This window comes from Populus alba, chromosome 1 (assembly GCF_005239225.2).
Source record: "Populus alba chromosome 1, ASM523922v2, whole genome shotgun sequence".
Classification (NCBI taxonomy): Eukaryota; Viridiplantae; Streptophyta; class Magnoliopsida; order Malpighiales; family Salicaceae; genus Populus; species Populus alba.
This window is the reverse complement of record NC_133284.1, coordinates 38,992,075-39,050,864: the sequence shown is the minus strand read 5'-3', so window position 1 is coordinate 39,050,864 and position 58,790 is coordinate 38,992,075. Positions and strand designations below refer to the sequence as shown.

The window sequence follows — 58,790 nt, the reverse complement described above, 5'->3', positions numbered from 1 at the left end:
ATTTTAGCCAAGAAATTAAATTACATTAAAATTTGATAAAATGAATGAACAATATTATAATCAATGAGTGATCTAAATAAAATGAGAGAGATGGATAGTATGAATCAATAAATTATTGACATGGAGAAATAAAAAGTCTTAATACAAAATTTTTCATTACAGGAATATCACTAAGATGTAGGAAGCATACATAAAACTAGTGACAAACTGATTGTTCCCATCACAATAAGTCTTAATAGACTTCTTTTGGGTTGCAAGCTAATGAGTTTAAATTAACAATTAACTGACATAAATTCAATAATTAAATAACCCTCAAACAATGTCTAACGCACTAGAAAAAATTCAAATTAAAAATTAAATAAAAAAATTGAATAATAAAAAAATCTTCATGTTAAAATTCCTCCATGTAGCCTGAATGTTCAATTTTTGCATATTCTTGACAGATTTAAGTCCTGATTTCAAACATGTCATTCTCTCTCTTTTGGATGAATTACTGAGCCTATAATATATAGTTGGAAAGTTTCATATGTCTAGTTTATATCCCAATTTTAATCGAAGCAAAATTCGACCAATAGCTCTATATATGTCCCAAATAGTACACCAAGATCTTGTTTGATATATTTAACAATATTAGTTTACTAATTATGTCCCCTAACTCCATTTGACCCTCTGAAATATTATGTCTCCTAACTCCATTTGACCTAAAAATTTACCACAATATATTTTCATGTATCTAACATTTTTCTATAAAATTTTAGCTATATCCAATATACGGTTTGAAAGATATGTTCAATCTCACAAAACTAGTTAGCAGATATTTTAAGCTCAAATTTGAACATGACTTGATTCATATCACAAATTAAATAAATTTATAAAAATCAAAACCGAGTTTACTGATTTTACACAAGTTAAGTTAAATTTTATTAATTTTAAATTTTTAATCCAATTCAGTATGTGTATTAACTCATAAAATCTTACAAGTTTACAAATTAACTCATAATTTTAATATCCTTAATCTTATCTATACGAGATATATATTTAAAAGATTTAATTTTTAATTGATGTACAAACGTATCTGATCAATATCCAAATTGAATAAAAAGAATTAGTAGGATTCTCAACAGCCTTTTCACATGTGACTTCACGTGCCGTGCTCGAACCTTAGTCAAACGGATCGGAGCTGTTAGATCCAGTAAGATACGTCCCCCTGTCCCAGACACGTGTATTGATAATATCAATAACTTTTTGTTTTTTCCGAGAAGAAGGACACCATGGATATATGTAAGATTAAGATGACTTTTATTTTTGTATTTTAAAAATATTATTTTTATATATTTTTTTATTTTAAATTAATTTTTTTAGTTTTAAAATAAGTTAATATAAAAAATAATTTAAAATATATATTATTTTAATATATTTTCAAAACAAAAACATATTTTTTTTCATAAGATGGATCTTCTAATAAATTACAACGTTCTATTAAATTATGTTGAGACATGAAAAGCTTGCTGATTCGAAGGACTAGCTAAAAGAGGCGTGGATTAGTAGCCATTGAGTTAATTTATAGATTGTTGAATTAATTTATATTAATTATTTTTTATCAAAAAAGTTTGTCTTACATTTTTTTAAAAAATAGTTTTTGAAGTTGATTTTATCTAATTTAAATTAAGTTTAATTAAGTTAAAAAAAATTAAAAACCTAATTTAACCAACTAAATTTTATGAAACAAATATATTTTTAAAAAACTCTTGAAATAAGTTTTCTATGTGGCTCATTGTTTTTATGTTTTAAAAAATACTTCTTGAAAATATATATTTTTTTTTTTTTTTATTTTTAAATTGATTTGATAAACTGATATTAAAACTCAATTTTAAAAAATAAAAAAAATATTATTATAATAAATTTTCAAACAAAAAATACTTTAAAAAAACACTCTAACATAATACCAATATCACTGTACATTTAGAAGATCAAACCTAAGTTTATTAAGACAGGGAAAAGCATCTCAATGGCCTTTCTGTTTTTTCTATAAGCAATGTGCCCTTGATTTCAAGGGTCTATATGGAAAAACTGTATTCCCTTGTATTTATTTTTAAAAAATATTTTTAAATTATTTTGATATGTTGATATAAAAATAATTTAAAATAATAAAAAATATTTTAATATATTTTTAAATAAAAAACACTTTAATCCATAATAATATTAAAATTTTAAATACACAAGAAACCTTTAGAAAAGCGAAGTGAAAGCGAAGTCTGAAAATAAAGGAGAAGGTGAAAAAGAAATATTTATTAAAGTTTTTAGGGTCTCTATTATTTTGATTTTTAATGAAATTCAACTTCATTTTAAATTTTTTATTCTAACACTCAGATCGTATTTCAATCTATCACTTTCGTCCAAGTCATTTAACAATTCAAATATTTGACAAAATCTTATTTTATTTATGTTGAGTTTAAATAGTTAACGAAAATTCTTAATCTATTATTTCCTTCAACTTTTAAATAATTGGTTGTAGATAAAAGATATCATCTATTTTAAAGGTTGTTTTTCAAAATATTTTTTATTTGAAAATATATTAAAATAATTTTTTTATTTTTTAAAAATTATTTTTGATATCAGCATATTAAATGATCTGAAAATATCAAGAAAATATTAATTTAAAGTAAAAAAGATAAAAAAAATTAATTTTTTTAAAACGCTTTTTAAAATAAAAATAAACATGATAAAAAAAAAATAATTGTAACACATTGTTGGAAGTTTTAAAAATCAAGTTTTTTATATTTTTGAGAATATTTTTGAGAAATATTAATTTCTTTTTATTCCTTAAACATTTAAAAATGATTTATATTTTTGAAAAAGGGATTAAGTTTGTTTTTTCAAAAGTTTTATTGTCAGTCAACTCACAATTTAACGCAATTGAATATAATCGAATTGACTAAATTTTGTAAACGTAAGATAAAATTTGACCAAATATTATTTACAAAAGCTTATTTAAAAAATAATAATTAATACCAACACAATCGATTTTAAAGGTTTTTCCGACATCTTTTCAATAATAATCTTTATATATATATATATATATATATATATATATATATATAGAACACAAGAATTTCCCCTTCTTTTAATCTTTTGTTTTAACTCAAAAGAATAATGATTTCGTGTAAATAATATTAATATTTGTATATTTTAGGCTCTTGCAAATATAAATAGGTTTGTTTGATATTTATAGATAAATTTAATTAGGTCTGTTGCCAATGCATTTATCATATTTCCTCATGTACCCTTTTAGATGCTTTCACTTCTAACTAATTTATTATTATTATAGAACTTTAAAACGCGTGGGGAAAGCACTGTAGCTTTTCCACGCCTCCTATGCATCAGTAAATGAAAGCTTTTTTTTTTTTGTCTTTCACGCCTCACTTTACTCATTATTAATATATTATTATTATAATATTATATTATATTATTTAACTGTCTTATTTTTTTTCATTTTTAATTTTTTTAATTTTTTTAATTAATTTTTTTTGTTTGATTTAGTTTGTTGATGTTAAATTTTTTTCTATTTAATTATCAGACTTTCATAACAAGTATCCTGGCTTGACGGGTTAACTTGGTTTGGTGGGTTAACCCAGTTAACTTTAGGTAAACCTATTAATTTTTTTATTTATTTAGTTATCAAACTTTCATGATACGAATTCAAGATTTGACGGGTTAATCCAGTTAATTTATATTTTTTTTCTTTTTCTTCATTAGTTTTTTTTTTCTGTTGGTTTTTTTTCTTTGTTTTTTTCTTTCTAATCAATCTATTTTATTATCACACTTATATGACACGACCTTGCAGCCAGACGTACATCCACTATTGAATCTGGTATTGCAGCCACCCCCACTTAAACTTGGGTCATCCAAGTTTAATGTTATTATTAATATTATAAATATTACTCTTAGGTCAAGTGTTCCAGCTAAACCCAAGATTCTTGGGTATAGCTTTGCAGAAAGATCTAACACTTTTAAATATTAATTTTTTTTATATATAATTTTTATACAAAAAAAATGACCCGCGGCACTGTAGCAGCTTTGGTTTTTTTTTTTCCTTTTTTTCCTGTAGCAGTTTTTTTCACTGTAGCTTTTTTTTTAATTTTTTTTTTCAAAAATTAACTTTACTAATTTTTTTAAATATTGAGCTCGTTGAAAATTTAACTATGTAGTTTTTTTTCTTTAAAATATTGTGGATTGCTATAATATTATCATACACTGTTTTTTTTTTTTTTATGATTTATTTATTCTTTTTTTTTTCAAAATGGTCTTTGTAGACTTTATTTTTTTTTATATTAAGTTGGTCGAGAATTTAGCTTTATAGTTTTTTTTTAAATAATATGGATTGCTACAGTGTTTCCCCTACATAGTTTTTGTTTTTGCTACAGTGTTTCCCCACATATTTTTTTTTAAAAAATTATATTTATCGAATTTATTTTTTTTAATGTTGAGCTAAATAATAATCTAACTTTAGCTTTCCCCACATGTTTTTTTTTTATTTTTTTTATTTGTTTTTCTTTTTTCCAAAATTGTCAATTTTTACATATATTTTTTTTCAAAATTATTTTTGTTGATTTTATTTTTTTACTATTGAGCTGGTTGAAAATTTAGTTTTTTTTGTTTATTTCTTTAAAACAATGTAGCTTTCCCACGTGTTTTTTTTTTTCCGCTTTTGTTTTCTTTTTTTTACATGTTTTGTTTTCATTTATTTTACCCAAAATTGAATTTTTTAAAAATAATAATAATCTTTGTCATTTTTTTTTTGATATTGATCTGGTTGAAAACTTAGCTTTGTAGCTTTTTTCAAAAAAAAAAATGGATTGCTACAATATTAGCTGTTTTTTTCTTTTTATTTTTTTTAATGATTTTTTTTTTTGATTTAGTTTGTTAATATTAAATTTTTTTTATTTAGTTATCAGATTTTCATGATACGGATCTCGGGTTTAATGGGTTGACCTGATTTGACGAGTTATTTTTTTCATTTAGTTTAGTTTGTTAAAATTAATTTTCTTTCTATTTAATTATCAGACTTTCATACCTTCAGGACACGTATCCTAGGCTTGACGGGTTAACTTGGTTTGATGAGTTAACCTATATCATTCTGGGTAAACCTGTCATTTTTTTTCTATTTAGTTATCAAATTTTCATGACGCGAATCCTAGGTTTTACGGGATAACCTGGTTTGAAGGGTTAACCCAATTAATTCATTTTTTTCTTTTTCTTCATTAGTTTTTTTCCTTCCTGTTGATTTTTTTTCTTTTTTTTTTAATTAGTCCATTTAATTATCACACTTTTATGACACGACCTTATAATCAGACCCACATCCAATATTCTTGAGTCCGATGTTGCAGTCAGGCTCACTTAAACTTAAGTCATGCAAGTTTAATTTTATTATTAATATTATAAATATTACTTTTAAGTCAAGCGTTGCAGCCAAACCCAAGATTCTTGCGTATGGCCTTGCAAAAAAAAAACCAAGATTTTTAAATTTTTGTTTTTTTTATATTTTTATATATATAAAAATGACCCGCGGCATCGCGCGGGTCATGTGTCTAGTCATAAAGATATAGGATGTCAGATATTTACTGTAGTACTAGAAAAAGTTTAATGTGGATTATAATATTAAAGTAATAAATCAGCCAAGAAAAAATAAGCTTAAGAGTAAAATAGTTTTTTCACGTGATACATTTTTCATTTTTTTTTTTGATTGGGGGTACAAATATCTTTTTTTTTCATTATTTTTTGATTGGGGGTACAAATATCTTTTTTTTTATTGAACAATAAAATACCTTCATTACCCTTAAAAGGAAAAAAAAACATGATGAATGGTTTTTTGGGACTTTTTTGAAATTTCATTTTTTTCACAGTAATTTATTAAATTGCCCTCATTTTCAAAATTAATTAAGCTTTTTTGTGAAATTTTTGTATTTTCTTATGGGTTTTTTTTTATATAATCGGATGGATAGAGGGGTAAATTTATCTTTATAGTAATTAACAAATATTGAAAATTCATAGCAAATTAGATATACTAAATTACCCCGATCTCATAATTAGTTTGGTTTTATTAAGGTGGTGTTTTTGTATTTCCTCTCTAGATTTTGTTGTTATAACTAAATGGGTAAAGTGGTAAATTGATCTTTATCTTAATTAAAAAAATCAAACCTATCAGGCAAGGTTGTCAAAAACGCTTTTTTAACACGACACAAAAATATATAAAAAAAAAACTCGGATTGTAAACTCGGATCGTAAAATCATAAGTAAAATACTTTAACTAATTATATATTAACAATTTTAGTTAAGTAGTAAATAATAACCTAGTGTGGGGTTTAATTGTTGTTTAATAATATAATAAATTTATTTTTTAAAATCTTTTTAATTTTGAAATGTATTAAAATAATATATATATTTATTTTTAATATTAGTACATTAAAACGGTTAAAAATTAATAAATTAAAACTTAAAAACTAATTAAAAACCCGCCTCCCATCCCCCGGTCAATATAGATAAAAAGTTGAATACTGGTGATGACTTTGATGTTGTAGTTAGTGGCAGAACTTAGATTTAAAAGAAAAGAAATGGCAATTTGGTAAAAAGAACGCAATGTCAATGTGAATCATGAATAGTTGCCCAAGTCTTCAACTCGGTAAGCCTTAGCTGTTGAGAAACCTTATGTGCTCATTTACACACACAACACAGTATCATCCCGATGGAGAGAGAAAAGAAGCCCACAAAAACCATTAATTCAAGAAAACCTAGCGAGAAAGAGAGTTTGTTTATGTATATTCCTTTTCAAGAAATGGCAAAGTGGAGTTCTTGTTTCTTAGTTTAAGGTACAATCTTGATCTTGATGGCGATGGGCTTAGCATCCACCGTTCAAGGAAGTGGGGAACTGGGGATCACCATCTGGGATGGATTCCTACCACTACTACCACTGGATCATCAATCTACAACAAGGGATCTATAACAGAGTACATGGCTGACGATGGCGACGAGTTTGAGATGAACACAAAGATCAACGGGTGTATTCCAGCAACTAACAAATACACAGAGAGTTGAAGAGTTTGTCAAGCTCGTAGACTGGGTCCAAGTTGACCGAGTTGACTGAGTTTAACCGAGTTTGACCGAGTTTACTGGTTTTCGAGTTTCTAACTCGATTTTACATGATATATACAAGTTAACTCGTAAAATCGGACGATTTTACGAGTTAACTCGCGAGTTTGACAACCTTGCTATCAGGCATGTTCACCGCATGTGGAGGCGCGTGAAAGGTCCAGTGGAGTTTTGAAGATGTTGCAGTGCTATCTGATGGAAAAATTTTCTTTTTCCTTGTTAGTTAATTGATTGCAATGTCCTCTTCCTTCTCAACCAACATGTGTTAAGAAGTGATAAATGAATTTTCACTTGAGATGTTTTTTTTCTTCCTTTCTCCTCCCTTAAGATTCACACTAGACATTGAAAATCTCAGGGTAGTCTTCTTGGTTAAGAATATTTGAGTATTAGTCCTCATTCTTTTAAATTTTTAAATTTGTGCTCTTGACTCTTTTGTAAGTATTTTATTATTTTTCAATTGCATCTTTGAATATAAATTCTTTATTTTTTGATATTTCAAATTAGGTCCTTTTTCTTCTTTTTTTCCTGCCTGTTTTATGAACTTTTAATTATTTTTAATTTTATTCTTTAATCAAAATTTAAAATTTTTATTTTTTTTTGGATTTGATCCTCATTCTTTTTGTGATTTATTCTTTAATTCTTTTGCAAAATTAATTTGATTTTTCTTTTCAATTTAGCCCTCTAATCCAAAATTATCCATCCTCTGATTTTTTTAATATTCGATCCCTATTATTTTAGTTTGCTATTTTTTTTCTTTCTTTTGGATCTTTCTTTTGTGATTGATTTTTCTTTAATCTCAGACTTTGTTGTTTGATTTATTGAAATTTGGGCTCGTGGTTTTTCCAGGTTTGGTGCTTTAAATCAAATAACATGGGTCACAAGTTCACATCGTGTTTTTTTACTTATTTTCTTTTTTGATCTCATTACTCGATTTTTTTTTAATAAAATAGGCTTTATGGTTTTTTATAGAGTTATCACAATCTTATGACCTGACCCGTGAGTTTGCCGAGGTAACCCTGGTGGGCCCACACTTTTTTTTTGGCTTTTAATTATTATTTTTGTGTGATTGATTTTTTTTTTTTCATCCTTAAATATTTGATATGTTAAGAATTGACCTTCATGGTTTTTTCATATTTGGTGCTTCCAATCAAATAGCTTGGGACACATGTTTTATAGGCTAATAAGGGTTGCAATCAATTTTTTTGGACTTATTTTTTCCCATCTAATAATTCGGCATAGGTTTTTTTTAATCATGTTTTTTTTTTATTGGGTTATTCTTATCTCATAACCAAACCTGTGGGTTATGCAGTTTAACCTGAGGAGCTTGAGCCTTTTTTAATTATTTTTCCTTGTCATTAGTGTCATGCCATACTAATTTGTCATATCATCACTTAATATCCTTTTTATAACTGTCATCTTAAAAATATTTCCATACCATACAATTTAAATATCACTTGATTGTTATAGTTTAAAGAGTCCACACATCCATTTGATAAAAAATATATTGATAGATTTAATTGTGAAAATTCTTATACACACACTTATTATGTTATCATCTCCTAAGAAATATTTTGATACATAATGACATAATAGCAAAGATACAAATTGCTTTTTGGGGTCATATTATTAGGAAAAATGGGGTATTACATTGTTATAAAAATTGAAAATGTAACAAATATAGATATTGATTTGATCAATTTTTATATGAAAAATATTTGTAAGATGTTAGCTCACTTTGTTCATTGTAGAGATGCAATTTATTATATGAGACCTAGTGTATTTGGACTTGTGTTATTGTTGAAAAATGATAAGCATGTCATTAAAATGATAGAAATGCAGAGGGTTTATGAGATGACCACTGTAAAGGTATTTGTTGAGTATAATTTAGAAACTCATAGCTCAAAACATATTAAAGAAGTATTTGTTGGATTAAATGCAAATGCACCACCTAAAGAAGTAGAACACAAATCATATAAGGTTATTGATGGTTAAGGTGGATGCTAATAGTGGTGTGTTGTTGAGATTGAGGTTGGTTGTAATTAAGTACAACACCATTTTATATATAATAAAGATGATGACACTAAAGGCTTCGGGGTTAATGGACCTGTACAAAATACTTTTATGGATGGTGAAATACCTGATTATAGAGATATTAGAGATTCTAAGATTTGTTATATCCTTTTAACTTGTTTTATTGTTTTATTGCATCCTAACCATTTATTTATCATATCAGAATTACAAAACCATTAACTTTCCTTTTTTTATATGGAACACTTTTTTTTAAGAAAGTTGTTTGTTTGTTTTTCCACTATATCTTTATCTAAAAGGGTTTTTTCATCATCGTCATCATCATCTATAAGGTTGTTTTTTCCCTTGATTTATATGTCATCATTCATGAAGAAATAAGATGAAGCCAATTTAGACTCTTGAAGGATGGTTTGTCTTAATTAATATGACTATACTATTATTTTTAAGTTTGTTGCATTATTTAGTTGCTAACCCTCTTAGAATAGGTTGTAGTGTTTTTTCTTAATTAGGGCGACTTCTCGATTCTTCTGGTAGTAATATCTCCCTTTTACTCATCTTGATCAATTAGGGCTATTTTATGATTTTGTTGCTTAGATGACATGGCTTTAAATTATTGTTGTATTGCTTATTTGTTTTTTATTCTCTAGTTATTGGTTTAGAACGTTGGATAACTTTATCCTATCTATGCTTTAGGTTGATATTGACTTGCATAATTAGACTTTACTTTCACCTTTTTAACTTGTGATTATTCATTTTATTTAGACTTTCTTACATCTTTTTGATGGTTTATATATATATATATATATATATATATATATATTATATATATATATATATATATATATATAGACACACACACACACAAACCACTATTAAGCTATTGGATTATATTCGTTCTCGCCCTTTCATTCAAGGTTTGTTTTTTATAGAATTAGTCAGTCTTTAGTATAAATCGATTATTGCATGGTATTATTAGCTATTCTAGAGAAAGATTAGGCTAAATCTTGTTTAACATTAATCATGTGCATTGATGATCTTTAACACCACATGTTAGTAATTTGGTAGGTTCTTGTCACTATTGATTATTAACCAAAGAACTAGTCTTATCTAATCTTAAAAAAAGTTTTTTTAGTATGGTCTAACCTAAAACATCCTTCCTTACCTGTTTGTTCGATGTTGCATCCTTATTAATTGGATTTTGGTTAGTTATCCATATTACCTCCTTCTTTCCACATACATGAGATGCTAGTAATTGCTACCTAATTTGCCATCCTCATCATTCAGTTTGGATGACTTTTGTTATGGTTAATGTTTATGCCATTTATTTTCAATAAGACTTTTAGGCCTAAAAGTGTTAAATCTTCATTACTCAATTTTTCAACTTTTCCTTAAAAGTCTTCTTTTTAGGTAGAATTATATAATAAGTGGGGAACTTGTATACTTCACACAAAGTTTTTTTTTTTTTTATGATTTTCTTGTTCATTTTTTTTTTTGCCTTACTAATGTTCAATTTACCTCCTATTATAATAGTAATAGTGTCAAACTCCAGCCTTTGTTTTGGTTGATCAAACATGGTTTGTTATATTTATCCTTTATCAAGATCTCATTTTTTTAGAAGCAAGTACTATTATAGTTACCTTAAGAAATGAGTTATCATCCACCTTCATTTTCTTTTCCAAAAATCGAATACAATCACCTTTCAAAACCTTCTAAATTTGATTATTAAAGATGACACAATTGTTAGTAACATATGACTATTAGTGATGCCACTTACAATATTTCTTTTCTTTTGTTTGTTTAGTTGTGGGCATTGTATGATTTCTCAAGAGTTTGATTTGTCATCTCTATATCAATTGGTCATATGTCCCTTTGACTTTCTTGATGTTAAATGAGTATTTTTAATTTTATTTGTCACTTTGATCACTTTTATTTCTTTACCAATAGGCTCGTTAGTTTTTTTTATGTTTTTTTTAATGTAGCAATCTCAAATGATTTTCCCTCTTTAAGCTATGTAAATGTTATTAGTTGCTGTTAAACTTCTTTAAACTCCTTACTGGAGTTTAAATTGGTCATTGAATGGGTTATTGTGACCTTGTTTAAGTAACAAACTGGTTATGTTTCTTTAAATGGCATCTTATATGATCATTTACCCAACATCTTTTCATATTGATAAGTGTCATATATAAGGATATAGATATTTGAATACTTGATTTCTATATATTGCTTTTTGATTTTCCACCATATCCTTTCTAAATTTAACTTAATGCACTTATACTTTGTTATGGATGCAATGCATTTGATTTTCAAAATCCTGAATGAAAGCATATCTTTTTATGGACTCCCCTGGATCTTAGATTATCCTAATCAAGTCAGCCAATGTTACATCTAGTTTAATTTTGTAAAATTCTTATGAAAATAAGCCTCCATTTCTTCCTAACTATTAATGGAGTTTGGTTACAGTGTAGAAAACCAATGAAAGGCAATTTTCATTGGTGTCAAAACAAATAACCCTTGTTTTATGAAAAGATTGACAATAGTGTCGTGCACTAATCGATAAGCTTAAAAATATGTTATTTTTTTGATTTATTATCCTTTTTAAAAAAATTATTTGAAGTCAACTACCTTGATTCCTTTAGGAATTTTATGCAACTTGTTAATACATTCAGGATATATATAATTATATTCAGGTTTGGTAGCATGTTCAGTATCTAACCTCATTTCTCTTAAGTGTTGGTCTAATTCAACCTTATTAGTTTTTTTTCTTAATGGTTAATTAATAATATGTCCTTATAATATATAAAGATTGAGATTATCTATAGGAAATCAGCTTATGGGGCATTAAATTATCCAAGTACATGTTAATCATTGCCATGATGGAAGCTAGCCTATGGGCATTAAATTGCCCAAGTATAGGTTGATTTGGTTGTAAATAAGGTGGTTGAACCATGTAATTTCCATGAGGTTACTATACACTTGTTGGGTAAGTGGTATCTCATGAGAAATCATGTCCAAATTAGGTTGAGCTTGCTTTAGTGCATATTGCGTGGGCATGTGATATCTAAGATATTGTTGAGAATTTCCAGACATTCTTATTATAGTTCTTGTTATTGAAGTATATCCTAGGATTTTTCCTTAGGAAACTAGCTAAAATGAGAGCTTGATTGACTATGTTTGAGCTTGTTATGGATTTAATTGAGTTAATCGGTCATGGCTTGTATGATATTGTTGACTACCATAATATTATTATGATAAGTTATGTTAGTTGTATTTTTCATTTCTAGCTGGGGATAGCCCTTAAATCAGCATTAAATAGATATAAGTTCCAATAAAAAGACATACTTAGAAGGAGCCACCACTTGTTGACTAGATTTTGGCCAAAATGGTTGTCACCATTTGATATCATGCCACCAAGTCCTAAAAAAGAAAAATTATTAGGTTGTGCAAGAGGTATAAAAACACCATTGTACCTACTAATAGTTGGCCAATATGATGGTGTTTGAAAAGGTTGTAGTATTGTGTACTACATGAGGGCACTATAATTCTATCCAGGTGCAATTCTTTATTGATGCAGGGATTAGATGATGAAGATCCATCATATCACAAGCTTGAAGGAGGATGCTCTATCAACCTTTGTGTTTGTAAGTTGTTTCTTAACTATGTTATCCTCAATATCTACCTATTTATTACCTATGATTAATGTAATATATAGTTAGGATAAAAACATTCTCCATATTAAATAGCTTGATGATTCCAAGTTTAAAGATCACTTGCACAACTGTCATGTGAATTTTTTAATAAACACAATTGAATTTCCTATATAAAATCCTCATGTGGATCAGTTAAATGAACATGTTACTCAATAAGCACCTACATGTTAGTTTTAAGGTATTTCGCATGCCTTAACTTATAAGAACAACTCTTTATATATATATATAGCTCTAATTAATATTTAGTGTTAATAAAATATCGATTATAACCATTTAAAAACAAAATTTTGATAAGAAATTCTCATAATTATAACTATATAATTTCATTTGCAAAATATTTTTCCTCAAGAATTTTATCTCCACTCTAAACTTATTAATCAAACAAAAACAAATATTAAAAATAAAATAATCCCTTAATCTAGAGGGACCATATTTTCCCTTTCAAATATAGTTTGGAGTATTGGACAAACAAATAAATGTTATGTGTTAAGAGAGACCATGGTTGCACTTTAATAATGTCAAGGCTTTGCTCTGAACCCATGAAACCAATTCTCCTTCTGTGTTCAATGATCAAGAGATTAACCATAGATCCTACTACTTACATCTTGTTAATCTTGTGTGCTTATTGTCTTATAGAGCCTTGATCCATGCATTTGAGTATATTCTCGTACCTATGCAAAACAATATAATAATTTAAGTGAAAATATATGTTCTTATATTGTTTTCATGTATGTGAGCTAACCCTAAGGGATGTAGCTCAACTGGTCAAGCCATAGTTTTTCTTCTTAGAGGTCACCAGTTTGAGTCTCACAAATCTCGAGGCCACTGAAGACTTACATGATGGTTAACTTTAGAGCCCGTGAAATTAGTCGAGGTATACGCAAGCTAACTCGAACACCCACGTTAATAATAATAAAAAGATACACACACTTGGCATAGAAAATATCATGCATGCACGCACTTAATTCTGTGTGTATATCATGCATGTATACACTTAATTCTGTGTATTTTGCCTTGCCCCCCCTCGCACGCTTTTGCCATTCCATTGACTCCATAACTCTCTCTACCACCACACTTCCTCTTAAACATCACACCTGCCCTTTTCCCTATAGATTGTGGTGCTCCCAAGACTAAAATCATGCCCTGTTCAGACACACCCCATCCTTTAGCATCGAAAACACCTAGTTATACCACCCTCTACCTATGCTTAAGTCTTCACCCACTACATCACCATCTATCAAGATTGTCTGCTTCTCCTCCTCTGCTCTCACCATCTATCAAGATTGTCTGCTTCTCCTCCTCTGCTCTCCCTGTTGCATTCTTGCTCTCCTACGCCATCACTCATACACAACACTGCCCACCGTTTCAACTCTGAAATACTACGTTTCTATAATTGTAAACGTACATGAAGTCTATGAATCCCACAAGGAAAACAAGGCAGCCATGAGCTGATTGAACTTCCTTAAACTGCATGTTATTTCACTAAGAAAATGTAGTGGTACACTGGACGCGTGTGTTTTTTCGTTTAAACGTAGATGAAGGGAAGAGGCCATAAACTGCAGAAACACTGCTCCATCTGAACATAATCAATTAAGATTATTCTGTTAAACACTGCACAATCGAACGAAATGAATCTAATAAAGGTCATTCCCAAGAAGGTGCTTGCAGAATTAAAGAGTCTGCAGAAGATACAAATTTCCCTTTCCGTCTGGCTTAAGTAAATTGCATGACCTAAACAAGGGCATCCTCCACATCTTGAAAACTCAGATTCAACGTTTGTAGCTTGAAACCTGAACTCTGTACCAGCTCAACCAAACTAGAAGCCACCCCTGTAGCTTGAACAGTAGTCTGTTTCGTCAACTGAATAAAAGTAACGACAAAAAAACATAACAAAATCAAAGTCATTATCTGCTTCAGATATAACTATTAACATATCAAAACTGATTCTAGAATTTAAGTACAATTCAATTAATAGACAAAACCCACAAAACAGATCTGGTAAACAATTACGCATTAAAAACACCTTCCATTTATGTAAGGGATCCAAAATAAAAAGTTTGATGATTGCTTTAGAAGATTCCGCATGAAAAAGGTCCACAAGATTAATGAATGTGAGTGAATATCTTTCCAGATGCAGCCATTGCAATCATAACACTGGCAGATGCCCCAAAAGTTCTAACCAAAAGATAAATAATATGCCAATATCTGAAATACACTGCAATTTCTACCATAAGATATGTAAAACACTGTTCACACACACCTCGACACTTGCAATGCCCTCAAGGACTCGAACCTTTAAATCTGTAACACCCTCAGTTCCCTAAACAAGAAAAGTTAAAAGAAAAGAGTTAAGAACAAGCATGACAATAAGTGTGCTCTCTCATCCATAATTTGACACATCTCAACCTGATTCACAGAAAGCTAATCATATAACTAGCTAACAGATATGATCACTGTAGAAACCTACTTGCCTTTGAGAAAATGGATGGGTCCATACTGATAATTTGCTTACTATTTCATAATAATTCAAGCTTCACACAGGCTAACAATAGCATATCTACACATACCACCCCTTATCTTTTTTACTTTTATTCTTTTTGACAATTTTTAGAAATTCTAGTAGACGCCACCATATAAAATGTCAACAGAAAAAGAGTACCAGTCACTTGTTGCAAAAAATCAAGACTCAAGGAGGAAATTGTCATTGGTTTTCTTTTAAATCCTTTCATGAGCTAATATGCAAATGCCAGCTTTTAACTCCCCCGTGTACAATAATATCATTGGTTTTGGATAGTATTTCAACAACCAAACTCAGAAAGGGATCCCTTACCCCTTCCTTAATTCCCTCGTACCAAATGCGAGCTGGATTGTAATTCCAGTTTAAGTGAGGCAAATGCTAAATGAGTTTACAAACTAAACTAGCTGGTGCCAAAATGGATTTCGGTATTGATTCATTTGAAAAACTTGCTTCTCACTTCTTTCAAACAATTTAAGCTTCACACAAGATCAATCTTTACCCTCTCCTTCTCGTTGTTCTTTGGTGGCCAGCTTCAAACTGCCATCATATACAACCCCAACAGAAAGAGAACACAGATAAAGTTCTTACATAAGTTCAAGTGTAAGAGGAAAACTCAACATTTTTTTCTCTTCTGCTTACATCATTTCCTATATACACGGACTGCCAATGTTTGTCCTTTGATCTATCAACAAGCCAATTTCACAAACCCAGGATTTCAACTACCACATTTAAAATGCCAATAATTGGCACGATACATTCAATTAGTATATTTTTTTATGAGCCACTTACCAGTATTTCTGATAAGTTGAATCATTCTGTTGGATATAAACAATTCCTTCCCTACCAACAACCCTCAACAATCTTCATATCACCTTAATCACCTTAACGCATAAAACTTCATCAAGAACCACGTGCAAATACAGTTATAAATAGAGGAAAGAACCAGTGCTTTTATTTCATCCTTGCAAATGATGGCAAATGACTTTCATTCTGTAGATGAACTAAAATAGCATATTTGCATTGTAAACAAATTGATCGTCTCACATCAAACCGAAATCAGCAACAGGGAAAAAAAAAGTGGAAGGAGGAAACCATGTGTACCTCTAAGGCCGTAGTCACTTTAGGAATGGCCGTTTCATTCATTGTTCCCTCTGCCTTGAGATATGGAAAATCAATCATGTCATTAATTGCGTGATGCAGGTAAGGTATAAATAATCCTAAAGATAAATACAAATGGAATAGTAATAAAGGGAGCCCCCACTATATTTCAAGAAACATGGGAAATAATTGATTAAAACCCATCCCGTAACTCATTTCAAAACCTAGCACTGACAAAAGAAAATGCAAAATAAGGAGGAAGCATCCATTGCATTCCCTGTCTGATCTCCATTGCATTGCATAGATCACACTGTAACTTACTCTGCCTAAGGACACCTTGTGTGGTTAAACAGCTTTAATTAGAAAAAAGAAAACACAGCCACACTATTTGTTTCGTTGAATTTGCAGGAAAGAACAAAACTTTCATAAGGTGTATAAACTTGCCAGTCAAAATGAATATTTCTAATGGGTTCCTAATACATTTATCTACGTGTATAAATGAAACGATGAAAGAATCGAGAGAAAAAAACACTAAAATAACAGAAAGAGAAGCAAGATTACCTGGAAATACATGGTGAGAGTGTCAGAGGGAGAGACAGGGACAGACACAGTCTGTTGTTCAGATTGTTCTGGTACATCTTGTTGGTCTTCTTCTTCTGGGATTTGAGTCTCCTCTTCAAGTGACCTTAATCTTCTAAGCCCATGGGAATAGAAATCACTGGCCCTTTTCAGTGCCAAGTGCTTGAAAGAAATGGGAAATCCATGGAAACGGGTTGTGATACGACGGGTTAAAGGAGGAGATGGAGTTCTGGTGGCGTGGGGAGTGCAAACTGAGTGTAGAGCTGAGAAAGTTGAGACCGTAGTAGTCATTTTGTAATTTAGATAAGAGATAAAGAGAGGCAGAGAGGCTGCTGTTGCTGTTGCTGTTGCTATGGCTAAAGAGGTCCTGTCCTTGGTTTTTATGTTTCAACTCTCACAGCCTATCCATTTCCAAATCTCAGCAGCTTAGGAAAGAGAAAAGCTCTCAATCTGTTTCTTTTGATAAGGTTTATTCTACCCCTATAACTTATAATCTTTTGTCGCCTTGTTATTAATATAGGGTTTAATTTTTATTTTATTCTACAACTGTCTAATTTTTTAAAAATTATTTAATCTATCTTTTTTAAATAGCAATTATTCTTATATTTTTTTTTAGTTTTATAATGTACCAAAGAAGTTATTGTAATTTATCTTTATTTTTTTCTTTTATATTTGATATAAATGAACTATATTTTTATGATGTATTTATAAAAATAAAAATATTTTTTTGATTAAAAATAACCTCTAAGATAAAAAAAAACAAAAAAAAAACATATGAATTAAAAAAAAATCAGGTCAAATATTTCCATGCTTATTAAATTTTTTTTATGAAAGATATTAATTTTTTTTATTTTAATATTTAATTACCATTAACAAATTTTTCTCAACTTATCACTTCTTAGATTTTTATATTTATTTTATTAAATTTAAATAAAATCTTTATATTTTTCAATTAAAAAAATTCACAATACAATAAAATGCATCTACAAAATTGGCGCTTTTTTTTTCTTCCCATGGCATAGCACTAAGAATTTATTTTAGTATTTATTGGCTAAGTTCTAATTTATTTGATTAAATAAACATATTAATCTTTTGGCTGATAATTTTTTTTTCACGATATCCAAAATACGTTAACAAGACACGCATTCACTGTTCTGTGTTAAAAAATAATCGGACTGTCCAAAACTACATAAAACAATTAGGCTGCAAAATTGGAATTTTTTATGTACTACATTTGAAAATTTCAAAAAATAGGGGTATAAAATATAAATAAAATATTTGCGAATTAATACGAGTAAAATTGAAGGAGAAAAAAAAAAAAAAAACAGGGAACCAAAATTCATCTCTTGACTTGGAAGGAAGACTCCACTGAGAGAGAAAAAATAATTTTCAATTATATCAAGGCAACCATAGGCGGATGTCGGCGGCGACGATGCCTCCCATGATCTTTTCCATTTGAAAAAAAAATAACAAGCATATCCAGCAATAGAGCAGAGAGGAGACGATGCCTTTCTCCTCTTACATTGGGGGCAACGCCCGCCGTGGCAACGTGTGGCCCAGCTCACTTCTCCCCACCATCTCTCCCACTCCGGTTAGATCAAAACACCCATCAAGAAAGTCACGCAAAAGGACTGCTCTGATTAACTTCATCTTCACAAACTTCTTCACCATCGCTCTTTCAATCTCTCTCTGCTTCCTTTTGATTACCATCCTCCTCTTTGGCATCCCAAAACCCCTCCTCTCCTCTCCTTTTAAATCCAAGCCTCCTTCTTATTACAGGGTCCGGAATAGAAAGCCACCCCAGAATGACAACAGCAACAGAAACAGCAGCAATAACTTCAACATGAAGGAAGATGGAGCTGGTGGGGCTACTGTGGATATAACCACAAAGGGTTTGTATGATAGGATCCAGTTCTTGGATGAGGATGGTGGGCCGTGGAAGCAAGGTTGGAAAGTGAGCTATAAAGGGGATGAATGGAATAGTGAGAAATTGAAGGTTTTTGTGGTACCTCATTCGCATAATGATCCAGGCTGGAAGCTTACTGTGGAGGAGTATTATGACTTGCAATCTAGGCATATACTTGATACAATTGTCCACACACTTTCTAAGGTAATAATAATGATAATAAAAAAAGTTCATTTTGTGTTTGTTACTTTTGTTCTTGTAAAATTCATTCGGGTTTTATTCGATTTGTAGGATCCTCGTCGGAAATTCATATGGGAAGAGATGTCTTATTTGGAGAGATGGTGGAGGGATGCATCAGTGGAAAAAAGAGAATTGTTTACCAATTTAGTCAAGGCAGGACAGTTGGAAATTGTTGGGGGCGGTTGGGTAATGAATGATGAGGTATGTTAATGTTGATGTTGATGAGCTTATCAAAATATACAAATCATTCGACTTCCATAGATACCCATGCATCTGCTGCCTAGTGCTTTTTATATCACTGATGAAGTCTCTCTCTCTTGATGCAGGCTAATTCGCATTACTTTGCCATAATCGAGCAGGTATATACTTCGAAGTGCTCCTCCTTTACTTATATGCATTTGCGTGGTTACATTAATGAATTATGTGTTCAGAATTTGTTAAACAACTATGATTGAACTTTGGATTCTTATCTCTGTATTCAACTGCTGTTTAAGCATGTCCTTTTTTTTTTGTTGAAGTTGACAAGTTGAAAGCGATGTGTACAGTTTACAATCCATCTTCCCACAGCGTATAGTGGGAAAATGTAGAGGGTTTGTTTTGGTCCTACGTTCGATCTTTTTCAGGAGAAAAATAAATCATTTTTCTATCCCTAGAATGGAAAAATAATGCATCAGTTGTGTCTTGTATTTGCTAATATGGCTAGGTAGTGTGATGTGGAGGAACTCAAAATTAGCTTGTATTTTCCAAGTGACATGCTCGCACACACAAATGGAAGATCAATGCTAAACTGAAGAGTATTTTCAAGCTTACCATTTCTAGGAGTTCCTGAATGCAAAAATTTGGTTTTTATTTTTAAATCACACACACAGACAAATGGGAGATCAATGCTGAGCTAGTGAGTAGATTCAAGCTTGCCTTTTTTAGTTGTTCCTGGTGTGCAGTCAATTTTCCTTGATGCAATCTCTTAGATTGTTTTGTTTTTGTTCACTATAAGATATAATATTAGGCATGGTATAATCTACTTTCTCAGTTAGTGACCTGGTGCATTTGGTTTTACTCACAATCTGATATTGGTAAACAGAAGCATTGTTGGGTGATGAAAATTATGCCTAGGATTTTATTTTTTCCAGTGGTAATTATCTGAATTAAGCTTTTTGGAATTTATGTTTCAGATTACAGAAGGGAATATGTGGTTGAAGGACACAATCGGGGTTGTTCCTAAGAATTCATGGGCTATAGATCCATTTGGTTACTCTCCCACCATGGCATATCTGCTTCGTCGTATGGGTTTCGAGAACATGCTTATTCAAAGAACCCATTATGAGCTGAAGAAGGAACTTGCTTTGAAAAAGAATTTAGAATACACATGGCGTCAGAGCTGGGATGCTGAGGAAAGCACTGATATTTTTACACACATGATGCCCTTCTATTCCTATGATATTCCTCATACTTGTGGACCAGAGCCTGCTATTTGTTGTGAATTTGATTTTGCTCGAATGCCTGGCTTTAATTATGAACTGTGTCCATGGGGCAAACATCCAGTGGAAATCAACCAGGAAAATGTTCAGGAGAGAGCACTAAAGCTACTGGATCAATACAGGAAGAAATCAACTCTGTACCGGACTAATACCCTCCTTGTTCCTCTTGGTGATGATTTCCGTTACATCAGTATTGATGAAGCAGAGGCTCAGTTTCGGAATTACCAAATGTTATTTGATTACATCAACTCCAATCCCAGTTTAAATGCAGAGGCAAAATTTGGTACTTTGGATGATTACTTCCGAACTCTTCGTGAAGAGGCTGACAGGATAAATTATTCTCTTCCTGGAGAGGTTGGCTCTGGTCTGATTGGGGGTTTTCCATCTCTATCAGGTGACTTCTTTACTTATGCTGATAGGCAACAGGACTATTGGAGTGGCTATTACATCTCAAGGCCTTTCTTTAAGGCTGTTGATCGGGTACTAGAGCAAACACTTCGTGCTGCAGAAATAATGATGGCTTTGTTGCATGGTTATTGCCAGAGAGCACAATGTGAAAAATTGGCCACAGGGTTTGCCTACAAGATGACTGCTGCGAGGAGGAATTTAGCTCTTTTCCAGCATCATGATGGGGTAACTGGCACAGCTAAGGATCATGTTGTTCAGGATTACGGAATTCGGATGCACACTTCTTTACAGGACTTGCAAATTTTCATGTCCAAATCAATTGAAGTACTCCTTGGTGTTCACCATGAAAAGTCTGATCATAGTCCATCCCAGTTTGAGTCAGAACAGGTGAGATCTAAATATGATGTTCAACCAGTGCTTAAGGCAATCAATGCTCGTGAAGGAACTTCACAATCTGTTGTGCTTTTTAATCCCTTGGAGCAAACTAGAGAAGAGGTTGTGATGGTCATTGTTAAAAGGCCTGATGTTACTGTTTTGGATTCAAACTGGACTTGTGTCCCAAGCCAAGTGTCCCCTGAATTGCAGCATGATAAAAGCAAGATTTTTACTGGGAGGCATCGTCTCCATTGGAAAGCTTCTGTTCCTGCCATGGGATTGCAAACATATTATGTTGCTAATGGTTTTGAGGGATGTGAAAAGGCAAAACCAGCAAAACTAAAATACTTCTCGATGTCCAATTCATTTTCTTGCCCTGCTCCGTATGCTTGCTCCGAAATAGAAGGTGGTGTGGCTGAAATTCAGAATCAACATCAAACTCTCACCTTTGATGTCAAGCATGGTTTGTTGCAGAAAGTAACTAATACTGATGGTTCCATGAATGCTGTGGGTGAAGAAATAGGAATGTACTCTAGTCGGGGAAGTGGGGCCTACCTATTCAAACCCAATGGTCATGCTCAACCTATCATAGAGGCTGGTGGGCACATGGTGATATTTGAGGGTCTATTGGTTCAGGAAGTGTATTCTTATCCTAAAACGACATGGGAAAAAAACCCCATCTCCCATAGCACTCGAATTTATAATGGAGATAGTACTATGAGGGAATTGCTTATCGAGAAAGAATACCATGTTGAGCTTCTTGGCCAAGATTTTAATGACAGGGAATTGATAGTTAGATACAAGACAGATCTCGATAATAAAAGGATTTTCTTTTCTGATTTAAATGGCTTCCAGATGAGCAGGAGAGAGACTTATGATAAGATACCCCTGCAGGGGAATTACTACCCTATGCCTTCTCTAGCATTCATGCTAGGATCCAATGGCAAGAGGTTTTCTGTCCATTCTAGACAGTCACTGGGTGTGGCCAGCCTTAAAGATGGTTGGTTAGAGATTATGCTTGACCGCCGTTTGCTAAGAGATGATGGGCGTGGTCTTGGGCAAGGAGTGATGGATAATCGTCCAATGAATGTGATCTTTCACATTCTTTTTGAGTCTAACATTTCTTCCACTTCAGATCCTGTTTCCAATCCTCTTCCCCTCAGCCCTTCTCTCCTCTCTCACTTGGTTGGTGCTCACTTGAATTATCCATTGCATGCATTTGTAGCGAAGAATCCCCAGGAGTTATCTGTGAAACCACCTCCAAGATCCTTCTCACCTTTGGCTGCTCCCTTGCCCTGTGACTTGCATATCGTGAATTTTAAAGTTCCCCGGCCATCAAAATATTCTCAGCAGCTGATTGAAGATCCTAGGTTTGTCCTGATCTTACAGAGGAGACATTGGGATACTTCATACTGTCGAAAGGGTAGATCCCAGTGTACCACTGTTGCTAATGAACCTCTAAATCTTTTCAACATGTTCAAGGGGCTCGAGGTGTTGAAAGCAAAGGCAACTTCGTTGAATCTTTTGCATGAAGACATAGAGATGCTTGGATATATGGATCAGGTTGCGGATGTGGGTCAAGAGGGACATGTAGTCATCTCTCCCATGGAAATACAGGCATACAAGTTGGTACTGCGACCACACCAGTAAATGCAGAACTTGATGCGACTACAATGTCTTTTCTGGTGTGTTGATCATATGTGTGTCAGTGGCAAAACAGAACAACTTTTTTTCTACCCCACCGAACATGATCCAACTTCACGAGCAACCATTTATACGTTGCTATCCCGTGAAATATCTGATCGTCAAGGCTGTATTGGAATCAGGTCCCTGTGCGTAGCAGTGGCATGAGCATCCGAACGATCAAATGGAGTGGTGTAAGTTAAGCTATAATTTTGTAAGGAAGGTTTCGATGCAGTATTTTTGTTTTCTATTTTTGGTGGAGGATTCCTACATTAATTAGATGAAAGAAAATTTTGCAAGTGACCTGTTTAAGAGATCATCATTTGTCTCTTCCAGAACGAAGGCAAACAGTGATGAAATAAATTAGTGTTTTTCTGTATACGCTGTGGCCTTGGTTTTATTGTTAGTGTGATGCCTTTTCTTCTAAGAGGAAGCTCCATCAACGATTCAACATACAAGCTTTTTTTCATCATTGCCTGTGCCTTCAATTTTTTTTTAATTAAAAACATGTTTCAGCAGTAGAATCATAATTCAAACTTGTATTAAAACCCTAAAATTTGCTCAAGGAAAAGAACCGTAATTCTACCACATCTTCTTGTTTACTACTGGTGGTGGACACCCTCCTAAGATTGCTGTTACACCGGCTACAATGGAATGCAACAACCTTGCGCTAGGCTCCAGTAGCCATTGTAGGGTAACAGCCCTTTGTTGTTGCTCAAACCACTACTGCCGGCTTGGCCCTACGCGCGCAACAGGTCAAGCATGCCAACAACGCTAGCACCACCGCCGTTGGTGTTAGCATCCAATGCTGCTGCTTCGCGATGCGCTAGCAAGGCAGTAGCCGGTGGCTGCTCCCTCTATTTTGGTCAATGATCAAGCAAATAACCTCGGTTTTATAAAAGGGTTGGTTGGTGATTAGTAGATTTGACAATGTACTCTTTTATTTATAGGTTACCTTCCCTTGAAAATTGCTTTAAATCTGAAACTTTTTATCCCTTTAGGAATTATGTGTAATCTATCATCCCATTCAGGGTAGTGATGATTGCAAGCAGATATTATTGTTCATCCTACTTCTAGCCATCTCTCTCTTTGTGTTGAGCTAGTTCAGCTCTGTATATACCTCCCCTATGTTATTCATCGATTTCTTTGTTTTAACATACCCTATGAGGCATAAAATTACCAATAAAATGTTGTTGTTGGAAATGATAAAAGTTTTGTTAGGCCAAATAATTAATTATTTGGCTTGTGGTTATTTGTATGCCAAGGAAGTGACTAGCTTATTATGCCTAAGCTTAGATGTGTTTGTTGATCTTGGGAATACTTTTGTATTAGACATACATATTCTAAACACCCCTATTAGAGTGTTTATGATTCTAGAACTCTTTAGGATATGTTTCTCGTGTGTATAAGCTAATGCTTATTTTGACACAACTTATTTTGTATCGAATTCAACTAATCAGTTATGGCATGCATGGTTTAATTGACCTCCACAATGTTGTTATGATAAATCATAATTTATGTTTTTCAATCTCTATTTAGAAATCTCTTATATCAATATTAAAAAGATTTAATGTCAATAATATGATACTTTTTAAAAAATAGTTATGATTAGTTAAATGGAAGCTGTCATAGCTGTTTATGACAACCATTCAATGCCATAATATTCATCAACATACCAAAATGCCCATATGTTGTTAGTGATAATGATCACATTGGAATCAATGATAGTATGATGGATTGTATACAAAAACTAGAAATGTGTCTATGGTCGTGGTGAATTAAATGATGAATTTTAGCATGTCTAATACCGATGGATCCCTAAAAAATTGAGAAGATGATAGATTATTAAGCTTTTTTTAATAAAAAAAAAATAACATTTTTATTATTGCTAGTATTGATTAGTCATCTAATATAATAGAGACAAGTTTGCTTATGTTCTTTTTAGGCATATTTAATGGATTCTAGAATAAAAACTAAATCTTATCCCAAAAACAATGATAATTTGTTGTTCACTCATATATTCTTCTAATTAATATGTTGCAAGTTAGTCATTTTTACCTTATAAGAAAGAGAAATGGCATAATAAGAACTTAATCCTAGGAGGATGAGGTAGCGATATTGTAAAATTAAATGGAGTGTGGGGATCTAAGAACTCGAATCTTCAAAAAATATGATCTACTCCAAAGTACAAGGGAAATAACAAGTTTATAGAGACTAAGAGAAAAAACGTTACACGAATTAAAGTGTAAAAAAAAAAAAAAAAAAAGTTATAAAGAAAGTAATAAAAACCCTCTAGGAAAAAAATATAAAAAATACTATTAAAATCTTATATGTGAAGCAGATCTTATTTAACTATGATTATGTGACCATTTATATATTGAAATAAGAGCTTACATCTTATCTTAAACATATAAATCATAATTTTATAAAAATATTGGTATCAAATAAAAAGACTTTATTGAATCCAAATGCAAACTAAACTCCTCCTTTATTGATATTATTTGAATCTTAAGCTAATATTATAACTTCTTATTAATTATTTCATTGAGGATTTCTAGCTTGAACATAATTAAACTTTCTGATTGTTAGTACATGTTTGAGCTAATCTTTTAGCAGTTGTATGTTTTTTTTTTAATACTACAATATCAATTAATTTAATTGATAAAGACTTTTATTTTGAATAATACTTGATTAGTTATTCATGTAGTTTTTTTAGTCGATAATCGATCTCACCTATAATTAATTTTACTAGTCAACTATTGATTGTCTCTTTTTATTAATTTATAAAGTGAAATATTAGTATTCTCAATTAAATCATGCATGATTATTTGTGTTAGGTATTCTAAGTAATTTATCTTTATTTTTTACTCCAAAAATAAACAATTATTTATAAATATTTAACAATAATTATTATTTTATGAAGGATAAGTTTGTTAATAGATAAAAAGTAATACTTAAAAAAAAACATTTTATAAAAATCTCGTGCGAGTGATGAGTGAAAATCAATGTATGTGGATGAAAACTTCAATGAAGGAGCTAATAGGGACACTTATACTTAAAAATCTTGTGCACGTCATGCGTTAAATTCATAAAGTATGGGGACCAAATTGATTGATTTCAATACTTGTGGATCATAGAGTAATATGGAAAGATGGATCGATTTGTTCATAATTTGTAAACTGTTATTTTCTTCCGAGTGAAAAATATCCTATTCGGCGTCACAAAAACAACTTCTCCTTCTCTCTCTTGAATGTTTTTTCATAAAACAGAAACCCTCTCTCTGGTTTTTATTTTTTGTTGTCTTTTCTTCTTAAATTAAACTCGGCGTCCAACTCCATCCACCGTTTAACATTTCATCTCTCCTCCATTGATCCGATCTGCCTGGCCTCAACAGTTTTCCCTTTGTAATTTTGTTGAATCCCAACTGCGTCTAGGGTTTTGATTTCATTGCAATCAACAATATCAAGGGTTTCTAGATCTCAAATTTGATTTGATTCAATGTCAGAGGGTGGTTATGCTATTGAGCTTTATTTCGATCCAGCACTTGAAAACCAGGTGCTCAAGGCCTGGAACGTGCTGGCTCGACGCCAAATAAGCAGCCAACTTATTGAAATCGAGTCTCGACCTCATATAACCCTTTATTCAACTCCCTTTATTGATCCCACTAAGCTTGAATCAATCATCAAGACTTTCGCATCTAAGCAAGAACCATTACCCTTATCTCTCTCCACCATTGGTTGCCTTCCAAATGACAACAATATTCTCTTTTTAGCCCCCACGCCTTCGCTTTCCCTTCTTCAATTCCATTCTCAGTTGTGTGATGCAATGAGGAAGGAGGGGATTGAGATCAGTGAAGAATATCGCCCGGACAATTGGATTCCTTATTGTGCAGTGGCTCAGGATGTCCCCAAGGCAAGGATGGGCGAGTCTTTATGTGTTTTGAGAGATTTGAAGTTGCCTGTTGCTGGGTATGCAATGGATATTGGGTTAGTGGAGTTTTCTCCCGTTCGTGAGTTCTTTTCGTTCGTCCTTGGTAATACTTTAGAAGGATGATGGTTTTTTTTTTTTTTCTTTCCTTTTTTATGGAATTAATTTGAAGGTGTTACATTTACATCTTCTCGTTTAATATCAAGTTTGCTAGTTTATAGCATACTAGATAATTTGCATGTTGTGTTTATGATGATAGTTCCTAGATGAAAATCCTACTCGTTTGCATCTATCATGCTTTCATATTAAGTCTTTAGGATTGGCTTTTTATGTTGGCATGTGTGTTTCGTCCTAAATGTTGAGTGTGAAAATTAGGTTGAGAAATGCCAAATATAATTCTAATAGCTTGTTCATGAATCCAATCTACTTCCTTGGCTGCTAACCCACATTGTAATTCAATGTTTTGATGTTTCAGTCATTTTGTCTGGAGCTCTATATGGTACTCAATTATTGTGAGTTTTGATAGTTTTTCAGTTTTTACAGATGGAGTGGATATGTTTTAGCTTGTGAAAATGTTTGTTGTTTTTGACTTAACATAATGAAAGTGAGCGTATTCATGTTTGTTAATAACATCTAGGCTGTAGCTTTCACAACCTTATCATCTGCAGACTAATTGCAGTAGTACATACATTTCCTCATCAGATGTATTAAACCAAGGGACTTTCATGGTTTGTTGTGTCTTCTCGCTCACATGTTAAGAGTATTTTTTATTAGGTAGGATATCATATTCAGTCAATGGTAAGGTGGAAACCGGTTTTCAATAAGGTCAAGTGGCCCTAAAAGAATTTGTTTTTTTCCAGGTATACTTTAGAGTGTTGTTTTGGCCAGTCATCTTCACACGTCAGTTTCTAGTTACAAGTCTTTTTTAGATTAATGATCTTCTTTAGATTTCTAATGGTAGTTAGGAATAGGCTTTTCTTAGTGCTTACATTGCATGTAAACTCCCCCTGAATTACCAAGGTACTGGTGCCACTTCAATCACTGAATTCTTGTTTGGTTGGGTCTGTTTTCAAGTAGTATGGTCAGTTTAGATCTGAAATGCCTGAAACCTTTGACCAAATGAGTTTTCATTTAAGGCTTATTGTTGATATTGGTTTGTATCGGTGCTGATCCTAGTAGTTCACTTGTAGGTGTTCCTTTTTCTTGCCATGGGATTGGTTTTGCTAGAAGCCTGTTCCCTTGCCAGGATTGTATCCAACATAACATCAGAGTCCTGTATGCAGCATAAGACCCCAGGTTTAGAACATTGGGGAAAACCTAGTTTGCTAGCTTACTGGATATTTTTAGTCATGATAGCGAGGAGCTAGTTGAGAATATGTTTATGATGCCATTAGTGGTCCAAACAAACTACTACTAGACAACACATGTTACTTTGCGGAACAAAGTTGTAGTTGTATCTATCTGCATGGTTTAGAGATTCTTTTTCAACAGTAGGAGCGCATCATTGTAAAACACATGTTTCATTTTGAACCAATTGCTATAGGTCTCCAAAATCATTTCGAAAATTGCATCCACTATTCGTAATTGCAAGGGTCAATTCATTTGTGCCAGTTTAGATTCATCAATGCTCCACCTCGACTAGGAGTGTTATAAGCTTCCCAATGTTATCATGATAGTTTCCAAAAAGTTCCCATGTCACCCTCTAAGCACCAGGCACCCTATTTTTTGGATTTTTTTGAGTAAAAATAAAGAGAAGTAAACAAAGAAAAGGTATTAAAGAGTGAGCTTTAGTCTATCAGGCCATTTTAAGACTTATCAAGGGTCAAATTGAAACCTGATTGAGTATTGTAGATAATATTGGGCAATTTCGCCCCTCTTCTTTCCCCATTACCGATCTCAATTCTAGCCCACCAAATCCCTTGTGATTGAACCATTAAATTTATTTGTAGTGTTAGATATCCCATTTTCTTCTCCCAAAAGTCTTGCACATCTTCCTCGCACTGCCATTAATGTTAAAAACACGGAGAGTTATTTCCACTTTTGAGCTACAAATTAGAGTGAGGCCACGAAATCATGAGCTGAGATCCTGAGTTTAGGATGCCAAGTAGTGCACACCATACCCCACCCGTTGTTTCGCACCTCGAGCCATATAATCATTCTGGTCACTCTCCAAGCCACGTATCCTGCTCAACACCCAGAATAACAGGAGTCAGAATATTCAGATTTTGTATGACGAGGTCCTAATATGACCTGGTTTTATCTGTCTGATTGAAGAAGATGGCAACGTTCGTTAGCATTTTTTTTGATGGATGACTTGACAGTGGTAAATATATAACTAGTGTTTGATCATGTGGTGTTGTTACATCTAATTTCCTCGTTCACTTCAGTTCTCTTTTCTTTCTATTTTTCATCTCTCGCCATTAACACGCATCTACCTTTGAACAAAACCCAAATATCATTGTTTCTCCTACACATCTCTTCAAATTAGCAATAATTTAAATAAAAAAAATCAATCAAAATCCAAAATTTGATCTAAAGGTAATCTTATTGGTCCACAGCAGTAATTTGGTAAGGTGACCCCTCACTTTCCCACTTTATATAGCTTGGATGTTTAAGTCAAAAAACAAAGTTGAACTTTCCTTTGCATCAATGGCGTGCCATGTGAATAAGTGAAACTTGACGGTCCTAATGGCATCAATTGTCATCAGAGAAATGAGCTAACAAGATGGTTGTTAATACTACCAGGAAAAAAAAAAAGTTTAAATTTAATTGGAAAACAATGATAAAAGCGAATCATGTTTAATAAAATAATAATAGTAATCTTTTTTTTTTTTTCAAAATTCAAGGGGAAAGCAAATTAAAATACAAACTAAATGGCAATATAAAAAGAAGTCAAGCTTATGGGTTTGAAAGCCTTCTTCCTTATTTAAATAGGTGAACAAAACATTAGACTTTTTATTTAAAAAATAAAAAAAACGAGGTACTGGTTTAAAGATGCCCGATAAGTTGGGATGAGTTTCTAGAACTTCAAAATCTATTTTCTAACCTGTTTTTTTACTTTAAAATACCTAAGAAACATGCTAAGAATCTCATTAAATTTATTTTTAACTTCAAAACATCTTACTAAGAAATTTAAGGATTGAATTGAAAAATCTTCAAACATACTATTTGGAATCCTTTGAATATCTTCTTCTGGGAATAAAGAACATGCTAGAAAAATGCATATGGACACCATTGACATGCCATCTTCGACATCAATATTTTGCTTTGATTGATCCCAAAATCACATAATGATTGTTCTTAGTTACGAACCAAGGATTGATGAAAGGAACTTAGCAACATCATGTTATAAATATGGTAGAGAATATTTAATCATTGTTAGCATTTTTGCATGTGTTGATTTACATATTTTAGCATGTGAATATTAATTAAATAGTTAAGAATTAGTTGCATGGAAGTTCATAGATAGTTAGAAGGTTAGTTCAGTGGTGAAGTCCATACAATAAGATTGATGTTTTGGCAGTGTAAAATATTAGCTCTCTCTCTCAATTTCTTCTACTTCTCCCTTAATTCCTTATTTTTCTTTTAAACTCTTGTTTGTTAGGAAGATCCTTAACAATTAGTATCAAAACAACTTTTTAAGGCTAAAAGAAGTTTGTTACTACACGAAAATAAAAAATTACAATGGTGAAAAACAACCAGGAGGGTTTTGAAGGAACTTTACTTGCAAATGGAAGCCATGTTGGCAACCCTTAAGTCCGCCAAGACCAACCAAAAAGTAAGAAGGCTCAAAAGAATCAACTTTGGTGATTCTTTTCAATCTTTGATCAATCAAAGGCAAAGTCCCCAAGTCTCCAAAAACTTTGGGTTGAAATATTCGAAACCGACGAATTAATTCTAGAAAAATCAAGAGTTCTATTAGTAGAAAACCAAGGGTTTTTTTAGACTAAATTTTTATTCATTCATAATTTATTTAAATGAGGTTAATTAAACAAATTTACAACATGATTCTCTTAAATCTTCGGTGAATTTTGTTCCTCGTACCTAGGTTTGTCTTTGTACTTGTTTTTTTTTTAATTAACAATTTTAAAGATTTTATTTTCCCTTGATAGTTAATAAAATTTAAGTAGTTAGGGAAAAAATGGATGACTCTGATGTGCCTGGCACATGGACCATGTGAGCACGCACCCAATGGGATAATGAAACCGGTGACAAAGCATTTCGAATGAATGAGCATCCGCAACGTGTTCCACTCCAGCCCTTTTAACTTAAAGACTAATGGCAATATAAAAGGAAAGTCAATGCAAGGACAATTAGAGACTGTTAACTAAATGTCTAGGATCTAATTGCTCATCTTGGAGCTACAAGGTTTTTTTTTTAAAAAAAATAAAATAAAAATAAAAATTATATTCTTCAATAGCTTCTAATGTAATTGAACCAGCAATAACTAGCCAAAAACCTACGGTAGTGCTGGCAACCCAACTTTTAGCATTCCTAGTTTTGTTTGCCATGTCGTCTACAGATAATTGGGCAGCACATAGATTTGCATGGAAGCACAAATATAAAAAAAAAAAAAATTGATTAACAAATTGTGAGCATATTTACAATGTTATGGAAACGCTCCATTGATTATCAACTAGAAAAGCCAAAAGAACTACAACAAGGCATGGCAGCTACATTCATTACCATGAATCTGGGTCTTCATCATGGCAGCCTCTTTCACTTGGCATGGTTAAAGGTCTTTATATTTTTGTGTCAAACTGTATCTTGTTGAAAAGTCTTGAAATAATTTTTTTTTTTTATTTTTTTTTAATATTGAATTAAGTTATTTATGTTTTTTCCCATCATAAAAGTTATTTATGCTTTTAGTATTTATTTTGATCTATTTTTCATAAGGGTTAATTATGTTTATATTTGATTATTATGAGAAAGTTTCAACTAGAAGTACTATATATCAAGATTTATTATTAATTATGAATTAGTGTTTTTTACTATTTTTCTCCTCTTTTAATTGTGAAATATATTCGTTATTAATTGCATATTTTAGACAAGTTTGGAATTATTTATTAATAATTATTACCTTAGTAGATATTTACATAATTATCTCACAGATGTACATAGACATGAATTCATATTTTAATTTCTTTTGTTTAGTTTGTGTGTGTTCAGTGTGTTTTTGGATAACAAAAAATCACAAACATTCTAGGAGTTCATTATCTCATAGCTTCCTCTAATTCATCATGCCTAAAACACAATAATCAAAATAAACCCATCCTAATAAACATCAATCTGCATGTCGCCACTGAATGATTAATTGATTTTAATTGAAATATTTCTACTTTATATAGATATAGATGTCAGGGAAAGTTTAGATATCTACATAACCATTGGCAAATGATATCAGTGTTCTCTAGGGTTCTATTTCTTGGTAAATATAATCTCACAACAGCTTTTACCTAAAAGAATTTTATTAACCCTAAGCACAAGTCAGAATTACTAAGCCTTTCTCGCATCGAAAAGAATTGTTTCCACAGCTTATACTTGACCATTAATGTTATACTATATGAACTAGCTGATAACTGTTTCTTTAACAACCATCTATTATGCCTGAAACAAATAATATTCAAGGAATACCTGACATCCGATAATGTCCGCTGAGAAACCAGAGGTTTTGTCATCTGCCTTTGTTTCCCCCGTATGACAAGTCTTGATGAAAGTTATCCTCTGAACGCTGAACTTCAGGAAAAAGATTTTCTAAACTGTATATCAGCAATAACGAGGTCGAACAACAAATAATCTAAATTTTTACGCTAGAAACAAGTACAAAAGATTGTATCTCTAAACAAAACGCTGGCAATGCCCAGCTGCAAACCAAAAGGCCTAGAATGCAGGAAGCTCTGAATAAAAACCTCTATCCCCTACTTGATCATTTTCTTCCCACCTACAGATTCCACTGTGGTATTTTGTTCCATAAATAGGAACCACCACAGACTCTAAATTCAGGAACAAAGGGAAAAAGGAAAAACAAAACAGAGATAAGCAATGTGTGCAAGAAGACAATAACCATAAATTATATAAAATTTCAACAAAATCATGATTCAACCTTATGTACAAGAATGGCTCTAATAACGTTTATATACCCTCACAAGATACCACGAGCAGGTCCTTTTCTCAGTTCTCCATTTGACAAGTTGGCGTGAATGTTAAATAATATATGAAGATGTTGTCTTGAAGAAGTCCTACTAACTTCAATAGAAAGCATCCTATAGAAACAGGAAAAAAAAAATGCATGTCTTTCATTAAAATATGTAGCAGAAAGTAGAGCAAGGAAAAAACTATAATGCATTTCCTGGATCAATAATGCCATTCTGTATATACCTTGTCTTATGAAAAGTATTGCTTATTTCATTAAGCTGATAAGAATCTCCGGAAGCGTTGTACTCTTGCTTGAACCTTATCATGATACAAAGATCTTCCTTGAGGTGAATTTCTTCTTTTCCTTCTTGTTCGAAAAAAGAAATCTTCCGTGTCTAGGACATAGGAAATCTGCCCAAACAACACAGATATTTAGCAGTTGTTACCTGCCTTTGTTCTTTCAAGCAGCAAGAAAACGAAAATTTGACACAATAACAACGATGACGTGAGAGCTTTTGGAAGAATTAATATTCTCCTTGGCAACCTATTCAGTTAAAGGATCCTTATGTTATAAAGAAATTGTCTACAAACCCTAAACCTATTTTTCTAGTTTCAGAGCTTCAATTTTCTACTACTTTTAGCCATTATATTTATTGTTCTTAGCTGTTTTGGATTGAATTAGGGTTTGATCGTACACAATGGTTGGCCGTGGTAGAGGTCATGGATGAAGATGAAGAAATCAAGGCCAGCAAGCAGATATGGCAAAATTGAGACAGGTAATTGAAGACTTGTTGAAAGCTGTTCTTGCCTTGCAAGGACAGGATCTGTGGGGGGCAAAATGGAGATTCCAAAAGACAACCCCAACCCCTTGGAAATCCCAGAAGGTGGTCTTGAGGATAAACTTGATGATGGGATTGGAGAAAACCCCTATCACGATACGAGACCTGTATACAATCCAGTAAGAGGAGGATTGAAAGGGTGTTTAGCCCATGCCCTTGCGTTGAATGGAGAAGGAATTAAAATAGTTGTTTTTGTGGAAAGATCCTCGTAGAGGATTATTTAGATTGAGAAATCTAGCTTGGAGACTTATTTTGAATGGAAACATGTAAACGCTAGAAAGGTGTTGTTTGGGAAGCTTAAATTGAAGGGCACTACACCTTACTGGAAGAGAGTTGAATAGCAACATGCATGACAAAGTAAGCATAAAATATGTGCCAGGGAACATATGAAAACAAAATTAACCAAGTAATTTTTTGCCAGCTGATTATACAAGGGAATTACATGAGAAGTTCCATTTGTCAAAGTAAAGATGCATGTATGTAGAGGAGTATATAGCCCAATGCAACAACCTTTCAATTCAGGTAGAATTGAATGAGTGAAGAGCAGAAAGTTGATCAAACACACAGATTGTAAGAATCCACTTCATTGATAGAACTTAAAAATATGAAACTCTTATTTTAAAACAATTAAAGATCAAACATTTATTGTACAACTTTCTGTTCAGATATTTGGATGCCTATCATCTCCAATTTTAAGCTTAGTGAATGAGTGAAGGATTGAATTTAATGAGAGCAGGGATGGGACCGCAATACAGGATTTGCATCAGATGCAGCAAGAAAACTTTGGACACATCTCTTTTATGTGACTAGTATGATATTGACAAGACTTTGCTATATAATAGAGTGGCTCATTTAAAAGAAAAATAACAATTTTCAGCTAGAAAGTAAGCTTTGTTTGTATGGTAGTTATTTTTTTATCTTCTGGTCTAGTCAAATATCAAGATATAAAATAATAATAAAAAAAAAACACCTAAATTGGGCCATATTCTGTGGAATGGGCTGGGTACTATTATTTTCCATTGGTTTAGACAAATTATTATTTACTTACTATTCATTATACTATTCATCTAAAAACAAATCACAATTCATTTATTATGGCATTTTATTAAAATTAAAACTAAAAGAGGATGTTGTTTTATTATTCATAGATTGTTCACCTAGAATTTAACATTAACAATTAACAAATTAAAATTAAAATATATAACAATCTCTTCAGTAAAAATACAATAGCTTTTCATTTATGAGATGTCATTGATAAATTTGGAAAAATGAAAAAAGGGCTATCACAAGGACACACAACAAAATAAACTTTTCCAGGTGCCCTTACAGAAATTTGGATTCTTTCAAACCAAGTTCAGGTATACTACAATATAGGATTTGAAAGGACCGACAGCTAGATGCATACCCACACCAAACACTCATATAACTTGGATAGAGCAACATAGCTTATAATTTAAAATGAAGAGGAAAACGGTATATATACAAACAATTTTAAGAAATTTATGTTCTTAGCTAATGTAAGGAATTGTGAACAGGTTCTATATACTTGATTCAATAATGGCAATTTTCTGATTAAATATGCTAAGAGGCTTCACTTTGATTCAGAAAAATGCCACATCAATTACTAAGCATGTTGATGCAGGCAACAAAAGAAGCACAATTACTTTTTTTGTGAGTTTTTAAGATTGGGGGGGGGGGGGTCCATTTCAAGATTTGCTGGAAAATTATCTAGGTCTTGATTTTTATTCTAAGTTTTAGGGTAATGCAGCCCAGAATTAAATGAAAATCCAAGCAATGTGCAGGTTCTTGACTGGTGTTGAAGAAGACATGAATGTAGAAAAAAAGGAAGAAACCTCGCAAGAATGTAAAGCAATGATAATTTGCACAGAAAAAAGAAGATACCTTGCATGAATTGCAGGCAACCTTACACTCCAAACCATTGAACATCTTAACACCTTCCATGGCCATACTTAAGGCAGAAAATTCATCTAGGCCAGCATATTTCCGCTTGTTTCTGCAGATAAAAGAGTCATACACCTAATCAATTGATTTCAAAATCCTTTCTAGCCATCATATTCTAGAACTTTTTTTTTTTGGATATCTTATTCTAGAACAACACAAAGGAAAGAGACATTCCTTTCAAAATGTGAATGGCTCTTGCAAACAATTACACATCGCTGAACTAGCCATGGTAGAGATCGGAATACAGATAAGCAGGATCCTTTTATCAAACTTATTTATTGCACTAGAATATATTTGAAGACAACTAATAAATAGAAGTCTTGGCCTTTCCTTTTCTTAGTTTTCATTCCTTTTTATTATTATTATTATTGATAGAGAAGTGCACAGATCAAGTAGTTTCAAGTGTCTAACGAGACAGCTTTAGTCAGAGAATAAAGGAGTGCAATCTAAGCCCGTTAACACATGCTGCTTGCACTTTAATGGAACTTATAAACAGTCTTGCACAGCTATTGCTGATAACAAAAAAAAAAAAAAACCCTTGCAAGCGTGGATATCTGAAGCATAATGCCAATACCTCAGCAGTGTAATGTCATGCGACTCCATTTTTATAGGATAGACAGAGAGATAATCATTATGCAAATATGCAGAAAAAGTTGGATCCATGCAAACTGCCAACACTTCAGATTTCTCAGTTGCGTTGTCCATCAGCTGGGTGGATAACACAGATGGAGCAGATGACTGTGGAGACCCAAAAAATCATCAATGGTCAAATCAAGTGGGAACTACAGACAAAATAATACACCAATAAAATCACCTCAAATAATACACACACAAATGCAATGAAAGAGGACTTACAAATTCCAACCGATATATGTTCTCCTCATGAAGGAAAAACCGCATGTTGTCATGATACACCAAATCATTGAAGCTCTCAGATTTCCGGGATATTTCGTATTCATACAATTGAAGAAGCTTACTAGCCATCTCATCAGTTGCAACAGTTTGGAGCTACAAGATAACTACAATTACAAACTTTTCAGGAAAACCTTGTATAAATACATGGAGAAAGAAATTGCTGTAAGCAAACCTGTTTGACTAATTTATATATTAACTTGTCCAGTGTGAATAACACATATGACTGATTTCCAATAATAGCTCTGCACTCATCCTCAAACTTCGCATTATCAGCAGATCCATCTAGTAAACTGTATAGTGCACTCATAAATCTACAGAAGTAGACAAACATAGAGCGTTAATATGCATTTAATATTCAAAACCAACCTAAAAGAGAATGATAATGACCTGGCATAAGGATCTGGAGAACTAGCATCCTTGGGAGTTCTCCATTTGATTTCAGCACCAGATGAATTCACTCTTGCTGATAAAATACGGTCATAGAGGATCTACAAATTCAAAGACAACCATAAAAGGCACTTTAAAATCACCAAACATAGAAAATTACAAGAGAAACACAAATTTCTTTGTATGTGCATTGTGAATCTTGCTATACCTGATGAAGCCTGAAAAGCACATAAAAATCATCATTTCCATAGAAAACCCAGGAATCTCTCCTTTTCTCGTTAATTAAATCTGTTGGAACATGCTTTGCAAGGGGCTTAACAGACATGAGAGAGTGTTCTGGGAATGGTGCATCTCCTCCATTATACTGTGTATCAACCATCCCCTCAGCTTCACCTTCACTCTCAGCTTTCGCATCATCACGTTCTACTTCATCATCCTCAAGCTCTTCCCGGGAGCACTCATCACCAGCAGACTCGCTGCTTGATGCAGCATCACGAGCCTCAGAAACATTTCCACTATCCTCATCATCAGCATCATGTCCTTCTACGATAACCTGAGTGTGTAAGTCCTCATCATTTCCAGATCCATGCCGCATGCATCCAACACTATTCTTTCCCATGGCAATAGCCTGCAAGCCAGTATCTCCATAGGCATTGAAATTATCCTCTTCAAAATCACCATTAGGGGACAACTCGCCTTCTTCCTTCTCAATTTTGGATGGTCCAGTGGATTCTTCATGACATCTATCATTTTTAGCACCATCCCTTACTCCTTCATTTGCAGGTAAAACTGATTTTACAACAATCCCACCCTATGCCAACAAAGATTTAAAATCAACAATTCACCTCTACTGTAAAAGAAGATAGAACCAGAGGCAGAAAAAATTATGCAGAAATGAAGAACCCTAAGTTGCATAATGTGAAACCAATTACCAATTACTGTATCTACTCTAGGCATGGCATGCAGGGTCTTGAATTTGTCAAAACTGATAAAAGTTATCATACCTCTGAAGAAGGTCCAGCATCAATACCAGCATTGAGTTGGCGGTCAATAGCATCACCACCTGGCACAGACACAGTTGAACCTGAACCTTGAAATTCTAACTAATGTCAGTATCACAACATTATCAGAAGATAACACAGATAACTAGCTCAGAATTAACAGAACACCAAGAAAAGAGAATAGGTATTGCGCAGCTGGTCCAAAACACACCTGCTATCTCCCCAGCACTGTTCCTTTCATGACCACATTCTGATCCTATCATAAATGATGTTTTGGTATCTGCTACTCCTTGTATGTTAAATCCAGATACTCTGTCAGTTACAACTTTATCTTTCTGCTCTCTTTCTGGCCTAAGCACATTAAGCGCTCCATCTTCCTTACCAACATGATCAAGTTCACATAAGCTATCTTCCTTAGCTAATTTATCTGAACTTTTCAAACTGAGCTTGCAAAGGTTTCCTAGTTCTTGCAACATGTTTTCATCTCCATTGCTAGGTGATTTTGCTTGCTTAAAAGTTGATATCGCAGGAACAACATTAGGACTTCCATCCTTTTCTGCTATGCTTGATGAAGTGCAATTCATGAGAGGATGCTTTGGTTTCCCTTCACCTTCACAACTCTCCGAGCCATCAGGATGAGAAACAATACCCAGCATTGGTTCCACGAAGTTAGTCCAAAGTCTTATAACTTTATTTAATTGTTCTTTGGTTGAGCAAACCTCTTTACAGGAATATTGGACAAGTTTATACAAGTCTTCATGAATTTTTTTATCTGGGTAATTATATTTCAAATTCGGAACCAAGGGTTGTCTTTTTCCAGTGGCGAAAGCAAGAAGAACACCATCCTCTCTCTGCTGTTTTTCTTTCAGCTCCTTGATCTCAGCCACCAATGCTGTATTTTAAAGATCAATGAGCATAACGTGGACCCATATAAAAGATGTAAAATGCATGTTACAACATAGTGAAAATTGCTTCAGATTTATCTTTAAAGAAATGCTCTTCACATGCAGTATCACATAAACTTCTGCATAAACTGTCCAAGATTGTATAAGCTCTATTTCAAATATTCCACCAATTAGAAATTGTTGGAAACAAAAAAGGGAAGCCAAAGAAACAATGTCTACTAGTTCATTTGCATTTCCTAACTACATCGTTTAATGCACATATAAATGAGTGGAAAAGCGAAAACTGATACTATTTGTGCACATCCTTTGACAGAGTACACTCTTTGCACGGTCCTGGGTGCAAAACTAAAATGCCCTAAGCTGACTCATGCACAGATATAATCAATGGGAGTAATCAGGTAAGCTTGTAGTCATGCTTACTAAAAGCTCCTGAGAAACATTTGTCTCTCTCCTAATTATTCCAGAACAAACACAACCAAGTCAGTCTTTAGTAATCAATTATTCAATTCAGCATTAGGTTTCTTTCGGCAGTAGACGAAAAAAATTGAGTGAAATGTTTCAAGAGTAATAGTTAGGTGAGTGTAAACCATGTAGAATGCTTTTTATGTATGGTTGAACTTGTAGATAAGAAGGAACATGACAATGTACTAACAATTAATTGGGTTAGATACGGGCACAGAAAGAGAGAAGTAACTATTACAAGATTAAAATTGCCAAGCTTAACAGCTGCGCCTGAACAGAAGGGTGACATTTGAATACATTTTTGCCAAAATAGTACTTCCCTAGAATAGTTATATATTAACATATTAGTTCACTGAACACAACAGGGCGAAAAATTCTCACCCACTTCCCCCTTCTATCAGATGTTCCGTTGGAGAATATGCCCAAGGTGCACATAATGCAAAGAATGATTGAAAGTTTGAAACAGCAGGAAAGACATGTTTTTTAGCTGCATAGCTGTATCCTAAAGAGGTTATTTTCCTTCCATAACTCTGTAGTTGATGGTAATAGTGAACATTCACCAAAATCTTGATTTAAGCATACAAACTGATGAATGATCCAATGGGAAAAGTACCAGTAAACATAACATATACAATTGACCCAATTTGAATATTGAAATTCAACTTACATTTTGTGCTCAAGTTCTTTGAATCTTGTTGCTTGAAGTAGAAGCTGCGATGATCTAGTGATTTGTAATGGTTTTTCACATAAATTTCAGCCCAAACCTTGTTAAAATCAGTACGACACCTAGTCCACTCCTCTTGTTTCTGCTTCAGACGAGTTAAAATAACAGGCAATGCAAGACTTGGGTTTTTCCGCAATATTTCCATCACATCAAGACCATGGTCACCATATAACCGCTCTATACACCTTAAGTTTAGAGCTGCAATGCAAAGGCAAAGCAGAGAAGAGAAAACAAGCTAGTCAGAAATATAAAAGTCAGGTAGGGAACAGTAATAACATAAATAAATAGCAGTAACAAAAACAACCACCATAACATTATATGAATAACATTAATTATAATAATAACTGCAATTTATGTTAATTCATAGTCTGCTCCAAATACAAACCGGTAAAGTGGTCTTCAATATGGATTAAGGTTTCTACTTTATTTTCGTTTATGCCATTAAACAATTCTTCTGCACGCTTGGTAGTGGAGCTCACAGATTCCAACAACATGTCCAGCTCAAATCTAAAAAAAAAAATACAAAACAGAACACAGAATCCGAATTATTTGCTCCCAAAAAGAAACGGAGTAACATGGAGAAACAAGGAATGTGGTACACCACAAAAACATTTTACCTATCGTCTTCACATCTAAACAGACTTTCTTCAAACTGATTTCTACGCATATGTTTAAAAGAGTAGTCCTCACTTCCTGATGTTACAGAGACCCAGTGATCATTCAACACTTGAGCACCAAGCTCCGATCTCTGGCTTGCTGAAGATATGGGATACTGCAAAGAACCAAGCACCAACTTGCATATCAGCATAGAACTTGTTAAAATATCAATATCAACAAAGCATTCATTTGAAATTTCATACATCATCTGGTAGAAACCGATAACTAGGAGTACAACGTTCACAGTTAGAAAGGTCAAGCTCCTGAATGGATTTAGCCATATACTTCTCCCTGCATCTTTCCTTTTCTTTAGCTACGTCTATTTGCTTCTGCTCCTTTTCCTTGTCCTCTAGTTTCATAGATCTGGATGCTTGTCCATCATTACCCAGGGATTCTGCAATCAGCAATAAGGTCCATCACATTTTACAAAATTTTGGAACATTGAATCCCAAGACATCAGAAAAGCTAAATGAAGACTGACAGTTTAATAATAAGGTTAACAGGGGAGACATATATCATTTGACATACTTTTGCTCGTAACACCAGCAAGGAACCCATCTGCAAGGATATTTTATTAAGTGGCATTAAAAAGAATCAAATGGAAGTAAGATCAATGTTTCAGAGCGAAATCTAAAGGGTAAACTGCAACAGTCAAAATGTTTTTTGTTAGTTACCAATATGCCCATGACACTCCAGATGATCAATGAACTCTTCCATAAGATCAGGATACTTTCCAAGTAAATCAGTCACCTGAAAAACACAAAGGTTTTAACTACATGTGCAACAAGAGACATCCAAATGTGGAAACTTTGTCCTTATTAAACTAAAATTTACATGATAGAACCCTAATCATGCCAAAATTGATATATGAAAGATCAACGTCATTTGTCATTTCAAATCCAACTTAAGCATGGGTATTCAAGATACATTAGGAAGCCAAATCAAAAGTCCCCAGCCCATCAGTTTTCTGGTGCACTAGGTGGCCTTAAGTGGCCCAAGGACAAGCCCAAGCTTTACCAACCATTGTCAAATCATCAGAACCCCGAACACTAACTTTCATGATGTAAAATGTAAATTGTAGCAGTATCCACTTGCTCATGTGGCTAGAAAACATCACCTGAAACCATTCTAGATTCATAGATGCAAAGAGGCATTTAAACAGGTCATTTCAATTGGATAGTACTTGGCTAATAACCTTAACCTGTGACACCATTCATTGTGCACTTGGATATTTGATACCATAAAATGGGTTTTTAGGATTTATAGCTTGAACTTAAGATTTGTGAAATGGATCAATACTATAATTTCCATTATCAAGCCTCAAAGAATAATCCGGGCAAGGGGAGAAAATCCAACCAATCATATTGTAGAAATTTTTCCCCTGACAAGGTCGCTTTTAGCATTACAATTCATAATATCTTAATTTCAGTACCAAGGTAAAAACATAAAGGGAGATACATGCACATGCTTGGCCTCTGCAGAGATTAAAAAAATTACTAAAACGACTTCAAAAGACCTTGAGAACTGTTTGATCTAACACATACCAAATTTTGTAACTCGTTCTTTTTAATAATCCCTTGGTTATAAATGTTAAGGCACTTCAAGAATGCTTGATAATCATCTCCATTTCCCAACTTCTCCTTGACTTTCTCAAAGAAAACAAATTCTTGGTTGTAGATGCCTGGCATAAGAATTGAGATACCCAAAAATTAAAAAACTAATAAGTTGGAAAATGAGAAACTTTCTATAACGGGAGATGATGTAGAAAGGCAAAAGAAAAAAAAATCTGATATTTTTAAAACTCCAAAAGACTAGCACGCCTAGACGAATAATGTTGATCATTATAACAAAGTCATGCAAAAACCAAGTCTTCCTTTTCGTCATAGAGAAAATGAAGAGTTCTTAGGGAGAACCTGAGTCCCCACTAGCATTCAATAAATATTCACACATAGAACTGGCTATGTCACTGAATAAGGACAATGAACCATAACTTGAGAATGCCACCGCTCAAGCTAAATCACTCATCACATAATACATAAATATGACTTAGAGGGTTCAGCCCCCTCAAGCCAAATACATAGGACGGTGTAAGTGCTAGCAATAGGTGAAATGTGTGTTGTTCATCAATATTCCATTGTTCCCCAAAGGGGGGAATTAAAACTGATTCAGCACAAAAAAACAGAGACAAACAAAAAGAGATAAATAAAGAAAGAAATAAGTAAAGGAAAGAAACTCCATGTAGTACATGCAACACATAGAAATATGTGCAAGACATTTATTTTGGTAATGGCATCAGTGACTCACTCTTTATGTTATCTTTGTCATCATAACAACCAAAGTTAGAATTTCCAAAACCTTCCACCTTCTGGGAAGAATTCCTTTTCTCAAGAAAAGGTTGCAAGCTGAAGTCTCTACTGCTATCATGCTCAGGCTCCCTGTCATCCTGATCACGAATTCTCCTATCCCAATTCTCCTTGTCAGCACGCTTTCTCTGCTCCTTGTGCACTTTCACCATTCCTTTGTCATCTTCCATCTCTGGTCGATCAACACTAAGGTCACGCTCAGCATGGGAAGAAGAAACTTTGTCACGCCGACGCTGCTAAAGAAAGAGATCCATTTGCAAAATATTCAGAATCCATTTAAAAACAGATGATGGACTGCGCTACATTGCAGGTCGAATCATTTTTCTAACATCAAAAAAATATATATTTAGGCCCTGCTAATATTTTTTCTAGTAGAAAAAAATAATAATTGTTGGGATTGATCTAATGCAACTCGGTCGACTTGACGGGGCCAAAAACAACCCAAATGACCAGTAAAAACATAGATTGACTCAAAATAAATATTCAAGATGATATTTTTTATAAATATCTAGACAACATATTGGAGTGAGTTGGATCAACCGGGTTAACCTGTCAATCCACATACAGGGTTATAAGACCATGATAACTCTATAGAAAGTAAATTAAAACGAATTATAAAGTTCAATTTCCAATAAACTCGATGTTGAATAATGAAATTAAAAAAAAAAAAAAAACAACTAAAAAGGGGGGGAAATGACCCCAGTCAACCAGAATTAACTTGTCAAACCTGTAACTCGGCCCATGAGACCGAGATAACCCAATAGCAACTAAATTAAAACAAATTATGAAGCATGATCCCTAATAAACTTAATATTGAAGAATGTGATTGAAATTGAAAAATTGATTAAAAAATGACATAAAAAACGACTCAAGTAGACTCAGGTTAACCTGCCAAACCTGTAACCCGAGTCATGAGATGGGAATAACCTTATAGAAAACAAACGAAAACAAATCATAAAGCCCAATTCTCATTTATCCCAATGTTGAAATATGAAATTGAGAACAAATATAAATTAGGAAAAAGGAGAAAAAAACTCGAATTAACTGGTCAAATCCATGATCTGAGTCATGAGACTCGGATAATCTAACAAAAAAAATTGAAAAAAATTATAAAGTACAATCCTACTCTTTTAGTTTTTTGTTAATAAGGTTAAGGTTAAGCTGCTAATGCTGCCCACTCAAAATAAATGATACATTATGATCACAAAAGGTTTATTAACCTGCTATTCCCTATAAAAAGGAAAAACAAAGAAAATGTGCAATTACCTTGTCTATTTGTGTTTGTCGTGCGGAGGGTGCCGTAGAATTCCGTTCATTGTAATGCTGGTTGGAATTCCGAGCATATGGAACAGTATGTGTCATGGGTGTTGCTGAAGTATCTGGCAAAAATCTAGCAAACTCATCAAGCAAATCATGATGGTCCTCAAAAAGAGCTGAAACCTGAAAGATGATCAGAACAGAACAGCTAAGAGTACTTGAAATATTTGTACAGAAAAAGTTTCCATGGGAATAGAAAGTAGTGCTCAAAACAACGAAACAATCAACAGCATAATGCTCTACCTCACTGTAGACCTCATTTATGTCCTTGTGTTCCTTCCGGTACATATTCAAAATGTCTAGAAATGATTTATAAACACGTTCATCATTTTGGAAACGTTTCTGCATGAAAAAAATCTGTCAGTCAAAGTTGTGGAAAACAAAAGGCAACCATTTCCAGATACAACAACAATAGCAATATATACCACCTTTATTTTGTTTACAAAATTGATAGCTTGGTTAAATTCAACAGTTTTCTTTGGCGGAGCTGCCTCATCCTCATCTAGGGTTATTTCATATCCCTTAGGCAAGAAGGTGTTGAATCCAAAGATCAAGTTATTATGACCTTTGAATAACTCCTTTACTCTTACAATGACACCGGAAGTGTCAGTTCTACAAAAAGACAGTACATTAAATAATAATAATGTCGAATACATAATTAATGATGAAGATGATGATAAATAATTTACCTTTGAGCCTTGAAATCTTTCATGACTTCGAGGAACATGTCATATTTTTCCTTCTGGTCTTGAAACATGTCTTTTACTTCCTTTAGATATTGTAAGGCGTCGGTGGTAGTTAGTTTCTGCGAATTACCACTACCTCCGCCACCACCGCCGCCAGGGATTTGTGTTTGCCCATAGCTTTAACAATCAAGATAATTCCAATCAAGAAACAGCAGGCTAAAAACGAAAGTAACACAATAAACAAACGAATTCCAAAGAAAGAGAAAGGGAAGTTACGATTCTCCACGTGTCGAAGTTAAGGGCCGTTTAAATTGAGAGGCCGGGGCAGGGGCTGGGGCTGGTGCTGGGGCTGGGGCTGAGGCTGAGGCTGAGAAAATATCATCTCTCATTCTCTTCATCTCTGCGAAACAAAGAAAATAAGGGGAAAACCTTGTTTTGGTTTTCAGGACATGGATGGAATTAAACGAAAGAAAAACTCACTTTGGTTTTGCTCTTTATGTGTTTAGAGTGAGTCAGATCTCATCGAAACAGAATAACAAAACACAAAGCAGCAGTAACTAAAAGGCGTGTTGTATGTACAATTCTGTGAGGCAAGGAATACTCCTCAAAATGCACAGGAATATTATTTTTTTTTAAATCAAAATTTAAAAAAAAAACAAAAAAAAAAAAAAAAATGCAAGGCGTTACTGGGCCTCAAATGTCAGGCCCAAACAACTAGTTTTGCTTTACAAAAATAAAAATTAATATTCCGTCCAATTTTTTTAATAGATTTAATGACAAATTGTATGCTTGGTTAGTCGTGTGTGACAACTTTGATTTGTAAGTTATTATTACAGTTTTCGATCATTGAAAATGTAAGTTAGGATTTTGTGTCTACAAATCTAATTATTAACTTGTTTTTACTTGAAAATATTCTAAAATCATCATACAATATATATAAAAAAAAAAAAACACATTCTCAGCCCTAAAACATCATTTACTCACTCTAAAAAGAAAAATCAAATGGTATAAAAAACAAATATATGGGTCTCGATCTATGTTTTTCAACATAGTTAAAGGGTAAAATAATGAACTTCTCTCACAAAAGACAAATTAATTAACAATAAGATTACTTTTTAAGGCAGAACTGTAATTGATTAAATATTTTCTCGCTCCTCTTTCTTTTTCAATAAAAACTATTTTTATATTAATTTTAATCATTTATTTTTCAATTTTTTTCTAACAATAACCAAAAATTATATTTATAAAATCAATTTTTAATTTAACATTGAACAAATTAAAAAAGATCCCATTATATAGAGAATCAGGGAAATAAACTTACAAAGAAATAAAATAATTAATAACCGATGTGCCACAACAAAATCAGGGGACTTAAAAAGAAAAAGCAATGCTTCAGTTTGGTTTTGCATCCGCTTTGACTGTTTGGAAACACAGGTTAACTTATATTTTTAAAAATTTTAATTATTTTTATTTAAAATTAATTTTTTTTAGTGTTTTTGATTTGTTTTTTATATAAAAATATCAAAAATGATTTTAAAAAAATAAAAAAAAAATATTATTTTAATACATTTTTAAGCAAATAACACTTTAAATCATAACCACAATATCAAATAAGCAGTTCGCATATTCTATAATTTCTAGATGTACAAATAAATAGAAATGTAACTTAACTGGTTAGGCTTTATATTTGCTCCCCGGATATCATTAATTCGAGTCTCACAAACCTCAGGGTCAACGAAAGTTTACATGGTTATTAACTTCAGAACCCGTAAGATTAGTTAAAATACATTAAATTAATCGAATATCAATATTAATTTTTTTTAAAAAAAAAAAAAAAAACACAAAGGCTTAGTTGCTTACGATACTTTCAACAGTTAGAAATTCGATCAACACTAGTTGCCAGTCCATGCTTATCCGTGGGCCTCGCCGCTATTAGTGCACGCTTCTTTCAACCATTTTGGACACTACTGGCTTGAAATAAAATAATGTGCTAATTTCATAAATATATTTTTAAACCCAGGCCGTGCACATGGGGAAAAAAAAATTTAAGGTTCGCTCTAGTTTTTTTATTTTTACACGGCCTATCAGCTTCTTTAACTTTTTTTTTATTTTTAGTAGTTTTTATTATAGTTTTGAAGCCCAACCCGGCCTGACATGTTGACTCAGAACCCGATCAATTCAGGACTAAAATCAAGCCGGGTTAGAGAAAAAAAATCAGTATTACCTGGCTGACTCGACAAGACCCAAAAAAACCTAGTAACTCGTTGATTTTTTTTTACTAAAATAATATTATTTTGATTTTTTTTTTTAAAAAATTAGCCTGAAAAATTCAATAACTCATCAAAACTCAAAACTTGAATCTTAAACCGGTCGGCTACCAGGCGAGAACTAAAAACTATGCCTTTCATGATTGAAAAAAACGAGGTTTGTGTTCCTCTAAAATTAAATTTTTAACTTGTTATCACACTCCGTGAACCTTTACAGAACTATTTTCAAACCTAAAATAGCCTCCAATCTCTCTATAAAATATAAAATAAATGAATAAAGAAAATTAACGATATCGTCCTACTTTATCGAACAATCCCAAGAAATATAAACCCATAACCAACATCGTGCTTTTTAGTGGTTTGAATATCGACATCCGACTTCTTTCTTTCCCCTCAACAGTTTCGGATAACTTCTCCTCTCCCCTCTCAACCTCTAGGGGCTGAAAAAAAGAAAAGTTTTGGAATGAATTATGAAATTCTAAAATAGTAAGAACCACGTGATAGATAGACTAAAAATTATATGGAGGAAATTTAAGTTTTTCATGCCAATATCAAAATGCTTTAAAAGCACTTTTAAAATTATATGGGTTTATTTGTTTTTGTATTTTAAAAATATTTTTGAAAAAAATTATTTTTTTTTTCTTGACTCAAGTTATTTTTTTTATATGTTTTCAGGTAATTTTAATATGTTGATATCAAAAATAATTTTTAAAAAATAAAAAAATATATTATTTGAATATGTTTCCAAATAAAAAATACTTAAAAAGCAATCATTTTATATAGAACTATTTAGACATGAGTGTCAAAACTCATGAAAACTAAGTGATTGTTTGAGAACACGGTGTAAATCGCGTTCCACATAATTTTGAAAAAAAAATAATTTAAATTTAATTTTTTTATGTTTTCAAATCATTTTGATATCAAAAATATTATTTTTAAAAAAATTATTACTTTAATATATTTTTAAAAAAAATTAAAAAAATAATTACTGCTACAATGGCATTGTTTTTAAACAGAGAAATTGCAGTGCCAATGGCAATCTGACCAAGACAGGCTAGATAGTCAACTTAGCAAAGCATATTTGACACATCAAATAACATATAATCAAATGAAAAATTTTATTCCATATATATATATATAAAGAGATAAGCTACAGTTGGATGAGGATCATCAAAATTTAATTTACATGTTTTTTCTATGTACCCATTACCTAATAATAATAAAAAAAAAAAAAAACCTGAGTACCTGCTTAAATCAATGAACATGATCTAACTCTAAGCCCTAGCAAATACGGAAGCAATTTAACCCTAACAGTGACACCAACACATCAGGAATATCAACTGTTTAGCAACACTTTCTGGGCCCCCTGATAGGCCATCATAGTTGAGTAGACATCCATCAAATATTCCTCCATCTTCGTCACCACAGGGAAGTACTGCCAAGAGGAATTTATTAATTCCTCATCAGCAACAGGAACGTCAGCCATACTGAAGAATCTACTGCTTTCTTGGATAAAGAAAGTTGTAGACTGATCGATTTGGAAACTTGGGTTGCAAGAAAGGAACCGGAGAGCGACCAGACATCAGGGAAAACTCAGAACTAGGGTTTGTTCACGAGGGCTATTATATTATACTATATTTATTGAAGTTTAAAGGCTGCACTATTAAATTTAACAATTTTAGGATAGAAATTCTTATCTTATCTAGCAATCCATTAAAAAAATTCTTGTTAGTAATTTATGGATTATAAATAAATATTAGTAATAAATATACCAATAAATTTACAGATGGACAAAGAGCATTAAAAAAAATTACCTGCTTTATTATATCGGTATGTCCATCAGTAAATATAACGTATCACAAACAAAAACATCTGTAATATGCATCGGTGCGTTAATAATAGTAGTGATATTTGTAATAATTCTTTTCTAACTCTTTGGAATATACCAACGGTCTAGTTTCGACGGTAACCTCATTGGTGATAGTGGCATTTGCAGAAATTATTTTTCAACTCTCTGAAACATACCTAACAAAGTTTTGTCGTCTATAACCCCGTCAATATTTTTTTCAAAAAAAAATATATTGAACAAAAGTATAAAATAATTAAAATAAAATAAATTAGTCAAAAATAAAATATTTGTTACAAATTTAAACAATTATACATTCAAATACAATAAATCTAAAATAAAGGCAGCATTGTTTGAGGAGGAGGATGATGGGGATGGTCGTCACCGAGACAGTAGGGTATCCAATTAGAGGATTGCACATTGAACCAACTATCTGTGATCTCATCTCCAGTTATACATTCAACATGTTGGTTAAACGAAACCAGTTATCCGTACTAGACTGTGGTCGTTGAGTGAAACACTCAGATGTCAAGTGTTGAATGTATTTCGTCCATGCAGCTTCTGAGACATACGGCAGTCTGAAATCCTTCCAAACCGATATGTCATTCTAACATGAAAGCTCTCTTTCATTCACATATTTTTTGGCTTTCTTTTGCACCTCGTACCAAAAATCACACAACTTATATGGTACAAATAAATTATTCATTAGTAAATGAAAAAAAAATTAATATTTGGAATTAAAAAATATATCTTCAATTTAATCTTACCTAATTGCAGCATGATTCTCCTAAACCATCCTCACAACATTATTATCAACTCTCTCCCATTCAATTTTTCACTTGAAGTAAAAATTTATAAAAGGAAAGTTTCAATAATTTCAATAAACGATCCATATTATCATAAAAAAAATTATCTAAGTTAATATCAATATTGAACTTTGAAAACCATGCATCGACTTGCAAATTCCATCCAAGATGTTAGGAAAATTGGTTTCATTGAAACAATGAAATTTTCATCGATTATTTAATGGTCGATGTTATTGTTCAAGCAGCCTCAATATTTGTAAACCTAAAATTGCATTCGTTAAATGATATTATTTTTTCAAAAATTATTAAACATGTCATTGTAAAAGCAAAAAAAGCTTACATTGAAAAGTCGTCCTTTCTCAGGGCCTTGTACTTGCGGGTAAATAGATCCCACTATGAAGGGACCCCTCTTGATGTTGTGACATCACGCTCGACAAGCCTGCATCATGAGTTGATGCTTATGCCTCATGTGCTTGTTCTTAGTCAGCACCTAATGACTCATGATCATTAGCATCACTACTAGAAGAACAAGTAGTAATCCTCTCATCGCGGCGTGCAATAGACTTTCGCCTAGGCATCTACATAAATTAACGGATGCAAAATTAAAAGATTCCTACTTTTTAAAAAAATTTGGCAGCAACTCTCCTATATGGGAGACTACTAAAAAATTTTAAACCAGCAAATACACAACATATATACCACAAACCAATTGATTTTATTCAATTTCTTCTAACAATTTAGCATAATTCAATTTTGTACAAAATTTTCATTTTCTACATGATAATATTTTTAATCATAAATTTTCAACAAATTATTTTAAATTTACAAAAATTTAAAATAACAATTAAAATTAATCATGCACATTTAATTGAAATTGAACAACAAAATTGAAAAATAGAACAACTAAAATTCAACAAAATAATGCAAAAATTATTACAATAACAACTAAAATTCAACACAATTATTTCTAAGTGATAATAATTTTAATCCTAAATTTACACAAATTTATTCTAAATGGAATAAATACAAAATAATACTAAAAATTATTCCTGCATATTTAATTGAAATTGAACAACATTTTAAAAAAAGTAACTAAAATTCAACAACATAATGCAAAAATTATTTCAATAACAAAAAAAAATTCATGTCATTTATTAATTTATAAAATTATTAAGAACACAAAATTGAACAAAAATAACGAAAAAAAACATAAATAATGAAAAAAAATACAAAAAGAAGAAGAAAAGGGAATGAAAAACTCTTACTTTAATGGCATGCTTTATTTTGGTTCTTAATTAAAACAAAAAAACAAAAAAAAAAGACATTGTTAATAACCCAAAAAATAAAAAAATAGAACATACCTTAGGATGAGAAGAGAAGAGAATGCTTGATCTTGGGTGAGAAGGAGAGAGAGAAGATAAGAGAAACGAGTGTGTAAAAGAAGAAGGGAAGCCTCAATCTATCATGATTCGAGTCTTTTATTTTAGTTTTTATCGATGGGATTACCGATGAGTAATTAAATATTAATATTTTTAATATTTTCATTGGTGATTTTGTCTATAAAGTTAAATGAAACTTTTCAACTTGCATGAAAATTTTTAGAAAACCCCTCCAAATATTTCTAACAACTTTTCATTTCGTCAGTGATTCTGTTGGTAAAAAAAATGAACAGTCAAAAGATCATTAATTAACATTACATTATTAAGTAAACAATTCTCATGGTCTCTGGAATATACTGATAGACATATTATGTCAGTACACTCGTATGTAATAAACACAATAAACAATGTCAGAGAGAAGGAGAACAATTCCTATAGTCTTTGGAATATAGCAACGAACACATTCTGTTGGTATACTTGTATGTAATGAACATTGTGAACAGTACCAGGGTGAAACTAGCTTTGAGCTTTACGACTTGTGACTCAACATAAACAAACTTTATATTTTTACAGTGACAAAACAAAGTTATATTTATTCTAGCCTTGATGTTGTCTTTTATCTTCCCCTTCACGTCCATAATTATATTGAAAATACTCTTAAACACGTTATTTTTTATATGCATGATATCAAGATTATGATACTGAATATTGGTCTTCTAATAAGAAAACTGAAAAAAATACTTCGTTTTACCTAATTGTGGGTTAAACCAAAACCAAAAAACTTCTGCTTGCCGAATTGAAAATCAAACTTAATGTCACCATAATCTGATACCACGTTATATAATTTTTCATCTGAAAGAAATGGCGATGCAACATCCCTTTCAACTATGTCAATATAGAAGTCCTTTTTGTTTTTTCTGAACTTGTGATCCATGAGCAAAAACCGTTGGTGAAAGTTAAAAACAGATGATTTATCGTTGTTTGTTAGCGTGAATACCTTGTTTTTTTCCATACAATATGAACATGATAGTTTTACATGCGTACTCCAACTAGAAATCATTTCATAAGCTGGAAAATCATTGATAGTCCACATCAAATCTACCTTCATCATAAAATTTTATTTTCTCAATATATCATAAGTTAAAGCCTCGAATGATCACAATTACTTCAACTCATCAATCAAAGGTCGAAAACAAACATCTATATTCTGACCTAAACTATTAGGATTGAGTATGACCATAGATAAAAATATGAACGTTGGTTTTATACACATACCTAATGGCAAGTTGTAAGCCGTGAGTATCACCAGCCAACAATAATAAAGAGCAATAAGACCCAAATGGATTGAATTCATCTGTACATAACCCATGATACATGTTCCTGGTCTCCACTGAAAACTGAGGATGCACATTGTTAAAGTGTTTTTAAGCTTCACCATTGATAAGGTGCATCATCACTCCATCCACTGCATCATATGATTGGTGTCATATCACGTGCTCAATAGTCTTTGATGATATTAATAATCTCTACAATCTAGGTGTGGTTGAGAAGTATCTAAGTTTTCTATGATTGACATGAGTCATTCCCTTATGAGTTATAGGTTTATAACGAGAATACTCACATATTCTACATTCAGTCAACTCTGTATTTTCAAGGTAGTACAACAAGCAGAAGTTTGGACACATGTTAATTTTCTGGTATCTTAAATTAAGTGGTTTCATCATGGACTTAGCAGTGTAGAAGTTCTCTTTCAACTTGTTCCCTTAGATAAAATGCTTATCGTCTATTCAACAATTATGTAATAACAGGCCTCAGTCAACCTATGATCTAACTTGATGTTGAACACTTGTGCAATAACTGATACTTTACTGTGATTTGTGCAACCATCTCATAATGGTTCGTCATAATCTTTCAAAAAATCAAAAAAATTAGTTGTGTCTACATTAGGTTCTTCATCTATGATTGAATATTGAGCGACATAACCTTAATTCATTCTCATCGCATCCATAACCATATTCTTATAAGAATTACTATTGTCATCTACAACTTCATATATGTTTCTAGAACTAGAAGTTGACCCAACCATCCTTTCCACTATGGTATCATAAGAAACATATGGTTCTCTGTGTGTATATCAACACAAGTATTTCTATACATCCATGAACAATCATTCATTACATATATCAAATCTATATAAAATAATAATGACAACATGTATTAATTAACTACATTAACTAAATAATTTGCAAAAATATTGATTTAGCTCAAACTTATTCAAACTATTTTAATAGCACTTTAATTCATTATCAATTATCTATATAAATTCAAATTTCTACACAATTATCAAAAATTTCAACTCGACAATAAAATTGACAAAATATAAAATGGACTTGTTAAATAAGTCATTATTTGTTTCATCACAAAACGCCTAAGTTAAAAATTCAACACAAGTCATCAATTTACAAACAAATATAATTTTACAAAATCTAAAACAAACCCTAACATGTACAAATCATAAATCCATACTAATGCGATCCAGTCAAGGTCAAATTCGGATTTTGACGTAAAATGTACAACTATCCAGTTTTACAGCAATAGTCATAATTCTCAATCCTACCATTAGATCGGGCTGAAATTTTATGTGTAGGCTCCTGACATGTTTGCCTACCTTGGGTTAAAATATCATGTCAATCGGAGTTCGGCAAAGCATCCAAACACGGGTCAACAAAGGCTGTACGAGTTTTGTTATTTACTTCCTTTTGACTTGTGGACTTCCTATTTGGCTAGGATTCTTTTCCTAAAAGGATGTGACAACTTATTTTGAAAATCTCCTAATTCTACAAAGATCTTTAATGGACTACAACATAGTTTCCAAGTGTGGCAAGGATTCATAAATGTTTCAGAATCCTTTTCTTACAAGGATTCCTTATTCATCCTAGCTACAAAAAGGAAAGAAGATTTCAAAACTAATTCTACCTTTAGATTTAATTCTCCTAGCTTATATGGGACTTCTAAAGGGCAACAAATATGATCCTATCATATTTAGGATTTTAAATTCGGATTTATTTATTTTATTATTATTTTCTTCTTAGTTTTTGGTTTATTTATATTATTTGGGTTTAATTGTAAGTAGGCATCATATGAGTCCACATAAGGGGTCCATTAGGGTTTATTTTAGTTTGGAGTCACTATAAATAAGGGCATGACCAGAGGTGTAAGGGAAGACAATTCAGATTAATAAAACTTTTTGTTTGCCACACTTTGTGTGTGTGTGTGTGTTGGTGAGATAATCTTCCTTTCATGGTTCTTTAAAGAACTGAAAAACGACTTATCGAAGAATAACTGTTTTCGTGACGTCATCCTTATACTTCTCGTTCACGAATCAATATTCGTTGGGTGGGGGTCTCCGTTTTCAATAGTGCTGGTGTCTAGGTATAAGTTATCTTTGTGTCACACTCCTATCAAACCTGATTTACTTGGCTTTCCGGGAATTGGTGTCTTTGTGTGTGAGTTGCATGACCACGTGATCACGAGGTTCGCATCACATATAACAAATTTGAATGAGAAAAAACTATAAAACAAGTAAACACCCAAACAAAATACATATACTACAAAAAAATATGCAAAAAAAATCAACAGTTTAAAATTGAGTTTAAATAAAAAAAAGGGTAGATTTGCCTACTTAAAGTAGAGAATCCTCAATAAAATTTGAATCTAAAGATGGATCTAACAAACTGAGTGTTGTGGTCATCAGATTTGTTATGAAAAGTTGAATTATGTTGAGATTAGAAAGGGAGGGGGTGGTTGTTTGTTGCAGAAAAAAATGCATAAGAAAAGGGAGAAATGGGAGGGGGGGAGGAAGGTCGATCGCTAATCATAAATTAAATATCATTGATGGCATTACAGACAAAATTATTCTATCAGTAACTTCATCAATCATTTTATCGGTAAAAATATCACTTCACCGTATGATTTATCTTGTTGAATCCGATTGTAATAACCTTTGTCATTCCCTTGGTATATATCGATAAAAAAATTTTATCGGTATTTACCGATGAATACAAAGATGCAAAATTATATTGGTAAAGGTCATCGCAATATACCAACGGAATTATTTCTCCAGTGTTTCCATTTATATTTGCTAATGTTCTAGTAGTACATGTATAAACCGTATCTAATAAGAAAATAAGATTTAGATCATATGATAATTAATGTTAACGCCCGACCCTTCTGTTAAAATTTAAATTAGGGTTAATTAATATCCAGCCGAAATATAGTTAGACAGCTACAATCTTGCACACTGCTTTTGTTTTCGAAGAATCTACATTTGAGTACCTATAAATTAAACATTTTTTTTTTTAATTTCTCAATGTCAATTTCATATTCTTTTTCAAAAAGTATTAATTTATTAAAGAAAAACAAATGGAAAGGCTTAGTTTTTTTTTTTAAAAAAAAAAATTAGAATTATGGGTATTTATGTTTGAGATATTTCCTAATATGTTGGGTTTATTTCATTACAAATACTTGCGACGCTACCTTGAACACGTAATAAAGGACAATCGCACCCTCGAGGTAGCTGCTGCTGCTAGTAACTTCAGCTTGTGCTCGCTCTACTATCTCTCTTTCTCTCTCTTTGAAGTTTTAAATCAAGATGTAAATTTAGCATGATGACCAAGTATTAATCAAAGAGTGAGCTCTTTTTTTAAATACCTTTTGGTTTATTTTTTTATTTTAAATTTCATTATTTAATGTGAGGTTTTTATTAAATTTTATTTTTTAATATTAGATAAATTAATTTTTATATTTTTCTTCATAAAAAAAAAAAATCTACCTAATAAAATCATAACTTGATTAATGGACCTTTCTTTTATATCTTTTGGTTTTTTTTATCAATTCCATTATTTAGCGTGAGATTCTTATTAAATTTTATCCTTTATACTAGATTGATAATAAATCAATTTTTATATTTTATATTATATAATAAAAAAAAATTAATTCAACCCAATAAAACCCATAACCCCAAGTTATTGAACTCGACAGTTAGATCTCTGATTAACTGATGGGATCCTAATCATGAAGATGCACCACTTTTTAGTTATCTTTTTTACTTTTATTTTTTTAGAAAAGAAATTCACGCAGTAGGGTTTCAAAGTGCAATTTTAGATTACGTCGTTGGAAAGTAAAAATTGATTAAATGAAAGCGACTAGCATGTGTTAATAACTACATGATGTGTTTCCTTCAATCATGTGTAATAAGGGCCGACCAGAGGCAGAGATTGTGTAGGTAGTTTGGCCATTTTAACTCACAAATTGAAATATCATAGGATACATGCTGAAAAGGTCTACCATGAAAATTTAGAAGCAAAAAACAGTCAGAGAACACTTCTCCACTTCGTAGGCCATCAGATGCTTCAATAGAACATAGAGCAATAGCTTCCCAGTCTAATTGTGACCGTCAAAAATTCAATATAGAAACACATGCTAATAACTGCAATTTCCAAATTTTCAATGCAGATTTTGTATATAGTAATAGCGAACACTTTGGATGAAGCAATAACAAGTAGAATACTTACAATCAATTTGCCTTGTTTGCCTCAAGAACGCCACCCAGGGCCTCAACATTATCTGCACGACAAATGGGACATATGCATCTGTTCTGCAACTGCTCACCAAGGGAAGCACAATCCTGTTCCAACTCAGAAGTCTGCTTGTTTACAGTCAAAGATGTTAAATTTTGTGCGTATTCATCATATATTTTACTAGAAACAAAGCACGCAGTCGAACATTTTTACTCTAAAGCAGCCACACATCAGACTAGAGCCTGGCAAAGAGAGAGGCCTTCCAAAGAAAAGGCCAACAACAGTACTTCCCTTCCAAAATAAAAAATACCTGCTTTAAATTATGCCCTAGTAAAGTTGCTACAAGGCTATTGTCTCAACCAATTAGAAGTTCATCAGCTATGCATGCACCCACAGTAAGAAACAGATTGAACTTCGCAGAAGCTGATATATCTGTTTACATTTTTCTAATATCTTTATATTGTTAACCTAGAGTGAAATTTACAATCACATTCTGTACTCAAAATAGGACCTTTATACTGAAGAAATTTATAGATGATTCCTTTTACAAATCAGAAGACAAGAAGTAGAAAACACTGCAAGCTGAAAATGTCTGCAAATCAAATGACTTTGCAGTGGAAGATGAGCAGACTCCAATGTAGTCTCATGCCCTATGGAATCCACAAGTTACTCCTTGTTGCAGCAAGTCACTATAAGCTTCGAACTGACTTCAGTAAACTCATATTTCTAGTTTTGCAACAAGATGTGTAAAAGAGGAGATTGGACTCGAACTTTAGTTTAGTCACTGAGTTTTAGTTTCTGTTTTGATTCGCTGGTGTGAGCAAAGAGAGGGGACTGAGAAAGCCCAGCACTTCCCTTACCAGTAGATCAGCAAACTTCAAGTTTAATTAAGAGATTTAGGGTTTTCAAATCTTCATGTTTTCTATTCTTCCGAACTTCTATCTAGTTTTTTTTTTTTTTTGGTTAATTAAAATTATGAATGATCATCAACAGCTCTCCTAGTGATCCAATGAGGCCCACCCCTCATAAAACGTAGAGAAGTATCATAAAAAATACAGCACCCATAGCACAAGACAAAACCAACCAATGATCCACACATCAGCAACTCAAAGGTTGAATTTTAGTTTATACCAGATAAGTGGATTCATTCATGAAAAAATTAATCATACAAGTTTCTCAAAATTGAATCAAATTGGTCAGGGAGCAGCTACCTTGGTCTTTTCAGAACTATAAGACATGTGATTGAGAAGGTAAAAATTTCTTTTCAAGAAAAACAAAAAACACTTAATTGTGCTCAAATGCTGTCACAAAGCTTATTTTTAAAAAAAAAGAGTTTCATGAATTGCCATGAACTAATATCAACAACAAAAAAAAGAAAATAAAACACCAACAGATGCAAGCAGGTTCAGCTGCTAGAGCTGTAAAATATTCTATACAGGCAGCATCACCTGCTGTAGTTGCAATGCT

At 32.3% G+C, this 58,790-nt stretch overlaps 5 protein-coding genes and 1 long non-coding RNA gene across 16 annotated transcripts in view; 2 read left to right on the top strand and 4 right to left on the bottom strand.

Moving 5' to 3' along the window:
* Window positions 1–14,438: 14,438 nt before the first annotated feature.
* Window positions 14,439–17,540, bottom strand: LOC118036908 (uncharacterized). Its single transcript, XM_035042768.2, has 4 exons — window positions 17,059–17,540; window positions 16,501–16,554; window positions 15,142–15,201; window positions 14,439–14,741 (listed from the first exon to the last, which is right to left on the bottom strand). The coding sequence occupies exons 1-4, from the start codon at window positions 17,365–17,367 to the stop codon at window positions 14,613–14,615; spliced, it is 552 nt and encodes a 183-aa protein (XP_034898659.1). The 5' UTR covers window positions 17,368–17,540; the 3' UTR covers window positions 14,439–14,612.
* An 849-nt stretch (window positions 17,541–18,389) lies between these two features.
* Window positions 18,390–23,547, top strand: LOC118036907 (alpha-mannosidase 2). The gene is made up of 4 exons (XM_035042767.2): window positions 18,390–19,186; window positions 19,274–19,423; window positions 19,549–19,581; window positions 20,395–23,547. Exons 1-4 carry the CDS (start codon window positions 18,581–18,583, stop codon window positions 23,131–23,133), a joined length of 3,528 nt encoding a protein of 1,175 aa, XP_034898658.1. The 5' UTR covers window positions 18,390–18,580; the 3' UTR covers window positions 23,134–23,547.
* Window positions 23,548–26,363: 2,816 nt separating this feature from the next.
* Window positions 26,364–27,497, top strand: LOC118036905 (uncharacterized). The gene has a single exon (XM_035042766.2). The coding sequence runs from the start codon at window positions 26,665–26,667 to the stop codon at window positions 27,217–27,219; it is 555 nt and encodes a 184-aa protein (XP_034898657.1). The 5' UTR covers window positions 26,364–26,664; the 3' UTR covers window positions 27,220–27,497.
* Window positions 27,498–31,882: 4,385 nt separating this feature from the next.
* Window positions 31,883–46,050, bottom strand: LOC118036902 (paired amphipathic helix protein Sin3-like 2). 11 transcript variants are annotated; one of them, XR_012168631.1, is made up of 24 exons: window positions 45,723–45,993; window positions 45,450–45,623; window positions 45,189–45,372; window positions 45,004–45,102; window positions 44,710–44,883; window positions 43,385–43,679; window positions 42,625–42,761; window positions 41,755–41,830; window positions 41,609–41,638; window positions 41,284–41,474; window positions 41,041–41,195; window positions 40,809–40,930; window positions 40,367–40,621; window positions 38,544–39,224; window positions 38,336–38,421; window positions 37,540–38,142; window positions 37,332–37,432; window positions 37,117–37,255; window positions 36,885–37,037; window positions 36,604–36,767; window positions 35,970–36,081; window positions 33,472–33,639; window positions 33,234–33,356; window positions 31,883–32,829 (listed from the first exon to the last, which is right to left on the bottom strand). XR_012168631.1 is itself a non-coding variant. In XM_035042760.2 (24 exons), the coding sequence occupies exons 2-23, from the start codon at window positions 45,842–45,844 to the stop codon at window positions 33,502–33,504; spliced, it is 4,191 nt and encodes a 1,396-aa protein (XP_034898651.1). In that variant the 5' UTR covers window positions 45,845–45,846; window positions 45,927–46,050; the 3' UTR covers window positions 33,137–33,356; window positions 33,472–33,501. The 11 variants fall into 11 exon arrangements, 7 of the variants coding, with proteins under 7 accessions (XP_034898652.1, XP_073262262.1, XP_034898651.1 ...); XR_012168630.1 differs by having other exon boundaries at window positions 31,883–32,824; XR_004685467.2 differs by lacking the exon at window positions 31,883–32,829 and adding an exon at window positions 32,875–33,086 and having other exon boundaries at window positions 33,197–33,356.
* A 10,964-nt stretch (window positions 46,051–57,014) lies between these two features.
* LOC118036904 (uncharacterized) lies at window positions 57,015–57,504 on the bottom strand. Its single transcript, XR_004685468.1, has 2 exons — window positions 57,318–57,504; window positions 57,015–57,232 (listed from the first exon to the last, which is right to left on the bottom strand). It is a non-coding gene; the product is annotated as an uncharacterized lncRNA (long non-coding RNA).
* Window positions 57,505–57,708: 204 nt separating this feature from the next.
* The window catches only part of LOC118036901 (uncharacterized), a 4,982-nt gene continuing 3,900 nt past the window's right edge, over window positions 57,709–58,790 (bottom strand). The window contains exon 6 of the mRNA XM_035042756.2: window positions 57,709–58,790. This exon is cut by the window's right edge and continues 43 nt beyond it. Coding sequence (XP_034898647.1) covers window positions 58,659–58,790 — 132 coding nt within the window. The 3' untranslated portion in view covers window positions 57,709–58,658.

Bases quoted from the DNA above. Each gene is read 5' to 3' on its own strand.
- LOC118036908 (XM_035042768.2), bottom strand. From the start codon at position 17,367: ATGACTACTACGGTCTCAACTTTCTCAGCTCTACACTCAGTTTGCACT. The intron at 15,202-16,500 runs GTACACATGGTT...TTTCTTGTTTAG, and splicing joins AAGTGACTACGGCCTTAGAG to GGAACTGAGGGTGTTACAGA. The intron at 14,742-15,141 runs GTGTGTGTGAAC...ACTTTTATTCAG, and splicing joins AGGGCATTGCAAGTGTCGAG to TTGACGAAACAGACTACTGT.
- LOC118036907 (XM_035042767.2), top strand. From the start codon at position 18,581: ATGCCTTTCTCCTCTTACATTGGGGGCAACGCCCGCCGTGGCAACGTG. The intron at 19,187-19,273 runs GTAATAATAATG...TTCGATTTGTAG, and splicing joins TTGTCCACACACTTTCTAAG to GATCCTCGTCGGAAATTCAT. The intron at 19,424-19,548 runs GTATGTTAATGT...CTCTTGATGCAG, and splicing joins GTTGGGTAATGAATGATGAG to GCTAATTCGCATTACTTTGC.
- LOC118036905 (XM_035042766.2), top strand. From the start codon at position 26,665: ATGTCAGAGGGTGGTTATGCTATTGAGCTTTATTTCGATCCAGCACTT.
- LOC118036902 (XM_035042760.2), bottom strand. From the start codon at position 45,844: ATGAAGAGAATGAGAGATGATATTTTCTCAGCCTCAGCCTCAGCCCCA. The intron at 41,831-42,624 runs GTATGTGTTAGA...TGTGTTTTTCAG, and splicing joins AGAACGAGTTACAAAATTTG to GTGACTGATTTACTTGGAAA. The intron at 41,475-41,608 runs GTATGTCAAATG...TGCTGATTGCAG, and splicing joins TGCTGGTGTTACGAGCAAAA to AATCCCTGGGTAATGATGGA.